This window comes from Panthera uncia (genome assembly GCF_023721935.1).
Source record: "Panthera uncia isolate 11264 chromosome A1 unlocalized genomic scaffold, Puncia_PCG_1.0 HiC_scaffold_16, whole genome shotgun sequence".
Classification (NCBI taxonomy): Eukaryota; Metazoa; Chordata; class Mammalia; order Carnivora; family Felidae; genus Panthera; species Panthera uncia.
Genome location: NW_026057576.1, coordinates 22020596 through 22092684, shown reverse-complemented (window position 1 = coordinate 22092684; position 72089 = coordinate 22020596). Strand labels below are relative to the sequence as shown.

The 72089-nt window shown below is 37.6% G+C and overlaps 1 protein-coding gene across 3 annotated transcripts; it reads right to left on the bottom strand.

Moving 5' to 3' along the window:
- Positions 1-25790: 25790 nt before the first annotated feature.
- Positions 25791-69738, bottom strand: SUCLA2 (succinate-CoA ligase ADP-forming subunit beta). 3 transcript variants are annotated; one of them, XM_049646937.1, is made up of 12 exons: positions 69599-69738; positions 64405-64585; positions 52725-52824; positions 52374-52536; positions 41578-41706; positions 38735-38873; positions 34861-35022; positions 34623-34765; positions 29470-29590; positions 28926-29014; positions 26817-26931; positions 25791-26111 (listed from the first exon to the last, which is right to left on the bottom strand). In XM_049646937.1, exons 1-11 carry the CDS (start codon positions 69686-69688, stop codon positions 26857-26859), a joined length of 1392 nt encoding a protein of 463 aa, XP_049502894.1. In that variant the 5' UTR covers positions 69689-69738; the 3' UTR covers positions 25791-26111; positions 26817-26856. The 3 variants fall into 3 exon arrangements, with proteins under 3 accessions (XP_049502894.1, XP_049502892.1, XP_049502891.1); XM_049646935.1 differs by having other exon boundaries at positions 25792-26111; positions 26831-26931; XM_049646934.1 differs by lacking the exon at positions 25791-26111 and having other exon boundaries at positions 26118-26931.
- Positions 69739-72089: the final 2351 nt, after the last annotated feature.

The window sequence follows — 72089 nt, the reverse complement described above, 5'->3', positions numbered from 1 at the left end:
CAGAAAACAAAGTGAGGGTAGATGAAGGAGTGGAGGAGAGGGGAAAAAGGGTGATGGGCATTGAGGGCACCTGTTGGGATAAGCACAGGGTGTTGTATGTAAGCCAATTTGGAGAAAGAAAGAAAGAAAGAAAGAAAGAGAGAGAAAGAGAGAGAGAAAGAGAGAAAGAGAGAGAAAGAGAGAGAGAAAGAGAGAGAAAGAGAGAGAAAGAGAGAGAGAAAGAGAGAGAGAAAGAAAGAGAGAGAGAAAGAGAGAGAGAAAGAGAGAGAGAAAGAGAGAAAGAGAGAAAGAGAGAGAGAGAGAAAGAAAGAAAGAAAGAAAGAAAGAAAGAGAGAGAGACAAGACCCATGGTGTTTCACAAAAGTCAAAGATAGAAACATGGCCCCCAGAACGGAGCAGCAGCCTAGAGCCCTATAGGAACCTGGAGGTCTCTCCACGTCACTCCCTCTGTTTTCCCTGTGCATCTGCTCTCTTCTTCCCAGTCACCACAGACAAGCCTCCTCTACCCCCCTAGCTGGAAGGTGACATGTGGCCACCCTGCTCCCAGGATATATACATTCCAGCTCATGCACCCAACAAGAAGCCCATCTCACGCTCTTACTCCCAAAACTAAAATTTCAAGGAAAGGACTGATTGACCAGCTTGGGTAAAATGCTCCAGCCAAGAAAATGTGGGAGGGTCAGGATCATCTAGAAATGGCAACTGCTACCGTAATCATGTTAGATGGATGAGGGAAGAAGAAACCAGTGGAAAAAAAAGATGGTGGACAACAATTTGATGGGTTTCCACCACATGGCCTAACTTAAGCAATCCTTTGGCCGTAGTGAAAAGCATCAGCTTTTGAGCTAAAAGGACCAGCTCTACTATCTACCAGCTGATGCTGGGCCAGCCTCTGCTTTCTCATTTGCAAAGTAAGGGTAATACTATCTACCTCATGGTGTCACTGAGAGAATTAAGCAGGGAAGAAAGAATATGTCAAGTACCTCGTACCCTGCCTGACACACTCAAGTGTAGATTATTTCTAATTTTATTTTGAAATCAAAACAATCATAGGAGGAGAGTGCCTTGCACATACTGAATTGTTTTTGCTAAAGTGGAGATTTTCCTATTGTATGTAGTTTGCTAACGTACGGCATTTCACTGGGTTATCTCATGCTTTCGAAAATTTGTTTTAAAAAAATGCATATAAGTTACCTTAGTGCTTGTCACAAAAAAGTGAAAGGCAAGAGGGTAACATGCTGCAGGTACCCGGGCTAATCCCTCCCTGTGAAGCAGACAGCAGCAAACTGTGTCCTTAGGATGCTCGTATTTGCTAAGGATGAGCACTAAGTGTGGACACTTATCAGTGAGAAGCTATAAATAAGAAAGTTCTAAAGAGGCCAAAAAGCTGATGGGACTGTGGCAGGAGGGGAACTTTCTAGCTGTCAGGGAAGGCAGGTGGGAAGTTCCTGTGTTTCTTTCTTTCCACAGAGCAAAGAGAACAATGTACTATTTGAGGAAATACTGGCTATCTTAAACATACATCCTTCCAGGACTGATTTAACACCTTAAACTTCATGTTATCAGTATCAAGATGGTATTTTCAAAACACAAAGACAACAGATACTGACTTTGATCACTATGTCAAGGCTTTGTGAAAGTGTCTTGTTAAAAGAAAAGGCCAGTCTCTTGAAGCTTATCAGTTTGACCTATTATGGCTTAGGATTCCCAGCACAGTGAGCAACCGACTTCTGGCCCCCATGGGTATCTGAGAGAACTCCCGTTCCCTGCGGCTGAATAAAGAAGGCTGGAGAAAGTGCTCCATCTATAGTGCTTGCTGGAAATCAGCAAAGGTTGTGTAGAGTATTCAGACTTATAGTAGGCTTTTGTTTATAAAAAGTTATAAACAATAACCCACATACAATTAACATCTTATATGGAATAACGGTTTCTCAGTTATCTGAGAATTTATCTGCAACCTAAAATTTTACCCTACATTTTATGATATGAAAGGACTCAGGTCTTTAAATTAAACCACTTAAAATTGATAAAGTTTTCTTTAGCAACATGAAAAATACAATGTGCTCACATGAGAATCATAGCAACCCTCCCAGCAGAGGAAACTCCTTTACAACAGTCCTGCAAATGATCATCCAGCCTCTCACTTAATACTTTGAGATGAGCTACTCCCTAACTTAGGGGGTGTTCCTGCTATCATTTGTCCCATTTACATTTACACTCATTGGTACTCGAGTACAATCTTATTAAGCTTTGAAAGAAAGCAACACGAGCCTATCTTTCATACTTAAATACCCTTTCAAAGACAGGACAATGGTCATCATGCCCAACCTTACCTTCTTTATGCCCAGCTAAACTTTGGCAATACTCTCAACAAGATACTTTTTCCAGGTGCCTTCACATCATGAACACCTTCCTCTAACTTGTTACCATGGTTCCTAAAACTGCATAATGGGAACTGGACAACGTGGCACAACATATGAAGGAAGTTTATGGTTGTAGGATGTACCAATGGCTTCCAGCGTGGTATGAGCTTTCTTTAGAAACCGCATCGCATCATTACTATTGCTTTCAACACATCAGAAAATGAACTGCTTTCTGAAAGATGCTTTTCATTCGCAGTCTTATACATTATTTCCATTTTCCTTTAAAGCTGCACTTATTGAAGTAGTTATAGGCCAACACTGACCTTAAACTAAATCGACTGTAAAGGGACCAATTGCTGATGCTGGTCAGGAAATGGTTCTCTTGCTGGCAGGCAGAAAGGTCACTAGAGGGCCTTTATAGGAGTAAACTAAAGAAAATGTCTTTCAAATTGGGCATTCTCTCAGAGAAAGAGGGAAAAATGTGGGCAGCAATTTCCTACACTGGTGGAAGAATAATGAGCCATGAAAAAAGGGAAAGTCAAAAAATTACATTTGTTGTGTTAATTAGGTGACACATCATGCGAAAGACTGGATAACATCCAAAAGAAGAAAAAGCACCATGCCATTTCTGATGTTAACCCTCTGATTAAAGGTGGGGGGCGGGAGCAGCCCAGTCACCCACTCACCCAGAGGATTTGCTGAAGGGAAGTTGCAGTTAGGCAGATGGGTTTTGTAATCAACCTCAGGACAATGTGACGGACACAATCCAGGGAGAATATATGGTGAGAAGCATGTTCCAGGAAATGGTCTCCAATTTTTAAAAAATCTCAAAACATTCTCATTCTTTTTTCTATTTCTGTTTGAATATATCTCAGCTGCAGCTGGTCAAATCATAGGTAGAAGGATAAGAACTATGCTTCAAGAAGAATAACTGAGGACACACGAGCACGGGGCATGAAAATTACAAAGGCATGATGGTTGCTGAGTACTAGGCACTGATGATGTCACAGACTGAAAGTTTGTGACCCTCCCCCTGAAATTTCAGGTGCTGACATCCTAACCCCCAATATGACGATATTGGGAGGTGGGGCCTTTGAGAGGCAATGAGGTCATGAATGAGATTAGTGTCCTAATACAAGAGGCACCATAGAGCCTGCCCCTTCTGCCATGTGAAGATACAGATAGAACTAACCCAGAAAGTGGGCCCTCACCAGACACAATCTGCCAGCACCCTGATGTTGGACTTCCAGCCTCCAGAGCTCTGAGAAATAAATGTTTGTTGTGTAAGCCATACAGTCTATGGTACTTTTGTTAGAGCAGCCCAAATTGACCAAGACAGATGGTAACCTAGTGTGCTGTGGACATTTCCCAGAAGAGAACCGTGAGGCATGTATTCTCACCACATCCACAGCCCTTAGAAATAAAGACGGTTTCTCTTGTATCAGGAGGATAGATTCTGGTTAGCGTACCATCACGTGAATTCTCTTGTTACCATTTGGGTAAATACCTTTGCCCTCTCCCCCACACTCAAAACCACCTTTTAACACTCCTGGGAATAATTACAGTCTAAGAAAAACATCTGTACCTGAGTGATTTCAAGAAGTATAACTACAAAGCCCCAAGTTTATGTTCTATACCCACTCTGAGAATTCATGGGCCATTGTGGTAGTTACCATCTTCTCTTATAATTTTCCCTCCCAAATATCACCACTCTGTCACTTGCCACCAACTTTCAGTCCCCTCCACTCTCCTCTGGGACCAATCTGGTGCTCTGCCTGAATCCCAGACCATTACCTGAAATTTTCTGTTTTCCCCATATATCCTGTAATGTTAAACACAGGTTTCCATATACTTCTGGAGCCATGGATTTCAACCCCAGATGCACATCAGAATCACTTGGAAAGCTTTTTAGAAATACAAATGCTCAGAAATTCTAATATAATGGAGGGCACTGACACTGGTGATTCTTAAAAGCTTTTCAGGTGATTCTGCTGTGTAAGCCAAGGTTAAGAATTATAGTTCTAATGCTCCAACATACCCGGGAGCTGTGATATATGCCATCAGCAGTAGGTTCTCATAGCTGTGGTTATTTGTGGGGCAGTAGAAGGGAAATTCCTAGAGATAGATAGCTTCTAACAAGGAGTCCTAGAATGCCTTCAGGAATAAAGAGAATCAAGCATTAAATGTCTGATAAAAGATAATCCTAAAATTCACAAGGAAAAATAAGAATACAAGAATGGGTAAGAAAACACGTGGAAAAGTTCTGAAGACTAGCCCAACCAGATATTAATACATATTGCAGAGCTTCTATAATTAAAGTAGTGTATTATTGGCATGCAAATAGACAAATCAAAAAGAAATACACTGGAAACAGACACAATTACATAAAATAAATCAAGCATATGATAAAAGTAGTCTCTCTCAAAGCATTAGAGCAAAGGTCACCATTTGAGGTAAATGGTGTTAGGATAACTGAATAGCCATTTGGAAAAAAATTAAATCCATTTCTCCTACCAGAGAACAGCCTAAACTACAAATGGATCAGAGATCTAAATGCAAAATATGAAACTAGATGAGCATGAGGAGAAAATTAACTTTGGAGTACAAAAGGCTTTTCTAATTATGACTCAAAATTCAGAGGCAATAAAAGATTGACAAATTTAACTACATAAAGAAAAAATTACAACTTTTACATGGTCAAAAATACCATAAGCAAAGTCAAAAGGCATGAAAAACTAGGAATAAGTTTTTGCAACATATTTCAAAGATAAAGGGCCAATTTCCCTTTTTTAAAAAAACCTTTAAAATTGAGGGGAAAATGACCAAAAGTTATAAATAAAATGAGAAAAGCAACAGATAATTCACAATATAGATATAAACATGAACTTTCAGCACATGAAAAAATGTTTAACTTCACTCATAATAAGTAAAATGCAAATTTAAACTTTATTGAGATAGCATTTGTCAAAAAATCACAAAGTTGCAGTACACTCTGTTGTCAAGACTGTAGGGAAACAAGCACTCCCATACTTTGCTGATGGGAATGCAAAATGGCATAGTCTCCGTGGAGGGGCATTTGGCAAGATCTAAGAAACTACATATACAGTTACCCTTAACCAGTAATCCCATTTGTAGGAATGTATCCTAAAGACATACCTCCAGTAACACCAAAATATGTGTGCAAAAGATTATTCATTACAGCATTACTTTGTAACTGTGAAATATTTGAAATTTCCTAAATATCCAAAGGGATTGGCTGCAAAAACTGTGGTATATACACACGAGAGTACCATGCAGCTCTAAGAATGAGGAAGATTTCCTGAAAAGACACAAATACATGGAGGTTAAACAACATGTTACTAAACAATGAATGGGCCAACTAGTAAATCAAAGAAGCAAAAACACATGGAAACAAATGAAAATGAAAACAAAATCATCCAAAACTTTTGGAATGCAGTAAAAGTGGGCCTAAGAGGGATGTTTATAGTAATACAGGCACACCTCAAGAAGAAAAATCTCAAACAATCTAACCTTACAGCTAAAGGAGCTAGAGAAAGAAAAACCTATGAAGCCTAATAAAGCTGGCAGAACAAAGGAAACAACAGAGATAAGAAAAAACTGATATAGAAACTAAAAAACAAAAAAACACAGTAGAGCATATCAATGAAACCAGGAGTTGGTTCTTTGAAAAAATTAATAAAATTGATAAATCTCTAGCCAGACATCAAAAGGAAAAAAAGAAAGGACCCAAATAAATAAAATCACAAATGAAAGAGAAGTAACAGCCATCACCACAAAACTACAAATAATCATAAGAGGATATTATGAAAACTAGATCCCAATAGATTGGACAACCTAGAAGAAATGGGTAAATTCCTAGAAATAGATCAACTACCAAAACTGAAATAGGAAGAAACAGAAAATTTGAACAGATCTATAACCAGCAAAGAAATTGAATCAGTAATCAAAAAACTCCTAACAACAAAAGTCCAGGACCAGATGGTTTCACAGGTGCATTCTACCAAACATTTAAAGAGGAGTTTAAGGAATTTAAATATTCATTTAAAGAATACCTATTCCTCTCAAACTTTTTCCAAAAAATGAGGATGGAAAACTTCTAAATTCTATGAAGCCAGCATTACCCTGATCCCAAAACCAGATAAAGACACCACTGACAAAGAGAACTACAGACCAATATCTCTGATGAACATCGATGCAAAAATCCTCAATAGAATACTAGGAAATGAGGGGGAAATGGGTGATAGGCATTATGGAGGGCATTTGTTGGGATGACCACTGGGTAAGCCAATTTGACAATACATTATTTTCTTTAAAAAAAATACTAGCAAATAGAATCCAACAATACATTTAAAAAATCATTCACCAAAATGAAGTGAGATTGATTCCTGTGTTGCAAAAGGGTGGTTCAATATTTGCAAATCAAGCAATGTGACACATCACATCAATAAGTGAAAGGATAAGATCCTTATGATAGTTTCAATAATGCAGAAGAAGCATTTGACAAAGTACAACATCCGTTCATGATAAAAACCCTCAACAAAGTAGATTAGAGGGAATATATACCTGAACATAATAAAGGCCATATATGAAAAAACTACAGCAAATATCCTCAATGGGGAAAAACTGGGACCTTTTCCTCTGTGGACAGAAACAAGACAGGGAGGTCCACCCACATCACTTCAATTTCACATAGTAATGGAAGTCCTAGCCACAGCAATCAGACAAGAAAAAGAAATCAAATGCATCCAAATCAGCAAGGAAGAAGTCAAACTTTCACTATTTGCAGATGACATGATACTGTATATAGAAAACCTGAAAACTCCACCAAAAAACTGTTAGAACTGATAAATTCAGGGGCGCCTGGGTGGCGCAGTCGGTTAAGCGTCCGACTTCAGCCAGGTCACGATCTCGCGGTCCGTGAGTTCGAGCCCCGCATCAGGCTCTGGGCTGATGGCTCGGAGCCTGGAGCCTGTTTCCGATTCTGTGTCTCCCTCTCTCTCTGCCCCTCCCCCGTTCATGCTCTGTCTCTCTCTGTCCCAAAAATAAATAAAAAAAAAAAAAAAAAAAAAAAAAAAAGAACTGATAAATTCAGTAAAGTCACAGGATACAAAAATCAATGTTCAGAAATCTGTTGTGTTTCTATACACCAATAATGTAGCAGAAGAGAAGTTAAGGGCTTAGTTCCACTTACAGTTGCACCAAAAATAATAAGATACCTAGGATTAAACCTAACTAAAGAGGTGAAATACCTATCCTCTGAAAACTAAAATCACTGAGGAAAGAAATTGAACGTGATACAAAGAAACAGAAAGACATTTCATGCTCTTGGATAGGAAGAAGAAATATTGTTAAAATGTCTATACTGGGGCGCCTGAGTGGCTCAGTCGGTTAAGCGGCCGACTTCGGCTCAGGTCATGATCTCGCGGTCCGTGAGTTCAAGCCCCGCGTCGGGCTCTGTGCTGACAGCTCAGAGCCTGGAGCCTGTTTCAGATTCTGTGTCTCCCTCTCTCTGACCCTCCCCCGTTCATGCTCTGTCTCTCTCTGTCTCAAAAATAAATAAACGTTAAAAAACAAAATTTTTTTTTAAATAAAATGTCTATACTATCCAAAGCAATCTACACATTCAATTCAACCCCTATCAAAATACCACCAGCATTTTTCAAAGAGCTAGAACGAACAATCCTAAAATTTTTATGGAACCAAAAGACCCTGAATAGCCTAAGCAACCTTGAAAAAGAAAAGCAAAGCTGGAGGCATCACAATTCCAGAGTTAAAGTTATATTACAAGGCTGTAGTCATCAAGACAGTATGGTAATGGGATTAGATCAATAGAACTGGATAGAAAATCCAGAAATGAACCCACAATTACATGGTCAATTAATCTTTAACAAATCAGGAAAGAATATCGAATGGCAAAAGGATAGCCTCTTTAACAAATGGTGTTGGGAAAACTGGACAGCAACATGCAAGAGAATGAAACTGAACCTCTCTCACACCATACACAAAAATAAATTTAAAATGGATTAAAGACCTAACTGTGAGACCTGAAACCATAACAATCCTAGAAGAGAACAGAGGCAGTAATTTCTTTGACATCAGCCATAGCAACATCTTTCTAGATAGGTCTCCTGAGGCAAGGGAAATGAAAGCAAAAATAAACTATTGGGACTTCATCAAAAGTCTTCTCCACAGCAGAGGAAACAATCAATAAAACTGAAAGGCAACCTAAGGAATGGGAGAAGATATTTGGAAATGACATATCCACAAAAAGCGTTAGTATCCAAAATCTATAAAGAATTTATAAAACTTAACAGTCAAAAACAACCCAATTTAAAAATGGCCAGAAGACATAGACATTTTTCCAAAGAAGACATCCAGATGGCCAACAGACACATAAAAAGATGCTCAGTATCACTATCAGGGAAATGCAAATCAAAACTACAAGGAGATACCATCTCACACCTGTCAGAATGGCTAAAATCAACAACACAAAAAACAACAGGTGTTGGCAAGGATGTGGAGAAAGGGGAACCCTCCTGCACTGCTGGTGGGAATGCAAACTGCTGCAGCCACTCTGGAAAACGGTATGGAGATTCCTCAAAAAGTTAAAAATAGAACTACCTTATGATCCAGCAGTTACACTACTAGGTACTTACCGAAAGATTACAAAAATACTATTTCTTTTTTTAATGGTTCGATTTTGACTTTATTTTATATTCAAGAAATGGTTAAATATTCAAATCAAACCCTGAAGTGAATCCTATTAGAAGTTCAGTTGAAGAAAAAAATATATAAAATAGAGGAAGAAAAAAAAATTCTGCATCCCTTTGTAATTAAACAGTTCTAATCCAAGGAAAAGGAGGTGGGGGTGGGAAAGCAAGTAAGGTAGAAAGAATTAGAGGTTTAACTTCACACTTCTCAGGATTAGATTTCACAGGCATGCTTTATAGTTTTAGTCCTACCAGTCTTTACTGGTAGGTGGTAGTTGACATGCCATAAACTTTAATCCGGAAGAAGGATAGAGTACATGTCACATGATATAGCATCCTCAGAAGTGTATACATTAATGAAAATGAATTGGATTAACCATCTGTGTTCCCATAACTTCCTAGAGACATTTAACTGATGCATGTTTTAAGCAATATTTAATCATTAGTTTCTTGAAACAAATGTGAGAGGAGTATTGGCTTTCTCCCCATACTGTTTAATTTTTTTAATATAACATATTGTCAAATTGGCTAACATACAGCATGTGAAGTGTGCTCTTGGTTTTGGGGGTAGATTCCCATGGTTCATCACTCATATACAACACCCAATACTCTTCCCAACAAGTGCCCTCCTCAATGTCCATCACCCATTTTCCCCTCTCCGACACGGAGGACGGATTCCATATGTTTTCACTCCAGTGTGGATCCTGAGAAACATCAGAAGACCGTGGGGGAGGGGAAGGAAAAAAAAGTGGTTAGAGAGGGAGGGAGCCAAAACATAAGAGACTCCTAAAAACTGAGAACAAACTGAGGGTTTATGGCGGGGGGGGGGGGGGAGGGTGGGTGGGTGATGGGTATGGAGGAGGGCACCTGTTGGGATGAACACTGGGTGTTGTATGGAAACCAATTTGACAATAATTTCATAAATAAATAAAATCATCAAAAAAAATAAAAGAATGAGGACAATTTCTATAAAATGATATGAAGTGATTTCCAGGAGGCACAGTTAAAACAACAACAACAACAACAACACTGAACCAAACTGGAAATACAAGACTCATGCTTCTGAGAATAACTTTTTGTATAGTTTTGACTTCTGAAAGCATATTGATCTCTTGTTCAAAAAAAAAAAACATTGAATCAGTAAGAATGGGAAGGAAAAAAATCCCTGAAATTGAAAGCAAACTGAAACAAATAAATCTAATTGTACTTCAAATGAAAAATACAGCCACACTGAAGGGGGAAAAATAAACAACGAATGCAGGTGGTTTATGAACACAGTCTGGCAAAGTCTGTTATAGCCCCTCAGTCTGAGGCAGGTTAAGGTTAGGATACCCGGTGAGGAAAAACTGCAAACAAATTCTCCACTTTTTTTTTTTAATGTTTATTTATTTTCGAGAATGAGAGAGACAGAGCATGAGCAGGGGAGGGGCAAAGAGAGAGGGAGACACAGAATCCGAAGCAGGCTCCAGGCTCTGAGTTGTCAGCACAGAGCCCGATATGAGGCTCGAACTCACAAACTGCAAGATCATGACCTGAGCTGAAGTCGGAGGCTTAACTGACTGAGCCACTCAGGTGCCCTGAAATCCTCCACTTTTTTTTTTGTAGATTTTCTTATGGTAGTGGTGAGGGCAAGACACTACTGAAACAGTTTTGGATGTATTATCCGACTCATCAAAAGACTAAGTATGTTCATATTGTTGAAATACAGGATCCTCATTGTGGAAGGAAGGACATACAAATATTGATTTGGATCCAAAACAGGACTCTGAGGACACCTGGGTGGCTCAGTCGGTTAAGCATCTGGCTCTTGGTTTCGGTTCAGGTCGTGATCTCACAGTTCAGTGAGATGGGATTCTGTGCTGACAGTGCAGAGCCTCTTTGGGACTTTCTCTCTCTCCCCCACTCTCTCTCTCAAAATAAATAAACTTTTAAAAAATGCTCAAAAAAGCGTTCTGTGAAATGATCACCATTCATTCCTTTCTGTTGTCACCTTGAAGAGGTACATTTTGTTGGGCCACTTATGCTTTTCATAGGTCACTTTACATCTATGTCACCGTTCGACTTAGAAAATCTAAAGCTTAAATCGAAACCTACACCTTTCCTGATGTCCCCAGGGCATCTGCCCACCTCACCACACCGTGCCCTAACCATAGCCTCACCCATGTGGAAACCACATTCTTGTAGAAGTAGCGACTTTTCCTCCCCCTTTCCCCTCTCAGCTCTTAAAATGGCAGAGGTCTTGGTCCTGGTTGTATCCCCAGTTCCTACTAAAGAATCTAGAACTTGACAAACGTTGGTTCGCTTAAACCGTACTGCACGTCTTTTGCCGTAGGCCACCAAAATCCTTCTGTGGGATTATAAGTCTGAAATATGAAATTCAGTAGGCAGTAGGCAGTAGGTCTACCTCTCAAGAAAAGGAATAATCCTTGCAAATGCCCTTTGGTGAATCTGAGGTGGCACGGTAGGAAATAAGGGAGGGATCTCTACCCGGTAATGAACTAGCTGCTCTGACTTGTGGGAAATAAACCTCAGGTGCTGTCTTTCAGGGTGACTGAGATTTTCATGGGAGAAAAAGCAGCCAATTATTGGCTGCTTAATTATAAGCACTGTCTTGTTGAGAAACAGAAAAAAGCAGCATATTGAGCTATGTTGACCTAATGTGACAGCTTCCAGGAATATTAAAGCAAATTTTAAACACAAATCAGATTCTCTGTAAGTTATTTACTACCGAAACTTGTGTTCTTTGCTGATTAAGGGCACAGCAGCAATGAACTGAACTGCTGGAGTTACTTCCAGCGAAAGACAGAAGACATCTCTTAGCCTTGCAAATTCATGCGGAGATGCTCATTTGATTCTGCCACCTGTGAGGGGTTCCTGTCTCATTCCTTCTCACAAGTTCTGATGTTCTTCCTACTTCTATGAGGTGCTGGCAGCTTTTGGGGGAATGTGATTATAAAAGCACTATCCAATCATACATTTGGTGTCGGAGTCCTTAGCCACTATTCCAGCTTTACTAGAGCTTACCAAGCAGCATATTTTCCTTCGCACGAGTTGTTCTCACCACCTCCTACCTCGGGGCATAACATCTACTGCTGGAGCAAATACATTTCAGTTTGGAGGCGTGAGGAGCACGCTCATCATTGTGGCTCCTCTGCAGATTCAGACATACTTTGAGTCTGCCCTCGGCTCCTGCCAACGTCGGTGAATGCTTGAGGTCTCAAGTCACAGACCTTTCCACCCTGGGAGGTTAAAGCCTGTGCATCAGCAGAGAAGAGCAAAAAGAAAGTTGAAGCATAGAGAGGAAAGGTAGGCCACTGGAAGAAAAGAGGGGAAGGAGACGTGTCCCAGGAGCTGCCCCTGCCCAAGTCCTCCTGGAGAAGGGACACTTCTGAACTGAGTTTAGGGTTCTTCCAGAAACTATTATCAAATGACAGAATATTCTAAAGCCTAACATCACTTCCACTTTAAAGTCAGCAAGGTATACAGAAGGTATGTACAAGCGTGGTATGAATAACACAGGTTTGAATTACAAGACCCAGTTCAAGAAACCCATGGGGGAGGGGAAGGAAAAAAAAAAAAAAAGAGAGGTTAGAGTGGAAGAGAGCCAAAGCATAAGAGACTCTTAAAAACTGAGAACAAACTCAGGGTTGATGGGGGGTGGGAGGGAGGGGAGGGTGGGTGATGGGTATTGAGGAGGGCACATTTTGGGATGAGCACTGGGTGTTGAATGGAAACCAATTTGACAATAAACTTCATATATTGAAAAAAAAAAAAAAAAAAAAAAGAAGACCCAGTTCAGGGAATAGGACTCCCGACACCTTACTTAGGCCACTTGGCCTTCTTTGCATCTCCTTATCTGCTCATTGTCCTCATCTGCTAAATGGGGACAACACCTGCCAGTGACATTGTAGTGAGCACCGGACAACGATACACATGAAAGAATTCTGGAGACTGATGCACCGAGCAAGGGTAAGTTTTCATTTCAACCATGGGTGGAGGGCTGGTTAACAGACTTCTACTTCAGGGATTCTGAGAACTAAAGAACAAATACACATGACAAGCACAATCAAGATCCCACTGATTTACATTGTTAACTTACATCCACACTCTCACGGATCAATAAGGTTGCTTATGTTTGTGAGTAATTGTTTTATATATTTGGGGGCTCCGGTATTCAGTGCACAGACATTTATAATTGTTAGCTCTTCCTGATGGATAGACCCTGTAATTATTATATAATGCCCTTCTTCATCTCTTGTTACAGCCTTTAATTTAAAGTCTAGTTTGACTGATATAAGTATGGCTACTCCAGCTTTCTTTTGGCTTCCAGTAGCATGATAAATAGTTCTCCATCCCCTCACTCTCAATCTAAAGGTGTCCTCAGATCTAAAATGAGTCTCTTGTAGACAGCAAATAGATGGGTCTTGTTTTTTTATCCATTCTGATACCCTATGTCTTTTGGTTGGCGCATTTAATCCATTTACATTCAGTGTTATTATAGAAAGATACGGGTTTAGAGTCATTGTGATGTCTGTATGTTTTATGCTTGTAGTGATGTCTCTGGTACTTTGTCTCACAGGATCCCCTTAGGAACTCTTGTAGGGCTGGTTTAGTGGTGACAAATTCCTTCAGTTTTTGTTTGGGAAGACCTTTATCTCTCCTTCTATTCTAAATGACAGACTTGCTGGATAAAGGATTCTCGGCTGCATATTTTTTCTGTTCAATACATTGAAGATCTCGTGCCAATCCTTTCTGGCCTGCCAAGTTTCAAAAGAGAGATCAGTCACGAGTCTATTATAGGTCTCCCTTTATAAGTGAGGGCACGTTTATCCCTTGCTGCTTTCAGAATTTTCTCTTTATCCTTGTATTTTGCCAGTTTGACTATGATATGTCGTGCAGAAGATCGATTCCAGTTACATCACACTCTCATGGATCTATGCATATTTCTACACATCGAATAACAAAATGGGGAGACTTAAAAGGAACGTGAGCAGTTTTCAAATATTCGAAGGGCTGCCATGTGAAAGAGGGTTTAGATGTATCTAGAGGGGCTCAGAGATAGACCCTCAGACTGGCAGAAAAAAGCTATAGAGAAACAGATTTAGGATCAATACATTTCAAATATTTAGGACTCATTGAAAACGGGATGGCTCCCAGTAAGGGAACGAGCTCCCTGATGTTGAAAATGTTTAAGTTGAAAGGAACGTAAGTGAACTCATCATATCTGCTTTGTTGGCTTATGTCCCTCCTGTGTCCAGAACAGCTTCTGGCATGAAGAAATCACCCAGATATGTTTGTTGCACAAAGGCATGAACATACCCTGTGATCACTTTGACTCAAAAACTACGATTTTGTGATAGATGTTCGATAATAATTCTCCATTCTGCCGAGTCTGCGTCGGTTCAGCAGCTCAGCTGGGAGTTTCAAAAGCCATAATCATTTAAAGATTTTCTTCAGGTCAAATTCACAAACCCAGAAGGGCAGCTCTGTATCTTCAGACAAATGGGTACCAAAAGGCCTGAGCTCATTGTTACACCAAGAGTATGGGATGGAAAACAGATAAAATCATCAGGCCTACACAAATCTACCAACAAAATCAAATGAGATTAAGGAGAGGGAGAGGCTGCTATTCAGGTACAGTTCCAAGAGACTCTGCAGTCAGGAACATTCTCCTGCCCATCTCTGTATCTCTAATACTCCACACAGTGTCTGGGACAAAGTAGGCACTTAAAAACCATCTGCCGCATTCAGTTGAACTGGAATTTATATCTGACCATCATTAAACTCTTTGTCATCTCTTTTCACATTAGATTCACATTCAGCTCTATGTTTATTCATATGCTTATTTTTATTTCATTGTATAATGTCTTTCTTCCCAGCTACATTATGAATACCATGAGGGATGATGCCTTTTATTTATCCCTGTAGGCCAGTGTAACCTTGATACATTGTATGGCACATAGGAGGTGCTCTATTAATATCTGTTGAAGGAACTGAATGGATACTGGAAGTAGATCCCTGAAATAATTGTGTAGATGAAAGAATTCTAGAATCACAGAATCTTTCCATTAGAAGAGACCTTGGCAATCCTTTCAGTTACTTATTATCAAGTATTCCCATTTAGGCCGAACAATTTAAGAAATGAAACAATTTAATCTATGTAAAGTAACACTTAATGCAATAGTAATTAATATCAAGGATATTTCTTCTTTTTAAAAAAAAATTTAACATTTATTTATTTTTGAGAGACCGACAGAGACAGAGCATGAGCAGGGGAGGGACAGAGAGAGAGGGAGACAGGCTCCAGGCTCCAAGCTATCAGCACAGAGCCCAATGTGGGGCTCGAACTCACAAACCTCGAGATCATGATCTGAGCCAAAGTCAGACTCTTAACCAAGTGAGCCACCCAGGCGCCCCTCAAGGATATTTCTTCTATAATGACATTCAAAAGTATTCATTAGAGTCTCAGCAAAAACTCAGCTTCAAAGTTCCTTGAGGGAAACATTTTACTCGTCTACACTTCCATCCTCAGATTTCAGTCAATCCAGGAGTTGCAGATTAACTAAGTTAGTCCTCTTCTCTGGGCAACATATTTTGGGTTTCTCTTCTCATTGCCGCCTCCACTGGAGGACAGGCTAGGCAGGGAAAAGAAACCAAGCCAATCACGGGGCATGAGTTTCGGCAGCTTTTATAAAAGCCACTGGTGAAGCAGTGTTGGTATTTGGTTCCTCTGCGGTTGTCTCTTGGGAGCTTTTCCACTCAGAGTCTTATCTCTTCACTCAGAGTGGTTTGTTTTTACCCCCCGAAGGTTCAAATGTCTGTTAAGGCAGCACTACTCAAAGTATGGTCCCTGAATCCATTTGTCACCAGCAGGTGACAAGAACTTACACCAGCTCATAAATCAAAACACTGAAACTTCCTTCATTGGAAAAATATTGCTGCCAAGACAAAAATATTTATCGGGAGAACTAGACTGTGTGTGTAGTGACATAATTGACTTAAAATCCTGGCAGAAGATCCTTACCTGGTTGCAAATCAGTAACAAATAGCTCAGAGACTGGCACTTTCAATAGCATTATGGTAGGCATCAAATGATGGCTTTTTCCTGGGGTATCTAAAGGACAATAGGAAACTTCAAACCAAAAGGGACAATTCCCTAGGTATGGGTTCTAACACACATATATTATTTCTAGACCGGGTGAACAGTATTTGAGGTTTGGGAGGGAACCACCGAAATGAGGTATCCTGGCATGACCAAGTCTGGTACACAGTTGGTGCATAAAACAGTATCAACTCATCTTCTCCTACCCTGCCCCAATCCATTGTTTTTCAAAGGACCACCTGCATTAGAATCACCTAAGGAATTTATTAAACCTGCATGTTGCCAGGTCTCCTGCACTAGAATCTCTGGTTAGGAGACCTAGGAAACCACCTGCTTAACAGGCATCCGAAAGATTTTTTTATGTACACCAAAACCTAGGAACTACTGGACTAGGCCAGCTGAGACTGTAAAAAAAACCTTATTGTTCACACGATTTTACAGCTGCCAAAAAAACAAAAGCCAAAAGTAGGCATTAAGAACTTTTTGTCCTTGCCGCAGTGTAGCTGATCAACCAATGCCAATACTGCTCATACAATAAACAGGCTTTGCCCTCCAGTCTGTCTATCATTTACTGTTGAAGCAACCCAGTGTGTGGTGTAGGGAAGGATAAATTCTTCCTCCATCCTTCAAGGTCTTCCAGCTGGACTGAGAATTAAATTTACATGAGACAGATTAACAGAAATAAAAAAAAAAAAAAAAAAAGCTTTATTGCACGTGTGTGGAGCCCTAATAATGAAATTGAGACCTCAAGAAATGACCAAGGCATGCAGTTTTTATACTTTTTAGACAAAGAGACGATAAATTTGTGAGGAACTGACCTGATAAAGAAAACAGGTGTTTGGGAGCTTTAATTAGTAAGAAATTCTAAGCAGAATTTGAGCTGTAGATTAGTTTAAAAAAAAAAAAAAGTAGCAAGGTTTGTTTCTACAGCTTTCTTGGCTTTAAAGTTCCTGTCTCTGGCAATAAGGATGTCTTTTTTTTTACCACTTAGTTCAGGGAGGGTACATTTCATATGGAAAATTGATTTTTGCTTTCAGGGGAACAAAAGAGGATCTAAGGGTCTCTGCATGGATGGTTTCTTAACTTTCATTTAAAGTAATCAATATGCCAAGGTGGCACATTTTGGGGCAGCCTGTCCTTGGCCCCTGTTTAACTGCCATTAACCTCATAGGATTCTTGCCTCTGGGTAGCCCATTGCTCAGTACAATACTGAATTTTCAATTATGTTGACTTGAGGAACAATGGGTCCTTCAGTTTTGATTTCTTATTTTAACAGAACTTCCTCATCTTAGAAATAGCCGGGATTTCAATCAACATTTTTCTCAGTGAGGAAATTTCAACATAATGGACTTCCTTCAAATGGCATTTCTCTCACAATCCCGTAACTGACTGGCATGCCAGAGCCTGCTCAAGTAAGTAGGTTCGGGGACATGGCTAGAAGTTAAATCACCTGGCACTGCAGTGACAATGTAAAATGGGCTATCAGTTTTAAAATCCCCTCACTACAGTGCCTTATCAACAACGGTACCTCTAGGGGCGCCTGGGTGGCTCAGTCGGTTAAGCGTCTGACTCTGGATTTCAGCTCAGGTCATGATCTCACGGTTTGTGAGATGGAGCCCTGAATCCAGCTCTGTGCCTACAGTGCAGAGCCTGCTTGGGATTCTCTCTCTCTCTCCCTCTCTCTGCCCCTCCCCTGCTCATGCTCTCTCTCTAAATAAATAAATAAACATTTAAAACACAAACAAACACTGATACCTCTGTAAGACGGGCACTAGGCCAAGTGCCGTACCGTAAAAATTACATTTGCCTGTTGTGGCATTAATGCTCAGCCAAGCAACTGATCTCAGTACACAGTCAAGTACGCCAGAACAGGCATCAAGGGCAGAATCTAAACCACAGGGTGAACACCAAGGAGCCAGAATAGGCACCACAGGTCAGGAACGCTGGGTCTGCCAGTGGAGAGGAGTCGGCTACAGCCTCTTACCTGTTCAGCGGTCTCCGCAAGGGTGAATGTTTCACACTGACACGTATGATACCAAACACATGAGAACCGACAGCCTGGGCAAGTGAAGTCTCTGGTTTTTAAACGGTTGACTCATAATGAAAAAGCTCTCACAAGCCGAAAACATGGTCCATATCAGTTGAATCACACTTTTGAAGAAAGCTATGACCCACTTGTTTATACCGTTCCTTTGGCTATCACTCTTCAGTATCCTTCCCAGAGTAAATGGTGGATCACAAACTGACTCCCAAACACAGAGAGACAAGGAGAGCCTGAAGAAAGGGACAGGCCACTCCAGACTGGTAGGTGGCTGTCTCAATAAGCAATGGGACTTAGTTACGAGGTTTATCTTGGGCAAACGAGAGACAAGTAGATGTTCACACCTGCCCGCCATAATCTTAAGTTTATATAGAGGCCGGCGCTGGGTTCAGTCACATATTTAGTCCAGATGGTCTCAATTACATGTTACTCTTTCACGGCGGCGTCCTTGAAAATGGCTCCAGCTGAGGGAATGGCCAACAGGCAGAAGGTATCTTTCAAAGATGGGGAGCAGGTGAGGAGCCTCTGATGGCTTAGATCTAGTTCAGAGATCAACCAGTGGTCATGTCCTTTCGTTGACCTCCTCCAGCAGTAAGAAAAGATCAGATAAAAAGACTCAGATCTATGCCTTCTCACTTCACAAGAGTTATGCCACACCAGACACAAAGTGGATCAACACTCAGACCAATTATTTCCACTTCTTCCTTATCAGCCCCCACTGTCTTATACATCTGATGTACTGTAGCTTAGTTTTCCTCCAGTAGAATCTGAATCATCAGAATGAGGAAATTTCAATTTTTCACACACAAACGCCGATAGCTTTGATAGCTAAATGACTGAAGGGGGAAACGGGCTTCCCCTGCCACACCCTGTTATGGTTTCAACACTTTCCTACCTCCTAGCCCGAGTAAAAGTTAAATAAAAAGTGTCCCTGCAAATGCTAACTTCATATACACCTAGGAACATACAAGAAATTAGTACCTGAAAAAGATGGCACTCCAAAACTGGTAGGGAATGGGTGAAATAGCAAACAGTGTTTGGGAAACTGGCCAGCCATGTAGGGAGAGTTAAAATCTGCATTCCCATAACTCAAGCTCAGAACTGATACCAAAATAAGTGTAGCCTTTTAAAGTATATCATGAAAACCATAAACCATAAATGTTGGTACATTTGATTGCATTAAAGATGACATATGTGAAGGATAAATGCTATATGATTCCACTTATATGAGGTATCTAAAATAGTCAAAGTCATAGAAACAGAGATTGGAATGGTGGTTGGCAGGGGCTGGAGGGGAGGGGAAAACGAGGAATTGCTACTCAATGGGTGTAAATTTCAGTTATGCAAGATGAGTAAGTTCTACACATCTGCTGTACAACCCTGTCCTGTAGTAAACGATGCTGTATGTGCACTTAAAAATCTGTTAAGAGGCTAGATCTCATGTTAAGTGTTCTTACCACAATTTGTAAATATCACATATGATAAGACATGTAATATATAATAGGCAAATGATTAATCTCAAATATGCAAAAAGTTCTTAAATATCAATAAGAATGAACAGCCAATAGAAAAATATTCAAGGGGGGGCGCCTGGGTGGCTCAGTCGGTTGGGCGACCGACTTCGGTTCAGGTCATGATCTCACAGTTTGTGAGTTTGAGCCCCGCATCAGGCTCTGTGCTGATAGCTTGGAGCCTGGAGCCTCTTCAGATTCTGTGTCTCACCCTCTCTCTGCCCCTCCCCTGCTCATGTTCTGTGTCTCTCAATAATGAATAAATATTAAAAAAAAAAAATACTCGAGGAACATGAAATGGAAGTTACACACACACACACACACACACACACACACACACGCTCCTGCACAAATGACTAGTAAACAGATGAAAGCCTCATCAACATTAAACAGGAAAGACCTGTCTTTTGCCCATTGGAATTAGCACTGTTATGCACTGTGAATGGGAGAGTAACCAGTACAGATTTCTTGCAAAGCAGTTCGGCTACTGCCATGAAAATGGTAAGTAGAGTTATGCTTTTACACAGCTAACCCACTTAGGGGTTTTTATCCGAAGGACAGTTTATGCACCAGAACCTTCACCTCTTTCATTCAGAACGGTAAAAATGTGGAAAACAAATTTCAACAGTGCGAGATTGGGTATGTAAAACAATGGTACACGCATTCTCTTGTGTGTGCGGTCATGAAAAATGATGTAGACCTGTATTGGACGTGATGGAAAGATGCCTAAGTGTTTACTGAAGAAAAGCACGTGATATAGAATTTGATCCTATTTATGTAAAAGTACATTCATATATCTGTGCACATATGTTCATATGTAGAGAAGACCAGAATATTTACCAAACTGCTAACAGTTGTTATCTCTGGGTTCTGGTGTTGCAACTGAACTTACTTGTCTTTGTACTTTATGTATCAGTGGGGTTTTTATTTGTTTTTACAATGACTGTGTGTCATTTTCACTGAAACGATGGTCTCTTTTTCCAAAACGAGGGTGGTTTCATCAAACACATATATCAGAAACAGAATAAAAAGATGCTTTTCTGCTTTTAGAACTGATCATAGGAAAAATTCTAAACCATTTAAGGTTTGTCTCTAGTTCCCAGATTATGAAATGTCCATCCCATCACCCTGGAACTATCACTCTGAAATGCATGACTGCAAGGTCTGAAGTGGTGGTCGGTCAACTCCTCCCAAAGACAGTGACCATGTTACTGTTCAAATTAGCAACATACAACCCAGACATGAAGCTCGGGCCACCCTTTCATTGCATACCCCAACTTGCCCAACTGATCTTCTGTATTGGCATTGACTAGACGCACCAGGGTACACAGCCCTCTGTGGCTTTTTTGACTGATGGCAATTGCTTCACAAATTTACAAAGCTGTGAGTACTATCGTATTGACTAGAAACTATTCAATGCTGAGCCTCTCAACCCTAGATGTGTTTACATCCTCCTTCCAATTCGAATGTTTACATCCTCACAACTGGATGTGAGGGAGCTTTTCTCAGTCCTACTCAAAATCTGTGGACTGATGCTGATCTGATCCACAAACAGTTCACAAATCTGCAAGAGAAAAGTGGTTAAGACTAAACACTTGGACACTTTTTAGCAATTTGAAGTTTTATGCTATCGAATAAAAATAAAGAATTGGGGCTCATGTTTTGTATGTAAAAAATTCATTTCTTCTAGTAATTGATTTTATTTTATAAAAGAATCAGTACATGACAGATTAGAAAAATTTAAATTTCTAATTTTTACAAAATGGCCCTTCACCTCAGTTTGAGAGTTCTCTTTTATAACTAATATGTACTAGTATGAATAGGTTAGCATATTAAGTTTCCTACTGCTGCTATAACAAATTACCACCAATTTAGCAGCCTAAAACAACACATATTTATTGTCTCATAGTTCTGTAGCTCAGAAGTCCAGATAGGCTTTGCCTGGTTTCTCTGTTCAGAGTCTCACAAAATCAAAATCAAAATGTCAGTCAGCTCTGCTGTCATAAGGAGGCTCTGGAAAGAAGCCACGTCCAAATGCATTCCAATTGTTAGCAAAATCAAGTTCCTTTTAGCTGTAGGACTGAGATCCTCATTTCCTTGCTGGCTGTCAGCTGAGGGCTGCCCTCAGCTGCAGGCCTCTCTGTGGTCCTTGCACATGGATTCCTACATCTCAGAAGCAGCAATAGTATACTGAATTCTCATGTTGGAATCTCTCAACGTCCTCTTTGGCCACACCTGTCTTGCCTCCAGCTGGAGAATGTTCTCTGCTTTTAAGGACTAGCCATAAGATTGGCCTTGCTATAGACTGAATATTTGTCCCTCCAAAATTCCTATGTTGAAACTTGATACCCAATGTGGATATTATGGGGATGTGGGACCTTTGGGAGACGCTCAGATCATGAGGGTGGAGCCCTGAATGGTATTAGTGCTCTTTTAAGAGACCCCATGGAGTTCCCTAGCCCTTTCCTTCTACCATGTGAGGATATAGTGAGAAGGCATTGCCTATCAACTAGGAAGCACGCTCTCACCAATCACCAAATCTGCCAGTGCCTGGAGATCTTAGACTTCCCAGTCTCCAGAAGTGTGAGAAATAAGTTTCTGTTGCTTATAAGCCACCCAGTCTCTGGTATTTTGTTGTAGAAGCCCAAACAGACTAAAACAAGCCTACAGGGATAATCCAGGATAATCTCCCTATTTTAAGGTCCACAGCCTTAATCACAGCTGCAAAATCCCTTTGCCATACAATGTAACGTACACATTGTTTCCGGGGGTTAGGGTGTGGATAACTGTGAAGGGACTGTTATTCTGTCTAATGGACAGGGTCAGGTGAAGTCCAGGAGTCCTCACATATTTGCTTGTTCATGTAGGTAAAGCCTAAAGCCAGAGGAATGAAAGCAGTAACAATGGATGACACGGGAGGTGATGTGGAAGTCTGCCGCTGACTGCACCATCAGTGAGAAGGTCAAGCGAAGGAAGGGAAGTGGGGGTGGCTTGCACGGCAGTTCCCCCTCCCCACTAAACATGTAGGGGAGGCAATACACAGGAAAGCCACCACGTACACACAAGATTGAAAGACATGAAAAAGAGAAACGGTTGGTTACTGGGGAAGAAACAGAAGTTGTTCATAGTCATCTCCTTCTGAGGCCAGGTCATGAATAACAAAGACCCTCAAATTTCCTCAAAGTGGAAAAAGAAGCTGACAGAGCTAGATTTTTTTTTAAAGGAGAACAGAGACTGCCCTAGAGTCCATCCTGAGAACACTCAGGTGGGTAGGGGCAGTGGGTGGAGGGGGAGGAGGAGGGCAGAAAATGCTGGTGCCCCGGGATGCCTGGCTTTATGACCTCAAGTCCCTCCCTTGCCCAGTCCTCTCCTCGGGCTGTCACTTGGGACACCAACTTTTAAATAATTATTATTCTATCCCTTCACCTTCACCTCTTTGTTTTAAATCAAACTTTAGACAACTGAATTACCAACCTTTTGTTCTTTCCTCATTTTACAGTGCAGACCTCTAAATCTTTAGATTTTCTACCACCACCCAATAAATCACACAAATCTGATAACTGATTTTTCCACAGGCCTTATCTCACCCGCTTCCTTGTGTTTCAACAGGACAAAGAGCATCATAGTAATTACAGTACACCTGCCCCCTAGCCTGCTAACATTTATGCCCATGCTCTTAACATTTGTTTAAACAGAATTCTGAGTGCCTGGGTGGTTGTCGGTTAAGCGGCCAACTTCGGCTCCGGTCATGATCTTACAGCTCGAAGGCTTAGGAGTTTGAGCCCCACATCGGGCTCTGTGCTGACAGCTCAGAGCCTGTGTCTCCCTCTCTCTCTGCCCCTCCCCTGCTCACGTTCTGTATCTCTCTCTCTCAAAAATAAGTAAACATTTTAAAAAATTTTTACATAAAATTCTTAGCCAGGCAGAAACAACTCACCAAAATATTTGTTAAAACTTAAAACCTTCAATGTCCTGCTAAGGTTGTTGGGGTACTGCCTGTTTGCCTGCCTTCCTTTTTCTTTTTCTTTCTTCCCTCCTTCCCTTTGTTTTTATTGTAACATGTCTCCTCCCCCTGCCCCTTAATGTGTGGATTTCTAAAATCCCATCTGCTACAAAGTATGAATATCTATCAGGCTTGGTATCCTAGGTTCTGCTGTAAGGCTGATATCATAGTCAAAATTGGTTATATTCTTTGTAGAAAGTAGTCATTTATATGGATTTACTCAACTGTAACAGAAAGAATTCACATGTTAAAGTAGGCTTTTTTTTACGCGAAGCAGGTAGGGCTGTAGGGACGGAAGTATCAAGCCTGTAAAAAGAATATTCAAGGGTGAAGTGACGCTTCGGGGAAGCAGTGGGAGGGTGTCCAAGTAGCTACCAGGCAGTTGTTTCAACTCCCACATCCTCCACACCCTTACACTGCAGTCATTCTTACCAAGTTGTCACATCCTGTTTCAGTTCCACTAGATACTGTTGCAATTCCACAGACTTCTTGGCTGTATTCGCCACCGTTGATCACTCTATCCTAGAAACAGTTCACTCCTTGCCTTCCCTGATAAACCTTCCTGTGGTTCTCCTGGGACCACCACTGAGGCAGGGTTTCCCCATGCCAGCCAAGGCACTCTCCTTATCAGGGCCGCAAGCGCCAGAAGCCTTCCCAGCTCCCAGATTCTCCTCACTACCTCAGTCTTAGCTCCAGGTTAACTCAGCAACCAACCTGCTCTTTCAGGTTCCCAGCGTTAAGTGGTGATGGTTTTAAAATATGTTGATAAACTCTTTGATACTTCTCCCTTCAAGAATGGAGCTGAATTCCCCTCCTCTTGTGGACTGGACTCAGTGACTCATTTCTAACAAAGAGGGTGGCAGAAGTGACAATGAAATGAGAACACAAAAGGGGGCCACCTTGGTGGCTCAGTTGGTTAAGCAGCCAACTTTGGCTCGGGTCATGATCTCCCGGTCTGTGGGCTGGAGCCCCGCATCAGGCTCTGTGCTGACAGCTCAGAGCCTGGAGCCTGCTTCGGAATCTGCGTCTCCCTCTCTCTCTATCTTCTCCTACTCATGCTCTCTCTCGCTCTCAAAAATAAACAAACATAAAAAAATTTTTAAAAAGAACACAAAAGGCATTGTGGCTTCCTACCCTTGTTCACTTGGATCACTTGCTCTGGGTGAAGCCAGCTGCCATGTCATAAGGATGTTAAAGCAGCCTTGTCAACAGGCCCACATGGGGAGAAACTGAGGCCTTTGGCCAACAGCCATGTGAGTGAGCCATCTTGTAAGTAGGTCCTCTAACCCTAGTCAAGCCTTCAAATGACTATGGCAGCAAAACCACCTAAACTGCTTCCAAATCACGGACCCACTGAAACTATGAGGTAAGTGTTGTCTGAAAATCACTACATTTTAGGGCCATCTATCATGCAAGTCTAGATAACTGAAACACCAACAACCTATGTTATATCCTCTCCCAAATACCAAGCATTGTTTTAAATTCCTGACTAGACCCCAACTAGCACAAAATGCCAATCTCTTCTCATCATTGGCTAGCATTCTTCGGAATAATTTTTTTTTTTTAATTAAAAGCCAAAATTTTGGACTTTTAATTATAACTTTATCACAACTTTCAATAGTTTTATGGCTCTAATTTAGTCTCTTAATATATGAGCAAGAAAGACTAATAGATAATGATATATGTATAGTTGACTTGAATATATTACCTATTCTCTTTATATAATCTCTCTCCTTTCTCCTTCCCCCTCCACCACCCATTGTCCTTCTCTGTCTATGTCTCCCTTTCCCCACTAAATAATTCTAGTCAGGATGAGACAGGAGCTAAGGAAACTGAGATACACTGAAATTTAAAAACTTGTCCAAAGTCTTATAGGTAGTAAGTAAGGGAGCCAAGATTCAAACCAGACCGACTGCTTTCAAATTCTGTGCTCATAATCACTATGCTATGCAGTCTCTCATAGTGTGTGTGTATAATGATCACATATTAAGAACATCAAAATAGGTAGAAGTCCTTATGTTCACCAGTACGGTTACATAGTCACTGCTGACTGATTTTTCCTTCCATGGTATCTACACAGTTAATCACATGATATTAACTCTGTTAACAGTTAAATATCAACTGTTCTAAGCAATGAACAAAAGACTGATACACACACACACAAGGACACAAAGGAAAACATGTTTATGTTTTTTTTTAAAGAAAGTACTAGATGATTCACACATAAATATCAGAATTCAAGGGAAATATTTGTAGGTAGCTCCATAATATGTAATGTCATGCCCCAGTACGTGATCTACAAATCAGTTCCTTGGAGATGTTCAGTGCAATGATGAACACATCACCGTCTACTGTGTTTACTTAGAAAAGGAAAAAGAAAAAAAAAAAACAAACATTAATCCGAGTTACACTGAGAGATTTTTATTAACTTAAACTGCCATTATTAATTTTGTCTGCCAAGTCCTTAGTGAATATACCTTTTATTTGATATAAACCTACAGGTTCTTATCAATACCACAGGATCATGAAAACATACAGTAATCAGTGTTTTGTAATGGTTAAAACAATGTTCAAATAACAAGTTACTTCACTGAAATACTTAAAAAGAATATTTTGGGGAGTGTTTGAAGGCTCTGTTTATAAATAGTAATTGATATATTTAGATAGGTATTTGGTTCTGAAGATAAACACTTCTTATATAAAACATTGTTTTAATACATTGCTCTACTGAGGCTAAATTACATATATTTCTAGAGCTAAAGAATAAAGCTTTATCTTCATATTTATTTTATTCATAGGACTCTTATCAATGAAGAATGTTGTATCTAACAATAAACTGGCATACTGCGAGTGACATTCCATAGAAGTAAAAAAGAAGGTTGCAACAAAAAAAAAGAGATCACTGCGTTACACATTCTTTATACAAAGAGCCCACTCTGAACAGAGAATTAAATGCAGAGCAAATGCTTTTAAAAGTTTTTGTGCCGAGCTGGCAATTACAATCTCCACAAAATCAAGAGAAAAGGAACAATAATAATACAGAACACAGTATTTTTAACGATTACATCACATTTAAAACCTTCAGCCATCCTCTGGGTTCTCGGATCAGATCGGCAACTGAAATTTCACGTCCACTTGGGCTTGCTTGGCTAAGGTCACTATTTCAGAGAGCTTTACAACCTGAAAGGAAAATACAAAGCATCTTTTATCTCTTCTTTTCACGAAACCATAAAATGAGAACTACTGATGAATGTGAAATTAATGCACATTAAGTCTTTTTCATTTAAAACATCTGGGCTATTCTGACATTGTTATAAATCACTTCACATTCTTACAAGCATTTGCCACTCTTGAAGGATAGTCAAATCTGACACTATTCACAACTCATGCCTCAGTTCAATACTTACTGATTTTATATATATTCCGACTGAAGATGTATATATATTTTATACATATTCCAATTGAATATATATGTGTGATATATGTATATAAATCTTCCTTATTGCTTAAATTTTTTTCTCTTTTAAAGATAGAAACTGTAATTGTCTTAGCTGGATGCCACACAGTGCAAAGCACATCTCAATAAAAATCTGTTTAAATAATATGTACACACCTTAACTTGCAATATTGGGATAGGAGCTTGGGTTTAGGGAGTTAGTTAGTATTTTACTTTTCATCAAGCTGAATTGCAATGTTGTCTCTATAATCTAAGACTAACCAGCTGGTACCATACAAAGCATTACACAAAATAAACATGTCAAAAAACAAACAACAAATTCAGCTTCTCTCCTGCCCAATAGAGTAGTAAAGAGAAGGTTTTGAAGTTAGGCCCCTTGGGTTCAGATCCCATTCTGATACGTATGATGTGATCTTGATGAATAATTTATTTAGCCTCTGTTTCCACATCTATAAAGCCAGAAATTATATAACCACATTTGTAATGAGACAATACCTGTAGAGAAAGCTTAGCATTGCATGCACAAAAAGCAATAAATGGCAGCAGTTGCTATGATCATCATCATCACCATATTATCATCTATACTATTATAACCTCCATAATCTCATAGTCAGAAGAAAAACACTAGTCACAAATTAAACCACCTGCTCACTTTTATCTGTCAGGGGTCCATTTAATCAAGATTCTACGGATTCTTCTACTTTCTTTCCATGTCCACAAAGCTTTCTGGAACACCTCTGTCTACCATTCCTTTGCTCAAAATCTTAAACTCAAGATTAAGTGTAAGTCCCTGTGTCACTAAAGTGCAACTGATTTTTATTTACCAGTGAGTACTTTCCCAAAGTATGTCCCAAAGAAGGACAAAAGACCTTTATTATTTTTACAAAATGATAACATACTAACTTAGCAAATCTCAAAAGCCTATTGCTGATTAAACCATATAGCCCCAGAGTATTCCGTAAAATGTCTATAAACAAAGGTAGGAAAGAATCAAAAGTTCTCATTTTCAAAACACCTTTATGTCTACTATGGGGGGTACTTCAAGATAGGTTATTAAGTAAAAGAAGTGAGGTAAAATACATATTACCATCAAATAATGTGAGAAATGTAGACAGACAAACACACACAGATACATATACACACACATTATTTGCTTATCATTTTAAAAATTGGAAGGATGAACTAAAGACCTCTTTTAAAAACTGGTTATGTGTGGGGAAAGAAGAAACAGGGAATGAGTATAAAAGCTAGATTCTCTGAATATACCTTGTTTTATAGTTTTGACTTTGGAACCACGCAATATCTATATAATATAAAACAAAAATTCCTTTAAAAATAAATAAATTATGGGTGCCTGGGTGGTTCAGTCAGTTAAGCATCCAACTCGACTTCAGCTCAGGTATTGAACCAGCGCTGTGGGATTGAGCCCTGGGCTGGCTGAGGCTCAGTGCTGAGCGTGGTGCCTGTTTAAGACTCTCTCTCTCCTGCTCCCTCTACCCCTCCCCACCCCTACCTTCCACGTGCATATATGTGCGCACTCTCTGTCAAATAAATAAATAAATAAATAAATAAATAAAACTTAGATTCTAAAATGAACAGGCTAATATTGCTAATAATGAGTGTTTTAGCTGCATATTAGGAGCACTGGACCCCTTACACCTATCATCCATCTTACACACTTCGCAAATCTGTCCCTAGATTAGCATAGCCTGCTTACCATTTTAGCAGCTTCATCCAAGTCATCACAAGCAAGAATTTTAAGTCCACTGTCTGTTATCAGAGCCTTAGCATCATCAACTCTTGTACCTGGAAATGATTTATGCAAATATAAAGATGTTTTAAATATTTACACAAAATCATTTAAAATGTCTGCCACAATATGAAATTTCAACATAGAAGTACTTCCATCATTTAATATAAATGCTTCTAAAACCAAAGAAAATACTGTAAAAGTCCAGAGTTACCTCATGAAATATCTTGGTTTACCATGTCAATGGTAACTCAGGAAAGTCAGAATTCAAAACAAAGCACAACAAATAAATCATGTGCCAAATTATCCCAAGCAAAATTATAAATATTTTTGCCCAATGTCAGAATTTTTTTTAAACCCACATTTAAAAAAATTCCTATTACATAACATTTTTATTTGAAAGACATAGCTATTTGAAAACTGTATTTTAAATGAACTGAACTCCTTGGAATTAGGAACTTTTAAACAATTCGAGTTCAAGGAACAACTGCAAGATATCTTTTACACTCACCTTGTAACCGTACCACAATTGGTATTTTAATTTCCAAATCCTTTACTGCCATAACGATACCCTGTGCAATAACATCACACCGCATGATTCCTCCAAAAATGTTAACCAGAATAGCCAGTACCTGTGAATAAAATGCTTTTTGTAGATTAAAAGTTAAAAACCAAGGAGTAGGTATCCTTCCTTCCCAAGAAAATACTAGTGTCTGTGCCTTAGGATACAAATTAATTCCATGGTAACATTTTCAGATCAAACCATCATACTCTCTGTACTCTCATCACTAAAATTTATGCAGCCCACCACCCACCAGAACTTATTCTCCCCAAGCTGGGTAATTTCAATGCCTGGCTCATATTCTCTAGTCTCCTCCCACATGACAAAGACTTCCGGACTGCATTTACTCGTTTTCTATTAAGCACAGCCATACACCACACCAACAAGACTGCCCCAGATCATGATTTAAGATAATGTCACATGCAAGATCTCCAATTTAGTGTTCACTACCTGACTATCATTCGTTCTTCATTTATCCCCATCAACTCAACCAACTTCTCACACAAAGCAGAACCTCAAAATCACTCAACTTCTCCTGAATACCCACTCCTGGCTATACTTCACATCCAAACCTCAAGGCCCATTTGGATCAGCATTCTTTCATCATCACTGATAAGTCTGAATCACTGTTCTTTGATCATTTCCTCCCCCCAAATCTTTTTTATTTCTTAAAGAGTCTTAGTTCAGGAATACCTGGGTGGCTCAGTTGATTGAGTGCCAGACTCTTGGCTTCAGCTGACGTCACGATCTCACAGTTCATGAGTTCAAGCCCCACATCGGGCTCGCTGCTGTCAGCATGGAGCCTGCGTCAGATCCCGTGTCCCCTCTCCCTCTACCCCTCTCCCACCCATGCTCTCTCTCTCTCTCTCAAAAATAAAACATTAAAAAAACAACAACAACAACAAAAAAGTCTTCATTCACCTATACCAGAGCTTCCAACTAGTGAGCTACAAATGATACAAATGGGTTACAGACATACCAAGATATTGTTCCCCTCTACCCTTTGGGCAGCTAGGAAGGTTCTGGGACAGCTAGTGCCTCTGGGCCAGTGGCCTCTGACTATAAGCAACCTTCTCTATTTATCGCCTATACCCCTTTGAAATATCATCTTCTGTGAATGACAGGACATTAAAAAGGTTGAAAAACACTGAACAATGCTATCCATTCCTTATCTTTACCACTCTTATTTCTAGACCTTTAAGAAATGAAGAGATGGACTAGAATTCATAATGACCTTGGCACCTTCTTATCTCCCTCCCTCCCACCTCATCCTGCATAGCTTCAATGCATACCCCAAGCATCATCTAACACTCTGGACTTAAAGTTACTAGATCTCTACCATGTCACTTTTACCTCCAGTCCATTTCAACTAATTACCACCAAAGCCAAATCTTTGACTTGACCAGAATGAATGTTTCTAGAATATCAGCTATGTAAATCACACTCTGCTTAACCTCCTCTCCTTGTGCTTATTATCTCTAACTCCATCAAAACCCAGTCTTTTCCTCTTAAAAGCCTCTACTCCCTGAACCTTGTTCTAATTTCCCAGACTCTCAGCAGATCTGACTTTCTTCACTACCGAGCCCAGAACCTGTGGCTGAGCAATCCAATGATACTGTCAGCTGCATGCTTAATTCCTCCATACCCTACCTCTGTCAAGACCAGTATGCCTCTGCCATCCCTTCAAAGAGTGCACCACTGGATGATTTCAACCAATCAGTTTACTCATCCCAACTTTAAGGAAAAGCAAAAAAATGAGAACAACAACAACAACAACCCTGATATACTAGCATAACCTGAAGGGTGGCACAATAATGACTCTTCATCAGCAACCCTTTCTCTAGTGGTCTGTCTCATACATCTCACTTCCCTCATAAGTCTCCTATCCCACTTCAAGGACTCTAATTTTTAACATGTGATCTTCCTTTCTCCAATGACACCTCAAGGAGAGAGTCGAAAACTAATCTCATCCCCTAATTACTGTGTTGTATCTCCCCAGGCCTTCACTCTGTTGACTATACTCACTCTCTTCTTCATCCTCAAATCTCTTCTCTCTCCAGCTAGAAACAGCTCATCTTCCTGGTCTTCTAAACAAACAAGCAAACAAACACACACTAAATAGCTCTCCTCGACCCCACCTCCATTCAACTGCTAACCCTATGTTCTTCTGTGCCTTCAGAAAAAGTACCCTGAAAACGTAATCTCGCCTGGATGTCTCCATTCCCTCAATTCCTGATCACAGTTCAACCCATTACAACCTGGTCTCTGCCCCCTTCTCCCCTACTGTTCTTGCTAGGGTTCCCAATCATCAGTTCAATCCTTACTCTGCCTGATCACTCCTGCAGATGGACACTACTGCCCATCCCTTACTTCTCAAAACCCTCCACCTTGCCCTTGGATGTCACCGCTTTCTCCTCATCAGCAACTATCTGTCGGTTTCTTTTTTCTCTTTTATTGGGTCTTCCTTCTCTATTCAATCCTTCATCCGGGAGGGTGGGGAGGGGAGGAAAAGGGGAGAAGGTTCCACTCTTGGTTTCCTCATCTCACTCACATGGGTCATGTTACCAACTCCTAACACTTCAACTTTTCTCACAGTGCTGAGGACTGTCAAATATACATCCAACCATTATAGGAAGTATAGTATCCTTACCACTGCCTGCTAGATACAGTCACCACAACCCAAACTTAACACATTCATTCAGAAATACCTATTTCTCTACTTTGCCTCTGACAGCACAAAAGGTATCACCACCCAATGATTCCCTCCAACCAAGAGTCCTAAAGTTAACCTAACCAACCCTTCTCCATGGCCTCCCAACACAAAAAGGGGGAAAAGTGAATTTAATGATTCTATTTCAGAAACGCCTCTAAATCAGGTTTCTTTGCTTTATTCTTACTGACACTGCCTTTGTCCAGGACTTCTCAATATTTTTGAACAAGTAGGTATAACAACCAAATTGATCTCTCCTGACAGTGCCTCTCTTCTCTCCATTTCACCCTATAGTAGCAGAGTTACTTTCTTTTAAACATATATTAATATTACATGTTTAATATAATTATTATATATTATATAACTATAACATATAATATATAATAATGATATAATATATAATTAAATATATATTAAGTCATATATACAATTAATAAATAAAGAGAAAGGGGATGGAGATATATACATACACGCACACACACACATATATATATGATATATATATGATATATATGGACTAGGATAAGGGGGTTAAAATCCAAATTCCCTAACTACAGATAAAAGAGATCTTTACAGTGTGGTCTCAACTGCCAACATTAATCATTCATTCCAATAATGCTATATTCTTATGCATAAGCATCTTCCCATTCCATAAACACAGTGGTCTTCTTTGGACTCTACATGCCTTTGTATATTCTTCCTCTTGCCTAACTCATTCAATTTCTCAAGACAGCTCAAGGAATCATTCATTCAGTGAAGGCCACCCTGATTCTCCCAGTTACCGGCTCAGTCTTCTGTTCTTCCACAGCACTACACTCACTTTATCACCCCAGTCAGACTATAAATGCCTTGAGCAAAGTAACCATGTATTCCCAAATGCCAAGTACAGTGTCCAACACAAAGAGACATGGTAAGTATACAGCTACTTCAATGCTATCTACATTGTCTCCCTAGGTTCCTGGCCTGTTTCCAACTTCAATGCCCTTCCTGTCAGCCCACAACACTGGAAGTCTTCATATGCTTTTCTCTATTCTTGTCCCTAGGCCCTAAAAGCCATACCTAGAAAAGTAATTAGAATTTTAGTTCACGTTAGTAAGTATTCAACAGTTAAATAATTAAATAATACTCTGCTTTTTAGAGTTTATGCCAAAAGAAGCTACAGAAATATAGTTCTAATAAGATTTGTTTACTTTTCTGAATAGTTATTAAACAAGGGAAATAAAGCACTTTTATTTCTCATTTTAGTTCAATGCTTTTTGTAAAACTAAATATGGCAAATAATTCTATAGGCTCAAAGAATGGTAAATTAAATTTTTAAAAACAATTCTAGAGTCTAACATCACAAGTAAAATGTACACTGTCGGCATCGTCAATAATAAATATTTATCAATGACCTCTGTGTACTAAGCATTATTCCAGCCACAGGAAAAGGAAAGAGTAAGAAATTATCTTTACCAATGAGGAATTCTCAGTTCTAAATTCAGTAAAACTAGTTCTAAGGTAGCCACTATCTTATTTTTCTATTAAGTCTTACAAAACCCACATTGGTCACATAGTAGATATACTTCTTTAAAAAATGACCGATAATATGTCTATCTTTTGGATCATGTTTCACATCTCTTGTGTTCTGATAATCATTTATAAAGTCAGAGTTCTAACTTATGGCATATCTGCATATGACAGATTTATGCAAACATTAAAATGAGTGTTTTACAAGCACACCATAGTAAATGGAAAAAGTGGCTCAAAATATGTTAGCCAAAAAATTCAAAATATATATTTTGAAAGATATATATGAATGAGTGAACTTGATGGCATGTGAATTATATCTTAATAAAGTTGTTTCTATAAAAAATACATATGCAAATAAAGTTGTTTCTATAAAAATATATATGCAAACAGGAAGAGAGAGAAAGGAAAATAGGAAGTGTGTGTATGAGAAATTTTGTGTGTGTGTGTGTGTGTGTGCATGTGCATGTGTGTGAAATATACAAGAACTAACAAGTCAAGAAAAAATGATCAAGTCAATAGTAACAAAAATTACCTGTGAATAGAATTTAAAATAATTTTAATTTTCTTGTTTGTAGCTTTGTAGATTTTTGAGATTTCTGGGCTTTTATGGTCAACTAGCATCTCCAGAATTTTTCCACAGGAATGGCTTCTACACCAGATCACTACCATTTATAGTATTACCTAATACCATCTAATATATCTTCATCTTGTTTTCTAAATTAGCGTGGGAATCTTTATCTTTTTTTTCTAGTTAACTTTTATTGCATTATTTCAGGAGCTTTTTCCAAACTAGTGATGTCTTTTTGAATTATAACGGTCTACTCTTGTAATGACCACATCTACTAATTAATCAAGTTACTTCTCGTCATTCGAATTTTACCTTTTTATCTGAAGTGATGAGTTTAAATGCTTCTGTTACTTGATGGACTGTAGCACCACCACCAACATCAAGAAAGTTCGCTGGAGTCCCTCCATGAAGTTTTATTATATCCATTGTGGCCATAGCCAAACCAGCACCATTTACTATCAAGAGGGGAAAATGATTTGTATAAGCAACAGACCCAGAGAAAACAAACTAAGCTCAGCCAATCCAACTTTAACATAAAAACACACAGTACCTAGACAGCCTATATTTCCGTCAAGGCCAATGTAGTTCAGATCTGCCTTAGCTGCATCTTTGTCCCTTTCGTCTTCCTGGGTCCAGTCCTGTAAGTCAAAGATTTTCTTCTGACGATAAGCTGAATTAGAATCAAAATTAATCTTTGCATCCATGCACAGCACTGTGAAAGGAAGAAAAAGAAAGTGATCTTAATTTCAAGACAGACACAATAAACTAACCAATAATAGTTCTTAGTTTAGGGGAAAATTAGGTTTTGTTATTTATTGAAAGTATTTCAATTTATGTTCACAATGTATTCAAACCGTTTATTAAAAAAGAATATTTGGGAATTAAAACTGCTCCATCAAAGTTAGTAGTTCCACACCCACCCTAGGCAGATGATAACAGATAAAAGAGAAAAAAAAGTCCACTTCAAAAACACTTAAAATTTGTTTTAAAATTGCCAAAAATTAACCATCCATGCACCTGGCTAACCCCGTCACTTGCACCCTGGACCCCACTCCCTCTCACTTACTCAGAGACATTGTTCTGGCAATTCTACCTTTCCTGCATTATAAAGTGCCCCCCTTTACCTACTGGCTAAATCCCAACAACTTGCAAAAATGCTGTTATTTTTCCCACCTTAAAAAAGAAAGAAAAATATATTTTGCAACCTCTTCCCCCTTACCCTTCACTTCATGTACAGCAAAAGTCCTTGAACAAATTGTCTGTTTAAACCAAGGGTCAGCAAAAAAACAATATGGCCCATGGCCCAGATATGGCCTATGCCTATTTGGTATTGCCTGTAAGCAAAGAATGGGTTTCACATTTTTACATATTTTTAATGGGTTGTGAAGAACAAAGAAGGGAAAAGAAAGAAGGAGAACAAAAATATGAAGAAAAGCATCATTCGTGGCCTACAAAACCTAAAATATTTACATCTGCCAGCCCCTTTGCCTCAACTCATGGTACAAATTTTTCTCCTGCAATCCTCCCTTAAACCCATTCTAATCAGGTTTTACTTCCAGCACTCTACCAAAATGACTCATATGAAGGTCAATTCTCCCAACTTCACCTTTCAGTGCTTTATCCCTTCCTCACCCCAATATAACTGCAACATTCTCCTTGCTGTACTTGATAAAAGGCTGAAAGAAGTGATCGGTTTCAGCCCAGAAGCCTGCCCAACATGAGACAAAGTTTCAAGTCCTGCTAAGTTAACTACAAATAACAATAAAAATCAACATTCTTCCAGAGGAAAATAAAGGAATTTCGTCTCTACACCATATTTTACAAAATGTCCAGTATGCAACTAAAAATTACTATATCCATGAAAGAAAAATAGGAAAATGTGACCAATGGTAAAGAGAAAAAGGAGACAAGAAAAACCAAACCCAACACGATCCAGATTTAAAATCAGAGGACTGTGGAAGTTATTTTAAATATGCTTAAGGATTTAAAGAAAAATATGGCCATAATAAAGGACTAGATAGGTACCTCAGTAGCAAATAAAACTATAAAAAAAAAATCTAGAACTAAAAAGCACAACACCTAAAATGATAAATTCACTGGGTGGGCTTAACAACATATTTATTAGAGATGGGTCAATGGACTTTAAGATAGATAAACAGAAGTTATCCAATCTGGAGGGGGCGGGGGCGGGGGGGGAGGGAAGTGACCTGTTAAACAGTATCATGTTATCTAACATGTAATATTGGAAGTAGAAAGAAGAATGGGGCAGGAGAAAGTATTTGAAAGGACAAAAAAAGACATATCAACCTAGATTTCTATGTCCAGTTTATAGTAATTTGTTACAGCAACCACTGGGAACTAACACAGCTGCCAAAGGACATCAACAGAAACTTTGCAGTCTACTGAGGAAAATGTATGTCCGATAAACATGAAAAATTCTCAACATCACAAATAATCAAAGAATTGAAAAATAAGATACCATGTCCTGATTAGCAGTTTGACAGAGTTTAAAACCAAGATAACAGTCACTTCTGGCACAAGTAGGCATTGAAATGGACACTCTGTAAGTTAGAACAACTTTTCCAGACAACAATCTGGCAAAATACATCTCAAAATGTTATTATCCTGGCCCAATAATCAAACATGTTAAAATATCATTACTCTTCAATTCCAAAATTCTACTTCTAAGAATCTATGTGAAAGCTAATCAAGGCTGCAAAGACTTATATACAAATAATATACAAGCCTTTAAAAACTGAAAAATATTTAACATCAAAAATTTTATCATGTAGTCTTAAGTTTAAAAAGGGAAAGATATAAACTGAATAGATAATATGATCCCAATTACAGAACAGGCTGAAATGAACTAAAATATTAAAAAGGATGTTTGTGGCGGGGTGGGGGGGGATCTGCGTGGCTCAGTCAGCTAAGCATCCAAGTCTTGATCCCGGCTCAGGCCATAAATTTCACAGTTCGTGAGATCAAGCCCTATGTCAGGCTCTGTGCTGACAGTGTGGAGCCTACTTGGGATTTTCTCTCCCTCTCTCTCTGTCCCTCTCTGCTTTCTCTACCTCTCGCTCCCAAAATAAATAATAAATAAACTTTAAGGAAAAAAAAAAAAAAACGATGGTAGGTAATGAGGTTATAGGAAGTTTTTCCAACCTACCTATGTTTCTTGGTACTTTGCAAATTTTCTGTAAATACGATGCCCTTAATCAGAAAAGGAAAAAAAAAAAAAAAAAAAAAAAAAAAAACTCCTTCAAAATATATAGAAATGCATACAAAGAAAAGATAAACTAAAATACAAAGGGAAAAAAATTAGTTTTTAAGAGAACAAAGACATTCCCTCACCAACAGAATATGGCTGTAGAATTTCACAGCTGAAAGTAATTCAGGAGTCTTGCTTTCAATGTTATTATTACAGAAGCAAAACAAAACAAAAAAACTTTTATACAAATAATTCTCCTTCACTGAACATTTCATTTTGAAAATGTGCATCAGCCTTTACTCTTTATAAAAAAATTTTTTAGTTTTATAAATGACCTCTATGATCACAAGAGAATTTACTCATTCTTCTTTATACAATCATATAAATGACCAACTAAAAATCCATTTCTATAATAAAGAATGTACCTAATTAAAAGTATACAAGTGAAAGATGATCTACAAATGCTTAAGAGATTAAAATATCCAAAGTGACTTGAAACAAAATCAAGTAATGCAGTTAATATAAAGTATCAAGAAAAATTTAGGCTATAATAATGCAACTTATATTTTTTAAATGGCTATACATGGAAGGTATGATCATTCAGAATCTGATTTTCCTTTAAATACATGCAAAAGAAAAGGTGTAAAGTGACAAGCTAATCTTACTTCTCTGTTGGATAGAAATATTAAAAGGAAGCAAGCACCAGACTCTACCCTTTGTATAATAAAGACCCATGACAACTCTAAAGTCTGAAACTTGTGGGAGACTAAGATGGCTAGTTCCTCAAAACTACTGCCATTTACTCACTACGACACTAATTACTCTCATCAGCACTGCCCAAAAGAACTTTCTGCAATGATGGCAATATTCTGTATGTGTGCTATCTGATAAGGTAACCACATGTGGCTACCGAGCAGTTGCAATGTGACTAGTTCGACTGAGGAATATTTTAATTAATTTTAATCGCCACATGTGGCTGGAAGCCCCCATACTGGACAGTGCAGCTTTAACCTCCCTGTGTGTACATAAATATACATTTTAAGTGTTTGTTTTAATAGGTATTTATCCTTCATATTTGTTCACATTCAATTTATTATAAAATAAGTTTCTACATAGGAAAGAGTTCACTTCCTTATGAATTCAACTTCCTTACTGAAGCATACAATTGGTGGATAAATACAGAATCAGTGTTTGATAAAAAAGAAAGATCCCTTACCGGCTCCATCCGAATCCTCTACCATTGGATTTATTTCTACCATAGTTGCATCATATTTCAGGAAAAGGTTGTAAAGCTTGATCATATTTTCTGCTGCAGAGTCCACAATATTAGGTGGAAATCCCATCTTCTGTGCAAGCTGAAATCAATTTGTCTCTTTATTATATGTATGTTGCATATGTCCAATCAACATGAAATTACGTAAATAATTTAGCTTATCACTTAAATAATAAGTATGAATTGTTTGTAGTCAAACATGAATGACTGAAATAGCAGACACTACTACTAAATGGTTCAATAAAACTTTGTATTCAAAATTCCCACAAGACAAGTAGTATGGCCATTTTACAAATGAGAAAGAGATTCAGAGAAATGAAGTCCTGACTAGATTCCAGTTCCAGTGTTTATTCCATTGCCTTCATATTGCCTCTAAGCCTTATGGCAAACCTAAACTGAAAGAGGCTTATATTTTATTAAAAGACATATAAAAGGTGGACTGACAATCCCAATGGTCCAAATGACGGCAAAAATATTAAATCACTTGATTTTACCTTTTAAGTAATGTATGAACAGTGTCTACCAAGCAATTAGGACGCATTCAGTCAAACCAGTATAACTGCATTCATTCAGAAATCTACTGAGTATCTAATATAAGATAGGCCCAAAAGATACAGTTACTTAAGCTTCTATTCTAACAGAGGGGTGTATAGTCTTGAGCAGAGATTCCTAACTAGATATATACCTGAAGAGCTTTTTAAAAAATACACATACCAAAGTTCCAAACTAGAAGTTCTGGTTTACAAGTCCTACAGTGGACCAAGCCTTTCATAATTTTTGAAGTTCCATAAGCAATTCTGAACCACTGATATAGAAGCTACATGTCTATATATTTATTCTAACTGCTGCAATTGCTCAAGAACACTATGAAGGAGGTTTTCCTCTTTTCTAACTACTATCTAAGGCTGCAATACATTTGAATTTTAATTACAGAAAATCTTAAATTCTTTAAGAGTGATTTTTGCAAAAAGTCAAATACCAGTAAGTAAAGAGGATAATCAGCCAAAAAAAATATGGCATTTTCAATTAAGACTTATTTCATATAGAGAATAATATGAAATAAATGAGAAATAATTAAATATTATTTCATTAAGAAAGATTATCACTAGGTTATAATCTACCATTGTAGATCTAAATATTTGAGAATTGCAACAGAATTCTGATCAACCCAGAAAGACATTAATTTGCCAAACACTGTGCTAGGTAGCATTTCTGCTCTTCACTCAAAAAGCTATAACCTGAGTAGATTATTCCTTCAAGTGTTATTCGAAATCAAGTATTCTTTCTCATCTAAATTTAACTGTCCAGTCATCATTCTCACATAACTACCTAATGAATCAAGTCTCTCTCTGTCCCCTTTAAACCTTTATACCATTATCTTGCTTCAATGACTTTATCAAGGTAATTTCGCTATCTCCTTTAAACTTTTGTGCTAGTCAAAAATTCTTGCTCTACTGTACTTCAATATCATAAGCTTATTTTGACAGAGTTTCCCACTAATACACATTAATTTTATTCAAACTTTAACATTCAAACTTTTCTTTTAAGATGGGTCACTTATTTTTCATATCCAAACTAAACAATTTAATAGCAGTATTCCAACCTTACCAGTCAACTCTCACAGGCTATGGTATTAAACTTCACGGTTGGGTTTTTTTTTTTTTGTTTTTTTTTTTTGGAGAAGGTGGTGGACAGAAAGTGGGGAAGAAGCACACAAAAAAGGACAGTACAGAAGACTAAAGTATAGGCAAAAATTATTGTTTATGTGCAGACACTAAAAGCCCATAGCTTTCATCAGATTCTCAAAAGTATCCATCAACCACTTCCCTCCAAAAAAATCAGATTATAGGAATATATAAGACAGTGTCCCTACCATTCCATACAATTTACAGGAAACAAAGGGGAGATTGGAACACATTAAATGCTACCATGGGTATGTAAAATCCAGGCTATGATAAACAATAAACCATAATCACCCCAGTTGCTTCAACAAATGAAAGAAGGATGAAGAGAGTGAGGGAAAGAAAACCTATAAATTAGAAAAAGACCTATGAGACAATAACCAATAGCAATGAAAGACCTTATATGGATCCCAACTCATACAAATTATAATTCTCATACAAATCTTAAATTCTTTAAGGGTGTATATGATTTTTGCAAAAAGTCAAATACCAATAAGTAGAGGATAATCAGCCTGAGAAATTATATACAAATTATAAAAGAAAAAAAAAATGAAAAACTTGAGACAAGGGAATTTGAATGAATGGGTAGGTAATGATTATAAAGAATTATTAATTTTACTAGGTATGACAATGGTATAGGGGCTAATTAAAATAATCCTTGCCTTTTAAAGACAAGTATTAAAATACTTAAGGAAAATATTGTAGATACTTCTAAAAAATTTTTTTAACATTTCTTTATTTTTGAGAGACAGAGCATGAGTGGGGGAGGGGCAGAGAGAGAGAGGGAGACACAAAATCTGAAGCAGGCTCCAGGCTCTGAACTGTCAGCACAGAGCCCGATGCGGGGCTTGAACTCACAAACTATGAGATCATGACCTGAGCAGAAGTTGGATGGTTAACTGACTGAGCCATCCAGGCACCCCTACTGTAGATACTTTAAAGGCTTCAATTTCAAACAAGATATTAACATGCATTGACACTAAAAAAGTTTTTTAAAAAAGTTTTGTCAATCACTTAACTTATACAAAGTTAATTCTCTTTCTTTTTTTAAGTATTACAATTATCCAATAAAGCTAGGTAGAAATTCTTCAGAATACAACATACCCGGACAGCTTGTTCCTTTTTAATGCCTTCTACAATATCAATAGGTTCTTTCACTATGGCCTCAGGAGTCTCAGCAGCAACATCTTCAATGTTGACACCACCTTGAGAACTTCCTATTAATACAGGACCCTAGCAAGAGGGGAAACAGCCAAAACATCTAGATTTTATTTTTGGACCCATCAATAAAATTTTAAAACCTATTTATGCACACTATCAGATTTATGTATCTATCACTCCCCACTCCTATCTTTAAATTTCCTTGAGAATTTATCCTTACATCTCCTGCACAGTACCCCTTTATAAATGTTCAACTGAAATAATGGAAAAGAAGCGAAAAAGTAGAGGAAGACAAGAGCTCACCTGTGAGACAAAAAGGTTAAAAATATACACAAAACTTATACCAAATTAAGTTAATATAAATATGTACATATAAAATATAACCTACAAATTTTTCCTAAGAACTGAAGGACAACTATTGTTTAAAGGACATTTTAAAAAATCATTTAAAAAGATACTGATATTTTTAAAAAGTCTAATAAATAAGTCAATTTTGTAAGCTCTAGCCCTACTGCAAGTCAGTAAAAATTACTTACCTTGAAACAATAGTTCTGACTATGATCATGAATGATATAAGATAAAAATAATAAATGATTAACTTTTAAGTCTCTTAAAATCAATCAAGAAAAAAACCTTAAAGCAAAATAATCTAATAGATTTGTTAATTTATGCACAAAACTGGAAACATGCAAAAACAAGGAAATGGTAAAACTATATTACTGAAGATTATTTAAGGTATAGGAAAATGATCTCAGTAGTGTTATACAGGAAAAAATGATATAAAACTCTAGATTCTATTCTCAACTGTGTGAGTTTTTTTTTTCCTAGTAGATTTACATTTTTAGAGGTTTTATGTAAATCTTTTTTATTTTTATTTATTTTATTTTATTTTTTATTTTTAAAAATTTACATCCAAATTAGTTAGCATGTAGTGCAACAATGATTTCAGGAGTAGATTCCTTAGTGCCCCCTTACCCATTTAGCCCATCGCCCCCCACAACCCCTCCAGTAACTCTCAGTTTGTTCTCCATATTTATGAGTCTCTTCTGTTTTGTTCCCCTCCCTGTTTTTATATTATTTTTGTTTCCCTTCCTTTATGTTCATCTGTTTTGTATCTGAAAAGTCCTCATATGAGTGAAGTCATATGATTTTTGTCTTTCTCTGACTAATTTCACTTAGCGTAATACCCTCCAGTTCCATCCATGCAGTTGCAAATGGCATCATTTCATTCTTTTTGATTGCCAAGCAATACTCCATTGTATATATATACCACATCTTCCTTATCCATTCATCCATCGAAGGACATTTGGGCTCTTTCCATACTTTGGCTATTGTTGATAGTGCTGCTATAAACATGGGGGTGCATGTGTCCCTTCAAAACAGCACACCTGTATCCCATGGATAAATGCCTAGTAGTGCAATTGCTAGATCGTAGGGTAGTTCTATTTTTAGTTTTTTGAGGAACCTCCATACTGTTTTCCAAAACTATGTGAAGTTTTTTAACATAAAGTATGTTTAAATGTGCAACCACTCACTAATCAAACTGCAAAAAAAGATGGGAAAACATTAAATGGTAAGACTTTTGTTACCCTATGTGTCACTATTCTCCCCCCTCAAATTTTTTTACAATGAACATAGTATTCTTAATCCAGGAGAAAAGAAAGCATGACTTTCATGGGGAAAAAAACAAAAGCAAAAGATTATTTTCACTTTTCTATCCCAGGAACTAGTGTGTTTCAGTAACAAACTCATTTCAAGATTTAAAGTAAAGGATTCATTCGCATAAATGTATTCATTACTGTTTGGAGAACAAAACAGTCCTTCAAATCCTCAAAATAAGCAATAGCCAAAGGGGGGAAAAACCTACTACTTTTTATGGGAATTAACTGTTACTTAGGTGGAAAAAAAATGATTTAAAAAATAGTACCAGCCTCCATGGAGAAAAACTGGGGGGATGAGAAACAGGGGTGGGTGGAAGACTGATATTTCCTTGTACATCTTCGCACCCTTTAAATTTTACATTATGTGATTAGATTTCAATATGCATGTGTAATAAAGAATTTGGCTGACCTTTATCCCCAATGTCTGAAAAGCACCTTTAAACCATCCAGTACAACTTAGAGTTTATGCTAATGAGGTGACTCATGGTAGGCCCAAGTTAATACAAAGGAGATGACTCAGGTAGGCAGAAGGCATGCAAAGGACAGAAAGGCAAACACTGTGATTAGAGGTTTGGAGCTTTGAGCCACATGATATCAGCCCAACCTTCTGAAAGGAAAGGGGTCCTGGAGTTTAAGCTCAACAAAGTGGTCAATGATTTAATCCACCATACCTATTTACTAAAGCACCCCCAAAAAACTGTGGACATCAGATTCACCAAGATGGTAGAACAGGAAGCCCTAGACTCGTTCTCCCACAGAAACACTAACTTAATATTATATGATCTGAATTTTTTATTCCTTTTTAGGTGAGTAAATCTCTTTATGGGAATGCCAGAAACCAGTTAGGAAACTGTAGTACCTTAGGTTCAACTGCAATGAAACAGGTAAAAAAAAAAAGCCATTTCATTTCATCCAAGTCAGCCCCTCCCCTAGATTGATTGACATAGCTTAAGATCAAGAGAAATAGCCCAATGCTGTGCTTCTCCCTTGGGAAGGAAAAGGGAAAGTTGAATATGCATCCAACATTCTTGCTTTTCAGGAGACTATTGAAGGAACTGATTTCTGTCTTACCTAACTTAGAAAACTGGGAAAAGCATATTGTAATTGCCTGTGAGAGCTCAGCAGTTAGGGCACCACCACAGAACATATAACACTGAAGAAAGAAGCCAACATAGCTCTCACAAATTGGGGAAAAGCAGCCAGCTCATGGATTTTTTTTAATAACTCAAGGAACTAGAAAAAGAACAAACTAAACCCGTAGTTAGCAGAAAAAGAGAAATAATAAAGATTAGAGCAGAAATAAATAAAAGAAAATAGAACAGAAATAACTAATAAAACTAAAATCTGGTTTGTTGAAGAGATCAACAAAATTTACAAACCCTTAGGTAAACTAAGAAAAGAAAAAACACAGTAACAAAAATTAGAAGTGAAAAAGAAGACATTACAAATGGATGCCACAGAAACAAAAAGGATAAGAGACTACTATGAATAATTACATGCCAACCAATTGGATAACCTAGAAGAAATGGATAAATTCCTAGACACACAAAATGGACCAAAAATGAGTACTGAAGAAAAAAAAAATCTGGATATATTACAAGGAGATTAAATGAGTAATTAAAAACTTCCCAACAAAGAAAAGCCCAGTACCAAATGACCTCACTAAAGAATTTCACCAAATATTTAAAGAACTAATAGCAATCCTTCTCAAACTTTTCCAAAAAATTAAAGAGGGAGGAACACTTCCAAACCCATTCAGCGAGGTCAGCATTGATACCAAAACCAGACAAAGATACCACAAGAAAACTACTAACCAACATCCCTGATGAATATTGATGCAAAAACTCTCAACAAAACACTAGTAACCAATTTCAGTAACACACTGACAGGATTATATATCATGAGCAAATGGGATTTATTCCTGGAATGCAATGATGTTTCAACCTATAAAAATCAAAATAATTCACCACATTAACAGAATCAAGTTCAAAAACCACATGATCATCTCCACTGATGCAGAAAAAGCATTTCAAAAACGTCAACATCCTTTTATAAAAACACTCAACAAACTAGGAATACAAAGAATTACCTCAACATAATAAAGGCCATATATAAACAACCCACAACCAACATACTCAATGGCAAACAAGTGAAAGCCTTCTAAGATCAGGAAAAAGGCAAAGATGCTCATTCTTGTCACTTTATTCACTATGATATTTGGAAGTCTTGGCCAGAGCAATCAGGCAAGAAAAAGAAATAAAAGGTATCCAAACAGGGAAGGAAGAAGTAAAATTACCTCTGTTTACAATGTGGTCTTGGATATAGAAACTCTAAAGAACCTCCAAAAAACTGTTTAAGAACTAATAAATGAGATCAGCAAAGTCACAGGATACAAAATCAACATACAAATATATCTTGCATTTCTATACACTAACAATGAACAATCTGAAAAGGAAATTAAGAAAATGATCCCAGGGCTCCTGGGTGGCTCAGTCAGTTGGGCGTCCAACTTCGGCCCAGGTCATGATCTCACAGTTTGTGAGTTCGAGCCCTGTGTCGGGCTCTGTGCTGACAGCTCAGGGCATGGAGCCTGCTTCAGATTCTGTACCTCCCCCTCTCTCTGCCCCTCACATGCTCGTGCTCTGTCTCTTAATAATAAATAAACGTTACAAAAAAAATTTTTTTTAAAGAAAATGATCCCATTTACAATAGCATCAAAAAGAATAAAATAGGATAAATTTAATCAGAAAGATAAAAGACTTGTACAAGGAAAACTGTATCACAGTGCTCAATGAAACTAAACAGGACACAATAAACAGAAAGATACTGACTGGAAGACTTAATATTATTCAAATGTCCAATACTACCCATGGCAATCTACAGATTAAATGCAATCCCTACTAGCACTTTCTCCCAATACGGTATTTTCCCATTGTCCCTTGTTTGAAAAAATAGAAAAAAAAAAAAAAAAAAGAAAAGAAAGAGACTTAAAATTCATATGAACTCTCTGAGGATCCTGAATAACCAAAATAATCTTGAAAAAGAAAAACAAAGCTAGAGCCTCATAGTTCCTGGTTTCAAGCACATAACAAAGCTATAGTAATCAAAACAGTATGGTTCTGGCATAAAGACAGACATATAAACCAATGGAACAGAAAACACAGAAATAAATCCTCATATATAGTCAAACGGTCTCTGACAAATGTGCCACAGCTACACAATGGGGAAAGGATAGTCTCTTCAACAATGGTGTTGGAGAAATTGAATATCCACGTGCAAATTAATGAAGATGATCCTTACTTTACACTATAAACAAAAATTAACTCAAAATGGATTAAAGACCAAAATGGAAGATCTAAAACAGCAAAACTCCTAGAAGAAAACAGGGGGAAGACTTCATGACATTAGATTTGGCAATAATTTCTTGGATAAGACATCAAATCACAAGCAATAAAAGCAGAAAGAGACAGGGGCGCCTGGGTGGCTCAGTCGGTTAAGCGTCCAACTTCGGCTCAGGTCATGATCTCACAGTCCGTGGGTTCGAGCCCCGCGTCGGGCTCTGTGCTGACGGCTCAGAGCCTGGAGCCTGTTTCAGATTCTGTGTCTCCCTCTCTCTCTGACCCTCCCCCGTTCATGCTCTGTCTCTCTCTGTCTCAAAAATAAATAAACATTAAAAAAAAAAAAAAAAAAAGCAGAAAGAGACAAACTGGACTAAATCAAACTCAAAAACTTCAACACTGTAAAAGAAACAATCAAGAGAGCGAAAAGGCAATCTACAGAGCGGGAGAATATCTGCAATCCATATGCACGATAAGAGATTAATATTCAGGATATATAAAGAACCACAATTCAATAACTAAAACCCAAACAATCCAATTTAAAAATGTGCAAAGGACTTGAATAGACATTTCTTCAGAGAAGATGCAGATCTTCATCAGCTTATGGTAGTATAACAAAGTACAGTAAACTGGGTGATTTAAACAACAGGCATTTATTTCTCACAGTTCATGGTTCATACTCATACTAATCTCCTTATCAAATGGTTTTTCAGCCACATCCTTCATATTCTTTTCCAAATAGCTTTCTTAGTTTTTGGAGTTTAGGCAGGCTGAGAATTTTCCAAATCTTTAAATTCTGATATCTTTTTGCTTCGCTTAACAATCCCTTGTTCAATTTGTTTCTCTCTTCTCAAAGTTTACTGTAAGTAGTCAGAAGGAACCAAGCTGCTTCCTCATACAATGCTTAAAAATCTCATCAGCTAAACATTCATCCCTCCCAAGTTCTACCTTCCACAAAACGCTAGAACATAAACACAATTCAGCCAAGTTCTTTGCCACATTGTGAGAAGGATCACCTTTTTTCTATCATTCATCATTTCAGTCTGAGACCGCAAAAGAATGATCTTTCCATATCTATATCTACCCATATTTCTACCAACATTCTATTCGTGACTATTTATATATTCTCTAAGAAGATGGAGGTTTTCTCTATAGCTCTTTTCTTTCTGAGTCCTCACCAAAATCACCTTCAAAAGTCCCTCCACAATAACCCCAGCTTTTTCTACCACATACCTCAAGACTCTTTCAGTTTCCATCCATTACCCAGTTCCAAAGCCACTTCAGCGTTTTTATCTATTTGTTATAGCAGCATTCCACCTCATAGACGCAACATGACCTCACATAAACCTAATTACCAAAGGCTCACTTCCATATATCATCACATTAGGGCTTAGGGCTTCAAAATATGAATTGGGGTGGGGAGGATAAACAGTCAGTTCATAACAATATACAAATGGCCAACAAGTATATGAAAGGGTGCTCATTATCAGTAATCATTAAAGAAATGCAAATCAAAACCACAGTGAGATATTACCTCACACCCGTTAGAATAACTTCTGTCAAAAAAAAAAAAAAAAAAAGCATTTGGTGAGGATGTGGAAAAATTGAACTCCTGTGCCCTGTTGGTAGAAATGTACAATAGTAGAACCACTGTGAAAAACAGTATCAAGGTTCCTCAAAAAATTAAACACCATATTACCATATGATCCAGCAATCCCACTTCGAGGTATATATCCAATGGAACAGAAAATGGTATCTCAATAGACATCTGCATACCTACATTAACTGCAACATTATTCACAATAGTCAGGACGAAGAAACCTGAATGTCCATCAAGAGATGAAAAATAAAGAAAATAAGAAAAACTATATATATGCACATACAATGGAATATATTCACCCTTTAAAAAAACAGAAATCCTGAGGCACCTGGGTGGCTCAGTCAGTTAAGTATCCTGACTCTTGGTTTCAGCTCTGGTCATGATCTCAGCAGTTCATGGGACCGAGCCCCACATCAGGCTTGGCACTGACAGCATGAAGCCCACTTGGGATTCTCTCTCTCCTCTCTCTCTGCCCCTTCCCCACTCACACATGTACTCTTTCTTTTTTTTTTTTTAATTTTTTTTTTAATCTTTACTTATTTTTGAGAGAGAGACAGCATGTGAGCAGGGGAAGACGAGAGAGAGAGGGAGATACAGAATCCGAAGCAGGATCCAGGCTCCGAGCTGTCAGCACAGAGCCTGACGTGAGGCTCGAACTCAGAAACTGAGATCATGATCTGAGCCGAAGTCGGACACTCAACCGACTGAGCCACCAAGGTGCCCCACATGTGTACTCTTTCAAAATAAACTTGAAAAATATAAAAAATAAAAATAAATAAATAAAAGTTTAAAAAGGAAATCCTGACACATGCTGCAACATGGATGAACCTTGAAGACATTACACTAAGTAAAATGAACAAGTCACAAAAAAGACAAATACTGCATGATTCCACTTACATGAGGTTTGACTATATCTACAACAGTCAAACTCTTAAAAACAGAAAGTAGATCTCTAGCCAGCTAGTGGGCATTAAGAGTAACCCAAGGAACGCAAAACTTGAGGCTGGTGTCTGAAGAGAACACAGGCATGCGGAGGACTATACCCTTAACCTGTGAGGTTTGGCCCAATTCTGGGTCCTTGGTGTCAGAACTCACTACAACATACACAGCAGACAAATTTTTAATGAAAGAATTAATTGTGCCTTCTCAGCCTCAAGAAAAGTAGTAAGCTTAAGTAAAGAGAAATGTTTGAAATTATACTCTAATTTTTAGTTCTTCTATAAGCTTCAAATGAAAAGGTATTCTTCATATCCTCTCTAGCAAGGCTAGAGCTTTTACAAAGATCTAAAGTGGGAGCGGGGGAGGCGACTCATTTAAGAGCTTGTTCAACTAATAGCAAACTAACAGCATGCTACTGAAGTAGAATATAGGTAAATTTAACTATAGATAACCCCAAAATGTAATTTTTTTCAACAAAAGAGGTAGAAACCAACAAACGTTTAAAATATTTGAACATTTTATTTTAGTTTTACTTTTCTTTAATATATACTGACAAGAGAAATAAAAAGCCACATAGAAGTCTGGGGGAAAAAAGGTAATATTAAATCCTCATTAAAGTAATGATTAGGTCTCCAAGAGTCAGCTGTAAGTTGGGGAGGGGGGGGGGGGGAGAGGGAAAGGCTAAAAAAAAAAAACCATATGAAATAATAACATAAAATAAAGTGAACAGCCCTTCTCTGTACTAATTCCCAACCAATTAGAAAGAAACCCCAAAACTATAGACAGCTGGTCAGAAGAAAGCTTACAAAAGTAAATATAAATCAGTTAAAATAATGACTATAGTTTTGCATTTGGTCGTGACTGCTGAATGAATGCTGTTTGTTTAAGTGATTTGGTTTTAACTTTTAAATTTTAGTAATAAACGTTCAGAATAATTAAATTCTAACAAATAGCTGTAATTTCAAATTAATGAATAATGCTATTTTCTCCTTCTTAACCTAAATTCCTCTTCTCATTAGTACCATAAAAAAAAATTTGCCTTAAAATAGGTCTGAATTTTAAATAAGTCACTTAATAAAATAAAGACCTTTTTTAAAAACAATATAAATATGGGAAATAAAATTTGGAATTCTTGTGGCACATTTTATATCTATTCCAAGGAAAGTAAAAACAACTTGACATAGTTAAATGTGCCATTCATTTACAGCAGATTGCAATATTTTACTAGAAAAATAAATGAAAATATTTTGCAAATGTGATTTGTTAAATTAGATTTGTCTCAGCCCAAAAGTACCCAACAGGCACTGGGTAAATGCTAAGAAATCCAATTTTTAACTAGTGCCAAAACAGAGGAGCTACTTAAATTGATTTTTTGGCATACCAAATCTGGTAAATATGATATATATCTGCCCAAGCTTCCTGATTTCACACATACTAAAGAAGACCAATAGAGCCTATGACTCACTCCTAAAAACAGATAAGGAACAAAAGCAATATTTTATGATCAGTCGACTCCTATACACAGAATTTTAATTCAATCAAAAATGCTCTTCTCTTTTCAGTTAAAATAGCTGATTTTTTGTTATTTAATAGAGATTCCCACAAGAGCTTGTCATAACCCAAAAAGTAACACCAGCCAATTCTTACACTGGTCTAATATGTCAGCATCAAAGAACGTCTGACCAAATGGTTTTACTGGTACTATCAAGTTTTTAATCTGAATTATTACAACTATGTAATATAAATGAAAACATATCTTTCTGAATGAGACTCAAATAATTCTCTAAAAATTCAAGTTCTTAAAATGAATTCAAATTTGGTTCTTTTCCCCATTGCTATATCTTTAATAAAATATAGTCAGTGTATTATATTTAGATCTTTAATAACACATTCAGTTTGCTATATTTACTCCAATCAAAATGAGGTACTCTGAATGTGCAACATTATAGGACTCCTATCTCTATAACAAAAAGTAAAAACAAAATAACAAAATGAAAGATGTTGATATAAAACATCAATGGAAAAGAAAATGTAATGAAAATAACCGAATTTATAAAAGTGTAATTTTTATACATGTGTAAAATATATGAGGTTATTGTCATGAGATTTCTAAAATAACTTACAAATCTAAATTCTACCATATAGAGAAACCTATAATGGTAAACATATTACTTACAAATAAAACAATGTCTTTTATCTTATATCCTGAGTGGGTTTTTACTACCATCTAGTGTTATACCTTAAGAAATACTTTCTTGTAAAAATTAAGTTATGAAAGACACTTTATAATATCACTCAAACATTACCAGAAGATGTAATTAACTGTAAGAAAAAAAAAATCACAGTATGGAAAATAGCTTTTTAAAAAGATGTTTTATATACAAAAACTAATTTCATTATTCTTAAAATTTTTGTTGTATTACTCATTGTGTGATTGTGTAATTTACATCAAATCCTTACTAGGACTTCCAAATACATACTCAACTTGCCTGGAAAAACAAGGTATACAGCACAAAGATTCAGCCCATTTAGTGTAACTAATGTACTCAAAAAGCCAAATAATTAGAGTATAAAATGATTATCAATGCTCTCTCCATGGCAACGGGTCTATGAAAGGTCTTCTTCTTCCCCGGATGCCTTAAATACTAGCATTTTAGGTTCCATAAAGAGAGGAGAGCAGAGCTAGGGTTATGCTCCCTAGAATCATATTGTTTGCTAGTGAATGTCACCCTTCAACTTGCCAAATACTAAATCAGCTAGTAAAATAAACCCCAAACTGTAAAAAAACACCAAAAGGTTGAAAAAGAAGATGAAGCCATGGAAACACATTCTTTTAATGGGTTCAGAAACTGTCTTTATTAGATTTTACTCTGCTAGAAATTATTTTCTCAGTCTAGGGAATCTGGAGATGAATCCGAGAGGATTTAAGTTGCTCTTAGCAAATTAACAATTTAGAAGTCCTGTGGATTCTATTTCAGCAAAGTTTTGCCTATAGCTTTTATTACCACAATATTATATATTAAATTTTATGGCATCAACCATGCTTTTTTTTTAATGACACAAAAATAAAAATTGTGCTCATGACACATACAAATTATGGATTATACCTTTTTTAATCCTTCCCATAGAAATAGAAATAATCAACTTTTGAAATTGAATGTAATAAAATCATCGTAAAGTATCATGTCTACAAGTACTCACTTGAAATGACCTTTCCATTGTTATTGCAAAGTAGTATTCTCTCCGGGGATATCTTCGCTCACAAACCAACACTTGATTGCATATTCTGCCCTTTTCTCCCGTTTGCTTGGTAAACAACTTCTTCCCAATCATTTGTGAGGAAACAGCTTTTGCTTCTTCTGGACTGAAATAAGAAAAAGAACTCAAATTCTTTTCTCCTCCAACTGAGGAAAACAAAAGCACATGACAGCCAAAATTTTATCTCATTTAATATTTAAATTTCAGCGTTTTCATCAGTTCAATAATAAGGGGCAATTTTTACAATATATCTTTTTCTTTAATAATGATTTTGCTTTAAAAAACATGACTTACGAGAAAACTATCTTCACTCCTCCTTTGAGGCCACTCTCAAATGTTCCTTTTCCTCTACCACCAGCTAAAACCTGTGCCTTTATCACAACATCTTTTGAACCTAGAAGAAAAACACTTCTGTTAGATAAGCAGCACGTAACAGCATTCAAGACAGTATTTTGTTATTTAGCATACATATTAAGTGATATTATCAAATGTAGTAGTCTCATTTACCCACAGTGTCAAAAAATGAAGTATTCCACGTGTATAAATTTTCTAGATTAGAACATTAAAACATCCATCATCTAAAGATCCACAACTTGAACTAGCCACTCATATGACACCATTCCTTAAAGTACACTGAAAATAATTTTCCTTTTCTATAACACTTTAAGTATCCAGTGCTTTGGAAGGTATTAAAAGTACAAAACTGAGACTCAAATGTCTTCCCAACATTTCCTTCCCTTTCTATTCACATGTAAAATTGCTATTCTGTGAACATTGGAGTTAAAAATGCTACTTCGCGCAGAAATACACCATGACTTAAGGGGTAAGTGCCAATATTGATACCACACTGTTCCTCTAACAGAGAGACCTGTTAATATACACATTCTTGAGCTATACTATTATGAGGAGTATTATCAGGAATTAAATTATATTTATCAAAAGATTCAGGGGTGTTATGTTTATAACATTAAAAAAATAAATAATCTTTTAAATAAACACTCTGAATTTTTCTTAACAGGTAGATCGATTTCTCTTCTATCTTCCTCTTTCTAAAGTGCTGAAGAAAATCAGCAAACCAGCTGTTTAGCCTAGGTACCACACTCATCATTCATGATCCAGAGCTATAGCTATAGCTCTTGGAGGGGCATTCTCAGTCTCCCTGAGAATGAGGGAGAATTTCAGAACCTGCTCATTTTCCCTCTTACAGCATTTTGCCTATACTAGCAGTGAAACACTAGTATTACATTATGGCAAAATAATAAGCCTTGAGGTCAGGGTTAGGGACACTTTTATCCTTATTCCTTATAAGCCCAAAGCAGTCCCTGGGATATAACTACCAATCCATGCCCACACCATGCAGAATGAGAGGGGACTCCCACCTAATCAGATAAAGCAACCAAATCAAAGAGGTAACAAATGCAGTTTGTGATAAAACCAGTAAGAAATGACTTAAAGTTTACACTTAAACTATTACAAAAGAATATTTAGAAAATTAATGATGTAAATGAGTGTACATTTAGAAGCCAGAAGACGGTTCTTTGAGTCAGTCAAGGCAGTATTTAAAAGAACCCTCTTTCTCACACTCCGTACCCATTCAGTCAGGAAATCATACTGATTCTATCTTCAAAATTTATCCAGAATCTTGACCACTCCTCATCACCTCATTTGGATCCTGGTCCCAGCCACCATTATATCTCAGCTAGATTACCCTTGTCCCTGACAGAGTATTCTCAAAGCAGCAAAGTGAGCACATCACTCCTCTATTTAAAACCTTGCAATGTCCTTTTTACTCAGAGTAAAATTCACACTCCTTACAATGGCCTAAAGGCCCTATAGAATCTCCCAGTACTCTTCCTATAACCTCCTCATTGCTCACTCCACTCCAGCTACACTAGTCTTTGCTGTTTCCAGGCATGTTCCTGCCTACAGGACTTGGCTCTAATGCTCCTGCCACCTGGAATATTGGTCATCCAAGTACAAGAATCCCCTGTTTTTCAAAAGTTGGCATTACATCACTTTGCTTTTACAAAAGACCTACATCAGTATGTTTTCACTAACCAAAAGAAATCCGAAAATGATTTTCACTTCTATGAGAACAATGTTCAGTGCTTGTTTTGCAGAGCCATTACAGAGGCAGCATGCACCCCAAACAGCAAGAGTGGCCCCACCAAGCTCCTTACGCAGGAACTAAATTCAGTGCCTCAGCATCAAGCCACCATAGCTTTGAACGGTGTCTCTGAGCGTCTGTGCTTTATCTTGACTTATTTTGTATATCTCTGTTAGCAAGATGTGTTCTAAGGTATCAGAAAAGCCTAGGAGGGGTCATCTGTTGGGTCTGGGAATGCTTGAAAACATTTCCATATAAATTGTTGGTAGGTGCTCTTTTGCTTTATGCCATTTTGGCTTATAAAATGTTTCACAAGAATGCTCTACTTTCAGATACAAGAAGATACCTATATCCACTTGAGAAAGGTCCTCATTCCCTTCAAGTTTTTTCTTCTTACATATCATTGTCCATGATGCTTACCCTGATCACTCTACTTAATACTACGATCTGCCTACCTGTGACCAATCCCCCTCACCCTGCCCTTTTTTCTTCCCCATAGAATTCATCACCTTCAAACATAATACATAATTTTCTCATGTTTATCATTTACTGTTTTGCTCGCCCACTAGAATATAGACCAGAAGGGCAAAATCTTGGTCATGGTTATTGATGTTCTCAAGCTCCTGGGAGGGTTCCTAGAATATATTTTCTGAATGTTGAATAAAAGAACGTTTAAAGATGGAACAAATTTGGGATGCCTGGGTGGCTCAGTCAGTTAAGCATCCAACTTCAGCTCAGGTTCATGATCTCACAGTTCATGAGTTCAAGCCCTGCATGGGGCTCTCGGTTGTCAGTACAGAGCCTATTTCTGATTCTCTCTCTCTCTCTCTCTCTCTGCTCCTCCCCCAACTGTGCTCATACTCTCTCAAAAATAAACATTTAAAAAAAATGGAACAAATTTGTAAAAAATCTAGATTTTCCACTGCTCTTTAAAAAACTCAAAACTGGGGGCGCCTTGGTGACTCAGTCAGTTAAGTGACTGACTTTGGCTCAGGTCATAATCTCACAATTTTTGAGTTCAAGCCCCACATCAGGCTCTGTGCTGACAGCTCAGAGCCTAGAGACTGCTTCAGATTCTGTGTCTCCCTCTCTCTCTCTGCCCCTCCCCTGCTCGTGCTCTGTCTCTCATAAAATGAAAAAACATTAAAAAATAAAAAAATAAAAAACTGAGAACTGGAAATACTGGGCTCTGCAACTAAAGCTGATTAGAAGTGCCTTGTTTACACAGATAGACCCTTTTCTATCTGCCACAGTCCCCACCATTCCCAAGTGAAAACAATTTAATATTAGATAAAAAACTAGAGAAAACTTAAGAAATTTCCTTAAAACTAACAGTAATTTTCCTACGGGAAGACAACAAGTAGCCTCAGGGACAAAGGCAAATTACAGAGTTCATGCCCAAACTAAAAGAAGCAGCCACTAGTCATTTTACCTTTTTCTGGTTACCTGCCAAGTCCTGGTTTTCTGGTACTTTAGAAATATTCATTTATATCCAAAGAGGATAAATGTAATCCCAACACTGTAAATATCATGTAAAAATAGTCAAGAGTTAAACTGATGCTTTGCTAGGCTAAATTCAAATATTCACACATTAAACTGAGGATTTAAAATATTGACCTATTTGAGTAGTAAAGCTCTACTTTTTCAAAAATATTTTATAAGACAGAAGACTCTTCCCCCAAGTGCCAACTTCCTTTCTTCCTTGAGGGAAGAGCCTTCTGTCTTATAAAATTTATAAGAATATAAATTCCTTAAGGGCAGAGATGATTCTTCAAAAGTTCCTTCTATAAAAGCCTTTCACAACAAAAGAAAAGCCAAAAAAAGTTAATGAATACAGTTTCATCAATAATCAAGAGAAGGAGAAGGATTACAAGAGACATCTGAGGACAACTGATTGAAACAAGATTTTATTCAATTCCATTAATTCACTTAAAAATTACATCTATATACCAGTTACTGTGCTGGAGTTGTAGACACAACAATGATCAAAAGGGACCTACCCTGCCCTTAGAGAGCTTACAGTCTTTATTAGGCTTTATTTATTTGGCCCTTTGCTCTAGTCAGACAAGAGCTTTTATGGATTCCAAGATTTATTTAAAATATATTCACTATCCCTGCTAGCTTCAGTTATTCACAAACGTTTTAAGCATTCTTCTATATAGTCATCCAATAAAACACTACAAGAAAAAAGAAGGCAAAGCGCTATTGTCTGCCATTAGAAGTCTCCCTCCAGGCTGGCATTCATCAATTGGCAACCTTTGTACATGTTTATTCAACCAGACAGAAATTCCATCTTAATTATACTAGAATCCTAAACACTAGGACTAAGACATGGAGTGACTGAATAAATTAAAAAACAAGACTCATGCATGCTGCAAGAGACTCACTTTTAGATGGAAGGAAACAGAGTGAAAGTGAAAGGATGAAAAAAGATATTCCACACAAACAGAAACCAAAAGAAAGCCAGAGTAGCTATACTTATTTCAGACAAAATCAACTTCATAACAAAGACTATAATAAGAGACAAGAGTGTTAAATAATGATAGAGGTGTCAATCCAACAAGATGATATATCATTTGTAAATATTTATGCACCCAACATAGAAGCACCTAAATATATAAAGCAAATCTTAACAGACCAAAGGGGGAAACAGACAGTAATAGAATAGTAGTAGGGGTCTTTAACACTCACTTACATCAATGGATACATCATCCAGACAGAAAATCAAAAAGCAAATATAGGCCTTAAATAACAAATTCAATCATGGTCTAAATATATATATAACATATATACACATATTTAAATATATATGAATATATATATTGAATGACATCCCATCCAAAATCAACAATATATATTTTTCTCAAGTGCACATGGAACATACTCCAGGACAGATGATATGATAAATCACAAAACAAGTCTTAATAATTTAAGAGACTGAAATCATATCAAGCATCTTTTCCAAACACAGTGGTATGAAACTAGAAATCAATTAAAGAAAACTGGAAAATTCACAAATACGTGGAGATTAAACAACATGCTACCAATGGGTCAAAGAAAAAAATCAAAAAAGAAATTAAAAAAATACATTGAGACAAGCAAAATGGAAATACACCAAAATTTATGGGATGCAGAAAGGGCAGTTTGAATTCACAGTAATAAATGCCTATTTTAAGAAACAAGAAAAGTCTCAAACAAATTAACTATGTACCTCAAGGAACTAAGAAAGAACAAAGCCCAAAGTTAGTAGAAGGAAGGAAATAACGAGGTTAGAACAGAAATAAAGGAAAAACAATGGAAAAGATCAATGAAAATAAGAGCTGCTTCTTCAAAATAACAAACTTTCAGCTAGGCTCACCAAAAAAAGAAAAAGAGTGGACTCAAATAAATAAAATCAGACAAAAAGATATTACAACTGATAACTCAGAAATGCAAAAGATAAGAGACTATTATGAGCAATTAATGACAACGAACTGGACAACCAAGAAGAAATGAATTCCTAGAAACATACAACCTACCAAGACTAGATCATGAACAAACAGAAAATCTGAACAGATTACTGGTAAGGATATTGAATCAGTAATCAAAAACCTTCCAATAAATGAAAGTCTAGGACCAGATGGCTTTATTGGTGAATTCTACCAACATTAAAAAAAGAATACCAATCCTTCTCAAACTCTTTGAAAAAAAAAATAGAAGAGAACACTTGCAGTTCACTTTACAGGGACAGAATTACCCTGATACCCAAACCAGACAAGGATGCCAAAGGGAAAGAAAATTACAGGGTAATATCCCTGATCAACACACATGCAAACATCCTCAACAAAATATTAGGAAACTGCATGCAACAACACATTAAAAGAATCAATACCATAAAAAAAAAAAAAAAAAAAAAAATCACATACCAACATCAAATAGGATTTATTCCAGGAATCCAAGGCTACTTAAATATCCACAAATCAGTGAATGTGATATTAACAAAATGAAGGGTAAAAAATCATATGATCATCTCAAAAAATGCAGAAAAAGCATATGGCAAAATTCGGCATCCAATTATGTAAAAAACTCCACAAAGCAGGTAGAGAAGGAACATATTTCAACATAATAAAGGCCATATATAAGCCCACAGTTAAGATCTTATTCAACAGTGAAAATTTGAAAGCTTTGGCCCTAAGATCAGCAAGACAAGGATGTCCACTCTTGCCACTTTAATTCAATATAGTTCTACCTACAGCAGTTAGGCAAGAAAAAGAAATAAAAAGCATCCAAATTAGAAAGGAAGAAGTAAAACTCTCACTGTTTGCATTTAACATAGTGTTATATACAGAAAACCCTAAAGACTCCATCAAAAAACTATTAGAACTAGGGGCACCTGGGTGGCTCAGTCAGTTAAGCATGAGTTCAAGCCCCGTGTCAGGCTCTGTGCTGACAGCTCAGAGCCTAGAGCCTGCTTCAGATTCTGTCTCCCTCCCTCCCTCCGTCCCCCCACCCCGGCCCTACCCAACTTGTGCTTTCTCCCTCTCAAAAATAAAGAAATAAACTTAAAAAAAAATTATTAGAATAAATGAATTCACTAACACTGCAGAATATAAAATCAATACAAAAATTGATTACGTTTATATACATTCATAACTATCAGAGAAATTTTTTAAAAATCCCATTTACAACTGCCTCAAAAAGAACAAAATACCTACGAATAAATTTAACCAACGAGGTAAAAGACCTATACACTGAACTATAAGGCACTGATTAAAGAAACTGAAGAAGACACAAATGGAAAGATATTCTGGACTGTTATAATACAGTTAAAATGTCCATAGCAATCTAAAGATTCAATGCAATCCCTATCAAAATTCTAATGGCATTTTTCACAGAAATAGAAAAAACAATTCTAAAATTTGTATGGAACCATAAAAACAATGCCAAGTAGCCAAAGCAAACTTGCAAAAGAAGAAAAAAGCTGAAGGCATCACACGCCCGTATTTCAAACTATATTACAAAGCTAAAGTAATCAAAATAGTATAGTACTGACATACAAGTAGACACATAAAACAATAGAACAAAATTGGGAGGCCAGAAATAATCCATGTATATATGGTTAATTTATCAAAAAGAAACCAAGAATATACAATGGGGAAAGGACAGTCTCTTCAATAAATGGTGTTGGAAAACCTGGACAGCCATGTGCAAAAGCATGAAACTTAACCACTATTTTATACCATACACAAAAATTAACTTGAAGTGCTTTAAAGAGGTGAACATAAGACTTAAAAAACCATAAAACTCCTAGAAGAAAACATAGGCGACAAGATCTTTGACGAAGGTCTTGGTGATGATTTTTTTAATGTGACACCAAAAGTAAAAGCAACAAAAGCAAAAATAAATAAGCAGGACTATATCAAATTGAAACACTTCTGCACAGCAAAGGAAACCTTTAACAAAATAAAAAGGCAACCTACTGAATGAGAGAAAATATTTGCAAATCATATATCTGATAAGGAGTTAATACCCAAAACATAAAGAACTCATAAAATTCAATTGTGAAAAAGAATCTGGTTAAACAACAAGCATAAAATGTGAACACACATTTTTTCAAAGACATACAGATGGCCAATAAACACACAAAAAGATGCTCAAAATCACTATTCATCAGGGAAATGCAAATCAAAACCACAATGAGCTATCATCTCACACCTGTTAGAATGGCTATTAAAAAAAACAAGGAATAACAAGTGTTGGTGAGGATGGAAGAAAAGGGAACGCTCATGCACTGTTGGAAATATAAATTGGTGCAGCCACTAGGGAAAATAGTAAAGGCATTCCTCAAAAAACTTAAAAATAGAACTACCAGGGGCGCCTGGTGGCTCAGTCAAACGCCTGACTTTGGCTCAGGTTGTGATCTCTCAGCTCATGAATTCGAGCCCGACATCCAGCTCAGTACTGACAGCTCAGAGCCTGGAGCCTGTTTCAGATTCCGTGTCTCCTTCCCCTCATTCCTCTGCTTGTTCCTCTTTCTCTCTCTCTTTCTCTCTCTCTCTGTCTCAAAAATAAATAAACATTTTAAAAAATGAAATAATCTCAAAAAAAAAAAAGAACTACTATATGATCCAGCAATTCCACTTCTGGGTATTTACTTGAAGAAAACACTAACTTGAAAAAATACATGTACCCCATGTTGATTGCAGCACTATTCACAATAACCAAGATATGGAAACAATCGAAGTATCCATGGATGGATAAATGGGTAAATAAATTATGGTATATGCATGTACGTGTGTGTGTGTACTCAGCCATAAAAAAGAATGAAATTTTCCCATTTCCAACAACATGAATAGACCTGAAGGGCTAAGTGAAATAAGTCAAAGAAAGACATTCCATATGAACACTCTTATATATTAAATTGGAAAAAAAACAAAAACAAAACAAAAACCTAAGCTCATAGATACATAACAGACTGGTAGCTGCCAGAGGCAGTGGGTGGGGGAGAGAAAAAAATGGATGAAAGGGGTGAAAATTAAAGAAAAAAAGAAAACAAATGGGACCTAAGACCCATTTCAAACTTCTAACCTAATTAAATGTAAAAATAAATTTATGTTTAAGCAATTAAAAAAATATGTAGCAGATAGAAGTACTATTATCAATGAAATTAATTATACTCTAAAAATGGTCAACAAAATATGCAACAAAAAGACTAGTCAGACAACATAAATTTCACTAGGTTGAACAATTTTCAAGCAGCAAAATAATTACATTGTAATTTCAAACATAGAAAGCCAATACAGATGCAATTCTATTTACAGTCATGGGGAACTAAGATGTATTTGTATTTGAGCTATGTACTAGGGTTTCCGCTCTTAAAATTCTATGAAGCACAGCTTTTTTTTTTTAAACACTTATTTATTTTCAAGAGACAGACACAGTGTGAACGGGGAGCTGCAGAGAGAGAGGGAGACAGAATCTGAAGCAGTCTCCAGGCTCTGAGCTATTAGCTCAGAGCCTGACATGGGGCTTGAACCCACTAACGGTGAGATCACGACCTGAGCTGAAGTCGGGCACTCAACCGACTGAGCTACCCAGGCACCCCTATGAAGCACAGCTTTTATAGTTCCTCTGAAAATTAGAACAAAAGGGAGAAACTTCCCAAGCCTAAAAGATATTATTCTTGGCAATACAGAACCATGAAACTAATGAGCTGTCTACCAAAGGCCTATCATTAAAAAAGGATATGAGAAAACCAGTCTACAAACAAACTAGAATTAGATTTCCTTCCAACCACTCTTCCATCCCCAACTTCAATTATTCACAACAGGCAAAACTTGCCTTCAGAACAGGTGCTTCCAGCTTTTTTCATATCATGATGTACAAAGAAAATTATAGAACTTGAAGGGAATACTGGGGAAAGAGGCCAGGGCTATTTCAGGAGGAGTCACCAGCTTTAAGGCTCAGTGGCCCCAGTCCCCATGCCACCCACAGAACTGAGGGGAAGCAAGTTTAGCCCACCTATAATGCATTTGTATCTCTCTATATTGGTTGGTGATTTAAGAGCTTTTTAATAAATGTAATTAATACTCTGTGAATTTTTCAGTAATGCAAAAAACAAAGTAGCCAAAATCAGCATTAGGAATTGCTAGCTAGATAGACAGAACCAGGTATATTTCTAAGGCATTTAGATCCCATAATCAATACCTTTTGATATTAATGACTCCCAACAAAAGACAAAACTGCCCTCAACATCTTCATAGTAGTTACCAAACATATCTTTAAAAAGTAGCATTTCTGATCCGCTAAATTTAAAAGTCCTCATTAGTCACTAATCCCACTTCCACACTGTAATCATCATCTGCAGTGTTATTTGACAAAAACATACTTTCTAGACGAACAAGACACCTTCTGTTCAAATGGGCTCATAATCAGAGCTGCCTACCTGCTCCTTATTTCATAGAAGTCCTGGTCCCAGAGACCTTGCCAGATCTCATAGTATATCAATACTCATAGTATATCCTGCACATATTAACTATTTTTTCTTCTTTTAATCATTTAAGCGCCATTAAAGATTTTTACAAGGAATAAAGAAATCAAGAAACCGGCATCCAAATAAATCCTACTTGTTTTATGAAAAAGTTTCTACATAGATTATTTTTTCTGACAAAACAATGAACTTTGACTAAATGAGAAAATATATGGAGAAGACAGAAAAACCAATTATAATAATTTGGAAATAGAAAAATACAGCTTTTACTGACCTCATTATATATAAAACAGGCCTTACCAACACTGGCATGAAAAACATTTTATGGTTCAGCATTATTACAAATGAATGAATTGGTAAACAAAAAATCATCTCTCAAGAGATCAGACTAACAAAATTAAAAGAATGAAGTCAAACTGGTCTAAGTGTCATCCTTAAGAAGGGAACAGCAGAATAAGAAAACCTTATACTTTCTCAACTGCATTTCAGAGTTTTCCCTCCTACTTAGCTGGGTCTTCTTTAGAAATTAAAGTTTAGGTCATATAGATAAGATCAGTTCTCAAGGGAGTAGTTATTAGAAAGAAATCTTTCCAAGAAATATTACAGAAATACAAAGTACAATCACAAGTTTTCTTTAAACTTGACCTTTAAGAGCCTCTAATATACACTGTTTTGAGGGTAAAATTGAGGCACATCTTTCATCATGCACAAGTTCAAAGTACAGGTCACCATTAATTAACAAAAATTTCACCAAAATTAATACTATTTTACACAAGGCTTTCAATAAATAAAAAGAAGTTTGCTTATAATCTGAATAAAAAGTATTTTTTTCTGATTAACAAAAAATTAAACTATAAAAAATCATGTTTCCAGGTCAACTTGTCATTCAAAAACATAGCTTTAATATAGGATATATTTCTGAACTTGTCCGTGCCCCCACTTTTGAAAGAAAAACCCATTCTAGAAACAAGTACAAAATGAGTAAGCTTTAAAATTTTTAAACATTTTTAAATGCTCCATAGACTTCTTAAAAAACTAATAAAACAAAGTCTTCATCAAAGCACATTTAAAGCTATATTAATCACATATACATACAGGAGAGATTGTGCTAATCTCCATAAAATTGCTGGGATCTTAAATACCACTAAAAATAAAATGCAGTGTACAGCTAGTACATGACTATTATGGCCCCATATTAAACCATTAAAAATGTAAAGTGAAGGATTTCTTCTAAAGTCAAAATTTATTTTTTAATTAAGAGATTAATATAAATTAACAGAATTCACATTAACAAAAGCTATTAAGGTTTCTCTTATCAATAAAAGAATCTATTAATAAACATGCACAAATATTTAGTTCATTTAAAATATAACAACAGTTATTGATTACCTACGTGCCAGGTACTCTCCTAAGAGTCTGGAATATATCAGTGGACAAAAGAAGACAAAGAAACCCTGCTCTCATGGAGCTTACAGTCTAGCGCTCAGCTTCTTTTTCCCTCCCTTTGGTTCCATACTTTTCCCATCAAACCATATAAACAGCTAAGATTTCCTTCACCATTTCCTTGAAGAATCATCACAAGCACCAATCTTTTCAGCTTCAGAGTATTAAGCAGAACTTCCTTCCTCATAATTATATTCCAACTAAAAACAGGACTTTAGATTCCTAATACCAATGTAATTGATTCTTAAGTTACTAGCACTATGGGAGCTCATAATAATCTCATACTAATTTTAGAATGCCAACAATCATAAAGTGCCATCTTCTCTTTTAAGTAAATAAAATTTATTTTAAAAAAATAAAATAAAATAAAAACTGTTAAGTTGTTATAAACCAAAAGTTCACATCTTATCAGAGTGCCCATGTCAAAGTGGCAAAAGTTTTTCTTAAGTTAGTACCTAATTTTTTGGCAACTGCATAAGCTTCATCTGGTGACTTTGCCACATGTCCTTTGGGAATGGAGACACCAGCTTCTTGCAACAATTCCATACTCATGTATTCATGTAGTGAGAGATTCCTTTTTTGCTGCTGCTGTATTTGGAGTCCATGGTTATTAAACAATCCAGAACTTCCCAGAACCTAGAGATATTGGAGACATATTATACATGATCGTGATTTGGAAGTTATTATTAAAAACACCTTCTCAAAATACGTTTTTATATAGAATATTTGGTTCTTCATAACTATAATAAAACTGCTACATTAAATCATCAAAGTATAATATTCAGGCTACCTAAATTATAACCTAAGAGCTAACCTACCTGCTAAATATCAAACGTTACCCTTTAGTTTTAACTATTTCCTCATCATGTCTAGTCCTTATCTTTTATTTGAGCTTTACCACTATATCTCTAATGACCTACAGATTTCTACCTCAGTGCCAAATTCAGCAGATCTAAAGCCAACCTCATCCTTCCCTTTCTTGTCTCCACCATTCTTTAAGCACCTACCCAATTGCTTGGCACTAGATATGCAGTAGTTGAATGATCTAGTACCATTACTCTTTCATACACTCAAGACTCAAAACCCTGGTTTCATCTGTAGTGGTCACTGTAGTGTGCTGCTCAGATTCTCCTTTCAGAGCCCCAACTGCTGGGCGTGTTGGCTGCTGATAGCTCTCAGCTGAGTTCTTTCATTGGCACTTCCTTGCCCAAAGTCACACCTTCACATTGCAGCCTACATCCAATGACTGGTCAATGGAGGTTAAGGCAAGGATATAAAGTCCTAGCACCTCGCCCCAGTGTTGGATAATTCTGAAGGACCATCTTAGTTCCAGATCTCCCACAGGAAAGGCAAAGGCTCCTACTGCAACTACATGACAGTTCTACTTCTCCCTCTATTCAACCCTCCTCCCTTCACTCTCCCACAGGGGTTGATCCAGATGTCACTCTCCAGTTGACTTCTTCCATGAAACTCTTCATTTCACAGCCTGCAAATACCACTCAAATTCCTCAATCCTACCAACCTTATATGGCAATATGTAGAACAAATTAAGTGCTATGGAAGCTCTGAAAGAGTGAATTGAAATTACACATTTAATTATCACCCATACATTTCCATTCTCTATTCACAGAAGGCAGAATACTGAAATATGGTTCATATCAAACACACAATATAAGAATTGAAGTTAAAGGAATTATACATAAACAGTCTACTTCTTAAAGGGGATTCATGAACTATTTGCATCAAAATGCAAATGCACCTGGGATGTGTCTAAAACTGCTGATTCTGGGGCCCCGCTCACATCCGAAAAGTCCGAATCTCTGGAATGGGCCTCAGGAAAGCTGCATTCGTGTAACAAGTCATTCCCCTGATAGTTAAGTGCCCTACAGTTTGAGAACCACTAGTCTAAAAAGCCAATCACATCTAGTAACCACTTATTTCTGATTCATCTGGTAAGCCAAAATCCTGGATAACATTTCACCAGGGCAGCTCAACTCCCTGATTTAGTGTCACTTCAATATTAAAACCCAGCAACATCCCAAACTGTTCAGCACACATCTACTTTCTGAAATCCCATTCCTGGGTATAAAGGCAACAGAAATTAGTGTTCAGTCTACCAAAAGGCAAATATATATTCAGGGACACCTGGGTGGCTCAGTTGGTTAAGCGTCCAACTCTTGATTTCGGCTCAGGTCATGATCTCCTGATTCATGAGATACAGCCATTCCTGGGGCTTTTGCACAAGAGCCTGCTTGGGATTTTCTTTTTCTCTCTCTCTGTCCCTCCCCTACCGACACTGGCACTGTGGTGCTCATGCACACTCTCTCAAAATAAATATTTTAAAAACTTAAAAAAAAGAAAAAGAAAGTTCATAGCAGGCTTATTCATAATAAATAAAAAATGAAAACAACCCAAATGCCCATCAATAAGATAATAAAATGTTATATTCATATACTAGGTTACTACAGTGCAATTTTTTTTAAAAAAACCTATTGCTCACAATACAGGGCAGTAATCTCAAAAACACAAGTTTGAGAAAAAGAAACCACACACAAGAACACATACTTATATTTTTTATATAGTTCAAAACCAGTCAAAATTGGTGATAGAATTAATGGTCACCTTCTGTTTGGGAGTATTAATAGGGAGAGAGGACATGGGTGTTTTCGAGGGCTGAAAATATGACATACCATGATCAGAATGGTGGCTACACAGATGTATACATACATAAAAATTAATCTAGCCACCCAAATTGTACACTTTATATAAATTATACCTCAAAATAATAACAAAAATAAGGGGGAAAGGGAGTTTTTAGCACAGCTTGGTAAATTAGTTATACAAACATTTTTCGAATGCCTATATACCAGCACTGTGCTAGGGATGCTAAAAGAATAAAGCCAACTTGGCGTCAGCTGCAGAATTCATGTAGTATATATGAACATATAAATGAACAACTATAGCACATATAACAGCATTAACAGACTCATGAGGCAGCACCTAATTAACTGAACAGACTAGAAAAAATGCTACAGAGGCATGATCTCAGTTTAAAAAAAAAAAAACTAACAGCTATAAGGAACACTTTGGGAACAACTGGGGAAATCTGAATCTAAATTTCCTAAGTATGATAACTATAAGTTTCCTAAGTATATAATAACCATATTGTGGTTATTTAGGAGAATGTCCTCATTTTTTTTTTTTAATTTTTTTTTTTTTCAACGTTTATTTATTTATTTTTGGGACAGAGAGAGACAGAGCATGAACGGGGGAGGGGCAGAGAGAGAGGGAGACACAGAATCGGAAACAGGCTCCAGGCTCCGAGCCATCAGCCCAGAGCCTGACGCGGGGCTCGAACTCACAGACCGCGAGATCGTGGAGAATGTCCTCATTTTTAAAAGGCATATGCTAAAACATCTAGGGATAAAGTGCCATGCTACCTGCTACTTACTCTCAAATGGTTGAGCAAAAATAAACGGAATGGAATTTTATACACACACACACACACACACACACACACACACACACATGAATACAATTTTATAAAGATGAAGCAAATGTGGCAAAATGTTACATTTAGGTGAAGGCAATTACGTGCTCACTGTACTACTGCTGGCACATTTCTATCAGTTTGAAGTTTTTCCCAAAAAAGTTCAAGGCAAACCAGTGAGTGACACAAAGCTCTGAGTATATTTTTACAGTTTCTTTCAAGTACCTATATTCACAAAGAATCAGTAGTATTCATAAAGTAATGTTGATTGCTTTTATACTACCTTAAAGGTTTTTTAATATCTAAGGTATTGATAATCCTTTCCTTGCACCACTAGAAGTTATGACTTGAAATATCAGTTTTTAATTTCACTGGCAATACAAATCCCTGCATAATCACAAGGATTCCCACATTTAAGTCTTTGTCTTTCCTGACATCATCACTCAGAAGATTCCTACTGCCAAAAGGCCCCAATTCCTGGCTAAATTCCTAACCCACCACCCATTCAATGATTTACCTAGTTTAAATAATATGTACTCAAAAGTGGGTAAATGTAGTTACTGGGGAATGTGATTCACGACAACTAAGAAAATATCTTAAATTAGTTCATCTGCTTATAACCTGAACTATTTTATCAGAAATATACTGATAAGGAAGATACAGAAACTAGAAGGGGTCAGAGAATTAAACAAAACGTTTAAGAGCATTAGCTAAACTCAGTGTGTGACGGTGAACAAGTTTTCTAGGACGCTGCACCTCTGTGTTCTCATCTACAAAAGCAAGGGGTTGGACTAAGGGCCTTCCAAATTCTAAACGTGTATTATTTAATGTGAGAGTGCAAGAAAAGAGATGTTAAGACAACATGCTAGGCATCTCCATATGGAGAGACAAAAGCTTTTAAAACAATTTCCAAAAGGATAAAAGTTGTGATGAAAACATATTTGTTCACCAAATCCTCATTTTCTGAAAACTAGACAGCACTTTTTAAGACTCATAAGAAGGAAGTTCAAGGCCAAAAACAATCACTTCTCTTATTAAGAAGCATACTCATAGTATATACCATCTCCAAGTTTTAAGTATGAACAGCTTCCAAAAAGAATAAAAGTCTAAATCAATTTATTTTTGTCATGTCTAAGGACTTAATTTCAGAACACAATCTAAAACCCTGAAATTGACTTATGAAACCAATCATGCCCTTTCACAAGTCTGTATCAACTTTGGAAAACACAGGCCAAGTTTTTCCGAAAAAAGCGAAGAAAAAAAGTGAAGAGCAGATTCAAGCACACAAGCTTTGGAGCCAGCCAGTCTGGAATTAGGCCTTAGCTTTGACCCTACCTGCTTCCCGACCTGGCCCCAATTACTTGTTCTCTTAGCCACAGTTTCATCAATGATGAGTATATTAATGACGCCCTTAGAGCGTTGCTTAAAAGCCTAACGAGACGTAAAATGCTTATTTATTTAGCACAGTACCTGGAAACGGTAAACACTCCGAAACAAAACACCAACGAAACAAAAACCCTTGCTTATTATGCTATACTCTCTACAGAAATGAAGTGATCCAAAAGATAACTGTCTTCCCCAGTTGGTAAGCTAACAAACATCATCTTATTCCCACGGTTAACACCAACAGTACACAACTCCTTGGGAGACGTGGGAAACTTCTTGCCTCGTCCCCAAAAAAGGCCAGTCAGCAAGCTGGTCCTGTGAAGTCATTCCCACCTATGACAGCTCCCAAGGGACACGAAAGTACACGTGAAGGGCATTTCCCCCTCCCCATAGAAGGGCCGCAGAAGCCTCGGCCCACCTCGCGGGGCACAGAAAAAGGAGCAGAAACTGCCCAGGCACCTCCACCTCCACTTGGAAGCGCCCTCCACCCGCCTCCCTGCGGCCCCTCGGCAACTGGGTGAGCAGCCGCAGCCAGATGGCCCGGGAGCAGAGCAGCGCAAACATGGGCCCGCTCTCTGTCACGGCAGGCAGCACTCCAGGGCACGCCGCCCGCGGGCCCGGCTGGGCACCCCACGTCACGCAATGTCACCTACTGCGAAGTGACCCCGAGCCGGGCCTCAGATCCCCTCACACCTCGCCCACAGGAACCAGGTCTCCCACCTCGCCCTTTCTCCTGCCGGCCCTCCAAGCGAGAGCCGGCTGGGCCGCAATACCTGGGCGGCGGCCCGCAGCGCCGGCCGGGACCCGCGGCTTCTAAGGGCGGCTGTGGCCAATAGCCGGCTGTAGAACATGGAGGCCGCCATTTCTGAGCCCGACCCCGTCCCCTCGGCGCCGTGCGCAGGCGCAGAGGCGCAAGGCGGCCGGCGACCCCGCTGCTAGCGACGCGCACTCCACCCCTCGCCCCACCCTTCGCGGGCGGGACCTCGGTTAACTCTGCAGATGCGGACTCTCTCTCTCAGCAGGGATTACCAGCTCAAGCTAAATTGGGCTTGGCGGGCACGGAGCAAACTTTGACCCTTAGAAGTCAGCACCGCAGCCTTAATAGCCAACCTGTGGCCAGAAGGCAACCTGAACACTTCCTAGTAAAGTGGTAAGATGTGGTATTGGAAAGATGACCATCGCCACCATCTGTGAGATCTTCACTTCTCTGGGCCTTAGTTACCTTATCTGTAGGATGGGGTTCATTTAAAAAATAAGTAATCAATGTCTGCGTTCATAGAGCAGTGAGGGGGAAAAAAAGGCGATTCTGCCTTCAAAAAAAAAAAAAAAAAATCAGTCACTACTTACCAATCCAGATGGCACACCAGCATCATCTGGGAAGCTTTAGAAAATTTCCTTCACCAGGCCCATCTGAGGAGTAGAGTCTTATGTGTATCTCTTAATGAGATACACACATTGACAATTGAAAACCCTGATGACGTGTGCCCCATCAAGAATTGACCATTGGACGGATGACTGGGCGCTTGTTCACTGGATATCTAGCTATAAAATGTGTCAAAGTTTTCAGTATAAGATGTTAACCCAGGAATGGATGGGTGTGGCTGACAAGTATCATCCAGACTCTGGCACCTGCTTCTGAAGTGCAGTGGCGCAATGCACCGAACAGCGATGTATAAAGAAAAAAGTGAATCCGAAACAAGCAGCCTCTCCGCTTATGGAATGGAAAGGGGCTTTTTGCAGCCCCCAGAATCTCTGAGCTTTTAAAGGCAAGACATTCTCAAGGACTTTTTCATTTCATTGGCACTCATGAAGGACTGTCCTCAAGGCTCCTTTCATCACTAAAAGACACCATGTGCAGTTAGAAACAGGGAAGGGAAAAACAGACACTGGTAGTTCAAATGTCTCTTCTTCCACCCTTCTACTGCCCATCATTGCCAATCAAATAAAATCTAGGGAATGATCTGGGGCGCCTGGGAGGCTCAGTCTCTTAAATGTCCTGCTCTTGATTTCGGCCCAGGTCATGATCTCACGTTTCATGAGATAGAGCCCCCAGTTGGGTTCTGTGCTGACAGCCCAGAGCCTGTTTAGGATTCTCTTTCTCCCTCTCTCTGTTCCTCCCCTACTTGCACTCTCCCTCTCTCTCTCTGTCTCAAAATAAATAAATCAATAAACATTTTTTTAAAAATCTGGATAATCTGTCTAAAAAGCTGTGGCTGGGACCTACCAGTTTCTGTTAGGAACACATATGCCATCAGCTATGAATAGGATGTACTTATTTTCAAGCCATTTCTATTTAATTGCTAGTAACACAGAAGCTGAGCTACCAGATCAAACCAACCATCTGAGTCTAAGGCCGCTTATTTAAAGGGTAAACTCAGAATAAGGTCCCATGGGTAAACACAGAACAAGTCCATGAACTTAAATAAGATGTAAGGCTAGAATTCTTCTAGGAGCCTTACTGGCTTCACACCCTTCCAGTCCACGTCACAGGTGATCCATTAAACATGTCTCCTGGTGTGTCTTTTTCGATACTAGCTTAAAAACAGGCAAAGCAGCAGCAAAAATATGGGATAAGCCGAGGAATGAGAAAGAGAACATGCAGATCTTGTGGGGCCGGCTCCTTTGGAAGCCTAAGCAAGGGGGCAGAGGTGCACTCCTTCCTCAGCACTCCTTGACTGTGACCAGAGCTCTGTATGTCTTCATACCTCACTAAAAGAATTCAGTGAGGTGAAATGATGGGACTCCTACCTGCTAACCTTGTTTTATTTTTAGACAATCGGCCTTAAAAAATGAAATTGCTTTACTAAGAAACTACTTTTTCCACAGCAAAAACTTTTGTAATTCTTATCTGCAAGGATCTCAGAAACTAGTAGTAGGCAGAATGTAGAAGGTAGAACATAATAAGGTGGAGGGTAGAGCAAGACTATATGAGGAAGAAGGGAAAAAGGAATTATTCTTCACACACAATGGCCTGTAGTCTCCCACTGTGTCTATTTCTGCCTTCTACTTGGAGATTAAGGACCGAGGTGGTGTGCAGGAAAATCAGGGGGATGTCCTAAGGAAGAGAAGACTTTAATTTTTTCACAGTCCTTTAAAATAATTAAAGTTTTTTACCCTGCACATTTTATTGCCCAGAGCAAGGCCTATTGGTTAGGTGATGGGAGTTAAGGAGTGCACTTGATGAGCACCGAGTGATATATGGAATTGTTGAATTACTATATTGTACACCCGAAACTAATATAACACTGTATGTTAACTAACTAG

What these genes read in the sequence shown, in the direction of transcription:
- SUCLA2 (XM_049646937.1), bottom strand. Translation starts at nt 69,688, where the DNA reads ATGGCGGCCTCCATGTTCTACAGCCGGCTATTGGCCACAGCCGCCCTT. An exon ending in CGCTGCGGGCCGCCGCCCAG is followed by an intron (nt 64,586 to 69,598) that starts GTATTGCGGCCC and finishes CAATATCTCTAG; the next exon opens with GTTCTGGGAAGTTCTGGATT. An exon ending in TGGATGAAGCTGCTAAAATG is followed by an intron (nt 26,932 to 28,925) that starts GTAAGCAGGCTA and finishes TTTTCCTTTCAG; the next exon opens with GTTGTAAAGCTCTCTGAAAT.